Raw genomic sequence first — 72089 nt, forward strand, 5'->3', positions numbered from 1 at the left:
CAGGGTAATTAGAGGGCAATTATTGGGCCAAGACCAAGACCAGAACTGCCCACCTAGGGAGGGGGAGGGCGAGGGCAGATAATTGCAATAAAGGGGAAATGCAAAAGAACCACTGGACTCACTCCTTGGGATATGGGGGAGAAAAACGAGTGGTACAGCTATGTTCTTCAAGGTGTAGTTGAGCTACTGCTACAATAAACCTAACTGTATCTATAGACTCCAGTCTCTGTGTGTTCCCGTGTGTAAAGAGGTCATGTCTGAAGACACAGGATGCCCCCATACTTTTCTCAAAGGGAAAACTGGGTGTATAATGGAGTGTTTTGTTTTGATTTGGGGTTTTTAATGTTCTCTAATGTGCATTGGAGAAGGCAGGTCAGAGACATGAAACTTGCACTTGGACAGAAAGTGATGAGATTGATTTGTATGGGAATTATAAAATTGTTAAATACGAACAGGCACTTTTATGTATTCTAGTGAGGTCTCATTTTACTAAAACTATCTATTTTACCACATACATTGGAGAACATATTGCTGATATACGCACTCACATATGCAAGTTGTGTGTGTGTGTGTGTGATCCCCATTAATAGAGCATTCTACATTAACTATATACCTTCATATAACAACACAATATAGAGAAGTTTGTGGTCTGAAACACTTATCTCAAGTGCTAGGAAGAGTTCGACATGTAACTTGATAAATCTTTGCCACACAAATAAATAAATACATAAATACATAAATTGTCAAATATGCACAACTTCTAGCATTCTCTACTGGTAACCAACACTATTCAAAGTGCTGCATTTGTTAGTTTCCTGGAATGTCAATAAATTATATTGTATGTCTTCCAATTCTTTTATTCGGGTTTCACTTATTATTCAAAATGTGTGTGTGTGTGTGTGTTTGTGTGACTTGACTACAGTTATAGTATTTTGCATTCTGTATATCAGAAAAGCTTCTGATTACTTTTAAAATTCCCTGTTTAATTTACTTTTATTTAACACTTTCCTTCTCACTTCATGTTGTGATATAAATGATACAGTTAGTGCATTAAACCTGGAAACACATGGGTGCATAATATCACACCCAAATAATGTTTTTCAGATAAAGTATTCAAACTTGTGGACTTTGAATTGCTGCATAAATATGTTAGAAGATTATATAACACATATGCCTCAATTTATCCCCATCATTTTGTTAATATGTATTAGTGTTTGATGTTTGAGTTCAAAGGAAAATGTGACCTGGTGAGTGACACTCAATCCTTTATATTATAGCTGACAGGATGGGGAGTCAGTGTGGTTCAAAGGTTAGCGTGCACGTTTTGTAAAAAAGAAACTCTGCTACTGACCAACTATATAGCCCAGGGCACATCACTTTACCTCTGTACCTCATGTTGTCCAGCTGTAATAGTATAGTATTGTAATAGTAATACATATTGGGGATAAAGATATACTTATAGAATGGAGCTCGACGAAGGGACTGCAGTACCTATGATGTATGAGGAAATATACAAAATAAAATATCCTAATATGTGATATGTAACTCAGGACTTTACTATAAGTTTGAAGGTTCAAAACATAAATAAGAGTTTTGAAAAATTTTGCCTAAACTTTCAACACCAAGAACTTCAAGATAGTTGGACGGGGCCTAAGCCAGGACAGAATTTTGCTTAGATGATTTTTGTGAATGGAAAACATGGATTTTAGGAGATCGGGTACTTCCCCGTTAGCATAAGCCAAAAATCTTAAAATGATGCACTCCTACTTAAAAATAAAGCAGCTAAATCTTGAAATACTTACTCAGGCAAAATTCTTGTCTGTTGACTTCTATGTAATTTTCAGCAGTTTGGACTAGTAACTGGGATAGAAAATTGTGAGAGCAGGTATTGAGTAAAAAATGAGCAACAAATGAATAAGAAACGCAAGGCTAAGCCCTAAAGATTTTATTCAAAAAGTTTAGGCTGCATTTCTCTTATTCCACTTTAACTTTTAATTTCTGCCCCTCCCTCCTCCCTCCCAAGCTAGTAAAATGTGTGGGAGTTTATTTGAAGGGAAATCACTCATCTTGCTCAGGGAAGGGCTTTGTTTCCTTTAGGTACTGATATATAAGTCACACACAAACACTTCTCTGCAAGCCTAACTTTTTTTGAATATGAATTTAAAAGGCATCTCCTTGTCTGAGCAGTATCTAATGAGGAATCCACATCAGACTTAAGCAACAGGAAGCAAGCTTTGAAGCTAACTTTAAGCGACAACAAGAAAAGTAATTATGAAGCAGTAGCAAATCATTAAAATTTAGCAGTAAAAACTCCACAGAAAAATTGTCAGGCTTTTCTAAATCTTCCTTCATTGATTCCAGCATCACATCGGGCTAGATTTCATCTCTTACTTTGTATGCAGTACTTGTTCATTTTCTCCCTTTAAAGACTCTTCCTCTTTTAAAAATCACATTATATATCATAGCAACTAATCTATCTTCTGTAGGAAAGAATAATTATAGCATTGAAGGATGTTTTTAAATTACTTCAAAACTGTTTTTTAAATTAAATGTCATACTTAACGTTAGACAGGCACTACACACATTTATTTTAATTAAACAGCATTGGATACACTTGAAAATTCCCTTGATTTCCTAAGACTTAACAGCCCCTCCTACCAAGATTAGGTTTCAGCCTTCTATGGTGTCACAGTCCCATTCCTTCAAATATTGCCAAAATCTCCCAGGACAAAAAAATGAAGACACTAATTGCTTCATACAGAGAACACACCCGCTCACAGACACAAATATTCAGTAAGCAAACAAAAATGCACATTGGAACTAATCAAGTTATGTATCCTGTGAGCTAAGGGCCTGATCCAATGACCACTGAAGTCAATATGAGTCCTTCTTCTGATTTCAATGGACAATGGATCAGGTTTTGAGAGAGAGAGATTGTTATTCCTATTCTTAAACAGTTGAAAAGCACTTAAATATAATATTGATGGGGACCATGTGAACAGAGAATTCCTTATTTATTTATTTCCATTGCATTATATCACTGGATGAGATTTAGAAGTAGGTTTTTGTTGTGCATGTTTGTGGAAAGCCACTTTAACATTCACTTTAAATTAGTATTTATACTTCACATCTACTTTCTGAACAATCGTAGAAAGGAAACAAAGAATCACTGTGAGTTGGTCCAAAGGAAATGTGTTTACAAAATTGGAATGGTTACTGTAGAAAAATGTGTGCAGTATTTGCCCAACTATATTATTTTTTTTACAGATGAGAAAAAGACAGGGGTGAAGTGACTTTAACTCTATAGAGTTAAAGGGATGCAAATTAGACGTATTGCAATTGCTAATGAAGCGGGGATTTAATCTTAAAATAAGGGATAAGGGATCTTTCGGAAAAGGTGTTATTTTCCAAAAGATCCGCGTCTAGACTGGCGCTTTTTTCTGGCAAAGCTCCGTGCCAAAAAAAGCGGCAGCCATTTTTATGCTAATGAAGCTGGGGAGATTTAAATCCCCGCTTCATTAGCAATTGTGATACGTCTAATTTGCATCCCTTTTACAGAAAAGGGATGCAGTCTAGACGTAGCCACTGTGTATATGTACAGAGCTGACCCCCACCTGGCCTTTCATCTTGGTTGGGGCTTTTATGGGCTATCATATCACAAATAAACTACTGATTACTTGTTAAGATCCTGCAGTTTACTTTGGAGATGAGGTATTAATCTCTTGGATACTGGGTTTTTTTTTCTTTTGAGTTTAGTTTTTGGTTTAATCTTTCATGTGCTTTCCCGATGTGAGATAAACCATCTCTCTCTCTCCTCCCTCCCCTTTCTCCCCTCCCTCCGCACCCCTTTCCTTCTCCCTCACCAGTTTCCTTAAATTATTTTGCTCAAAGGGTGTCCAATGAGGTATTTGGCTCACTCTGTCCTTTCCCTCCCCCAAGTCATCTTTTAAAGCATGAAGGCAAAAATGGCAGTATTGTATTTTAACATTTAAACTTTAGCTTTAGCAGCTTCTGGCCATCTGCAAATTAGGCAGAAAGAAGGACTGAGGGTCAGTAGTATGCCATAAAAATACAGTCTGGGCTATCTAGGCCACAGTTCATCATGACATTTTCAGAAAAGCCCTGTAGGTATATCTTTGAAGAGTGCAAAAGTCCTAAAATACTGGCATTATGCTGATTGTGTTTAATGAATGTACAGAACCGCTCTGGTCATGTGCTAGCTCATCTCATAGCAATTGCAATATTATGCTTACAAAACTGAAAATACAGAACATTTCAGGGTTGGTACATTGTTCATCTTCTGCACAGAGTTCAATACTACTACATTTAGTAGATTTGTACTGTACTTTAAAAGTTATTAAACAACGAAGACCCAGATTTTCAAAAGTTTTTGCCTACCCAAGTAAATAGGCACCTACTGCAATTTTCAAAAGTGCCTAAGCAGTTTATGAACCTAATTTCCATTAAAATCATTGGTATTTAAGTGCTTAACCTACTTAGACACTTCTGAAAATCCCACCAGGATCTTAACTGCATCTTTAGATAGCTAAAACACCTTTGAAATTACCACCACCAAGGGAAAATAAGTACTGTTAAAGGCATATCCAAAAATATTTTGTACTACTTTAATTATATTGATTTGAAATTGGCACAATTATCGTGGTAGAGTCCCTGGAGTGAACACAGACTTAAAGCTGCTCACAGCAGTCTAGCTCATTCCCCTATATTTACTTTGTTTCTATGGACTGGAGTAAAGAGTGCAAAAAGAAGAGAACTTTACTGCTGGAATGGGAAGAAGCAAGAATAAGGTTTTATGTTCTTTGTGTCTCTTCCAAATTAAATTACTTAATTATTATTGAATCAACACGTTCAAACAATCAGGAATAGGAAGGTCTGTTTAACCCAGAAGCTCCCTTATTGCCTGTTGAACTATACTGTCCACACACTGCAGACAAAGGGTAGCTGGACAAAACTTCAAGGTGTGTGGGCTGGCTCTTTACCTTTTTCCTAACCTTGAAAGTGAGAGATGGAGTGGAGGAAGCAAACAAGACTCCAAAATATGAAAGGTGTTGACTCATGAAATAATCAGTAAAATTGAAGCAAATCCTTACTTAGGCCAAATTCCCATTTGTTATTATCAAACAATTACATAATAGTAGCTCCCAAAAGGCCCAATTGGGATCAAGTCTCAACTGTGCAAGAAGCTGTGCAAACACAAGGCAGCTAGGGCCAGACTATGCTAATATGAGCTTGCAATCTCAAGAGTCAAATGAAAAGATTCTAATAGTAGAGAAGTTGCTAGATCCCCACAAAACTAACAGACTTTTAGCTAAACTAAATTATTACTCTTTCACCTATTTTAGGATTATACTATACACATTTATTTTGAGAGCAACCCAGAATGGACTACTTACAGTACTTGTGATATGTAAACCACCCCCCTTTCTTAGCTGGGGGTAGTTGAGCACACTTTAAAGGCTGATATTGAATGATCCCAGGCAGCGAATATCTGCATGGAACAGATGTTTTTTATCCTTTCAATTCCAGGTACCAGCATTTTTAGATAGAAAAATAAAAACCTAACTAAAAATACCAAACCTTTTCTCATTTTTTCCCACCAGAGTCGTGTAATTCTGCACAAAATGCTGACAGGGAACAAAGTATATACACATACCTGCATATCACCACTTTATTCTCTGCTTACTGAAGCAGTCTTGAAAGGTTAAGGTGACCCGATATTTAGAAAATGCTTCTCTCTCCTGTGTCATGAACACAAATGCTATTAATATATATCCAGGTTTCCAAACACAGTTTAATTTAGAGAGGCAAACAGGGAATTAAAATATGTATGTAAAATAAGAGGGGGATAAATTGGGAGCTGTGTTAAGCTTATCACATAATACAAGAACATGCAGAAGAACATAGAGTAAAGCAATACTTATTAAATTCATTAGAAGAAGATTGTAGATGTCAGAAATCCTAGCTGGAATCAGTGAATAGGCAGTTGGATATCACATAAATTGGTGCACAATGCAAGATTCTAGATGGAAGAATATCCTGCAATCTCTGGGGTGTTCTTGTTTAGATATAGCTGCTCTGCAAACTTATAGCAATACAATCAACAAAGCAATAATGTTGGGGCAAAAATACACTTTTATAAGGCAGTCTGTGTTCACACCATGATTATGCATGCAATTTTTACAAACAGAAAATGACATTGAAATAGCCATAACTACCCCAGGGAAGTTACCATACAAGCAACAATCCTATATTCAGAATATTTTTAGCTCACTGTACAACTGAAGGCTGAGCTTCAATGACTCCTAGTTATCTGGCTATACCACCACTGCTAATCTCCCTTCTTTTGTTCTTTTTGAAGATGCTCAATGGTTACCCTGAAAAGTTGTTGTATTTGTTTGTACATTCTCTCCTTGGAACCCTGTGTAACATCCCTAGAATAAGGAAGTAAATAAGAAGGGATACCATCGAGGAATTCATGAGTGGTGTAGAAAATGTAAATTTGGAGTGCACTCATATAATGCAACTGGATAGCAAATGAAACAAAGGCAAAAAGCCGATAAAAGAAAACATATGACACTAAGCTGGGGAAGAGGTAGATACACTGGAGGGTAGGGAGAGGGTCCAGAGTGACTTAGACAAATTGGAAGATTGGGCCAAAAGAAATCTGATGAGATTCAAGAAGGACAAGTGCAGAGTCCTGCACTTGGGATGGAAGACTCCCAAGCACTGTTATAGGCTGGGGACTGATTGGCTGGCTAAGCATCAGTTTGTCAGAAAAGGATCTGGTGACTACGATGGATGAGAAGCTGGATATGAGTCAACAATATGCTCTGATAGCCAAGATCAATGGCATTGGGGTGCATTAGTAGGACCTATTGAAGAGTTATTTTCCCTGACTTGTATTGAAAACTATATCATAGAATCATAGGGTTGGAAGAGACTTTAGGAGGTCTGACATGGGCCAGACTAGGTCTGGACACCAGAGGGCGTCAGCTCAGGGTGAATTGCTCAAAACCAGAGCTACTTACAGCCCTCTACTGGAGACCTTTCCCAAATAGGCCACAAGTCAGTCACACAGAGCACTTCAGCTGCCAATCTGGCCAGCAGGAAGCCTCACAAGCAAAACCCCTCAGGCACCGCAGCTTTTCCTGTGCCACAATCAGCCCTGGATCTTATACACAGGTTATAAAACCCGATCCCACCAACTCCAAACAGATCCTCCCGGTCCCAAAGAACCAGCCACAGTCCCAGGCCAATTTACACTTTAGATCTTACCCACAAAAGCACCCTGGGCCAATCCTTTAGAATCTAAAATCTAAAGGTTTATTAATAAAAGAAAGAAAAGGTTGACTGTGAGATTATTAAAGGGAAAACATTACATTACATTACATACATCAGTCACCAAATGCAGAGATTTTACAAACTGCCAGCTTATGGGTTTGTAAATGGGTTTATGCCAGCATCCTTTATCAGGATGGGTCAGCAATCCTTCCCGTCTCCCTGTCCCTAGCAAGGATGCATCTGGAATCAGAAGCAAGATTGAAGACAAGATGGAGACAGCCTCATGGCACGTTTATATTCCTGGCATCTCCCAATCTGGAGCTGGGCACATGATCAAGTAACCTGTCTGTGTTTCACAGCCATTATGCACTGGCTGGTCTGCAGGCTTCCAGACGCATTCCTCAGGTGTGTTTTAGCCACTCTGAGAGCCATTGTCCATGACGCAGAGCTAGTTAGCACAGCCATTCACTGAATAATCCTTCCTCACAACAGGCAGTCCAGGCCCACTGTTCTCTCCCAGACAGAGAACATTTACAGTACAAGTACAGGGTCCATACCCATAACTCCACACACTCAAATACTAGTATGATTTTTGTATCACACGCAGAATCAGTAGAGCATAGTTTTCATTTGACAACTCACATGGCCCACTTTGTACAGAATTTGGGGCAAACATCACCCATGGGTGCAACAGTGATCTGTCTGCTCACTTTAAAATCCAATAATGTGACAAGGTCATTGAGTCCAACCCCCACTAAAAGCAGGACCAATCCCAACTAAATCATCCCAACCAGGGCTTTGTCAAGCGGGACTTAAAAACTTTCAGGGATAGAGATTCCATCACCATTTTGTTGTGCGCTACAGAGACAATGAATTTTAAGATCTCATCGCTGCTGTTAAAGAAATGATGGAAAACGTAAGAGTTTCCTTGAAGACAGGTTCAGCTCCTATTCATTAAAAGAAGAGATAATGTGATTGCAAAAGCAGAGAAGAGGTAATGAAAAGCTTTGGAAAAATTCAAAAAGGAATTTTTTTGGTCACTTATTGACACTGCTCGAGTGTCCATATCAGAAAGATTTGGACAAATGAAGAACCATGAAAAGACTTGGGGAGGGAAGGTTGTATGGCCTTCGTAAGCTGCTGACAGACAGACAGAAGAACAATCTTGAACAATTGTACAGATCTTCACCAGAGACTGACACATGGAGAACGTTTGGACATCAATGATAAAGACTACTATAACAAATCGGACAACATCGGTCATGTTTTGCAACATGTGAAACGCCATCTACTCTAAGTTCTTCCATTCATTCATGATGCAGAGGTGAAGGACACTTTTCCTAATATGTGGATTCTGTTCATGCTACTGGTCACAGTCATGAGTGGTGAGTGTAGTTTTTAACTGTAGCTTATTAAAACATATCTTGGATCATTGATGGCCAGGTAGTGTGCCATTACTTGCTATTTTATTACCTGAAAATGCTATTGGCCAGTGTTTGGATTTCTCTAACACTGTTTCAGTTTGGGAGGACAAAGACAAGACATAGGAGTGGGTATAACCACTATCAAATATATGGATGTTTGCTTCTCCAGGCATCTTTTATACAATACTGTATAGTAAAACAACTTTTAAAGAATTCCAGAAGGTTACTCAATGCATTTTCATTAACATAAAAAAAGGTATTGCATTCTAATGACTTTTTTGGAGAAGCAGGATGGGCGATTTTTGCTTCTATTCACTTTTTATAACCGGCTGACCTATCAGCCTTGTGCAGGTGCATTCTTGCTGAGTATCTTTTTTCATTTCCTTGGCACAGGAACAGAAAAGCAAAATAGCATGTGTTATATTGTATAAAACCTGACAGAAAACAGAGAACTTTCTGTTCTTTTGACTATCTCAACCTGGACTTCCATGCTTTTAAAATAATAAAATATAAATATACTTTTTGAGTGGATTTTTTAGTCTCAAAAGAATATAATGCCATCTGTGGCATTCCTTGAAAATTAACACTAGTAGCAAATACTATTTGAACAATTGTTCCTTAACTGATCACACTAAAGATGGGACTAGAAATAGATTAAGGGCCCAATCGTGAAAATCTGCAGTTTGCTGTCACTCACTTAAGCTGCCCTGTTGAAGTCAGTGGGCTTGTTCTAGTAATGTATTTATTTCATATACGGCATGCTGAAGTACCTATATAATGGGAAGTATTGTACAAATGTGACACTATAGTTAAATCAAGGCCTACGTCTACATTGGCATGATTTTGCACAAGAACTCTTTTGCAGAAGAGTTCTTGTGCAAAAACTCTTCCAGAAGAGAGCGTCTACACTGGCATGTGCCTTTGCGCAAGAGATGTGCTTTTGCGCAAGAGCATCTGTGCCAGTGTAGACGCTCTCTTGCGCGAGAAAGCTCTAATGGCCATTTTAACCATAGGGCTTTCTTGCGCAAGAAATTCACGTTGCCTGTCTACACTGACTTCTTGCGCAAGAACAGTTGCACAAGAGGGCTTATTCCTGAGTGGGAGCATCATAGTCCTTGTGCAAGAACACTGATTTCATACATTAGAATGTCAGTGTTCTTGCACAAGAATTTCCGGCCAGTGTAGACAGACACTAAGTTTTGGCGCAAAAGCAGTTGCTTTTGCACAAGATCGTGCCAATGTAAACACAGCCACAGAGTTAAAAACTCCTCAGGAATAGAGATGGTTTGTAACAGAACAAAACAGTTCTTTCAAAAGTTTGCAACTGAATGTTAACTTCATAGAGCTTTGAAACTTTACTAGTTAGAAGAAAAATGCTGCTTTTCCTTTATGGTAGTTTACTTTTAACACAGTGTGATACTGTATTTGCTTTGGGGGTGGGGGCGTGTCTGCGCTGTTGCCCGAATGTGAACTTCTGGTTTCAAATTATGTTTGTGGTTATCCGGTCTGTAACCATATGGTTTTTCTATAGCCATATTGGAAGGCCTGTAACCATAATGGAAGGCCTAAAGACTTCCTCTGCAGCCAAATTGAAGAGCAGTAGCCATTAGCTGTAAATCTTGAAGTCACATACTCACATTCTATCTACATTGCATTAAAATAGTGTCACGCCAAGCTGTTAAGAAGATCCTGTCCTAATGGTACCTATTGTCACCAGATAAAGAAATAGATTTCAAGATAGGCAGAGAAAACTTAGTTTAACAGCAGTTCATCTGGCAAGAAACTCTTTATCAATAGTTGCGGTTGTGAAATCCTCATTCTATGATTATAATCCTCATTTTCCTATTGTTTGTCTGTATGATCTCTGTCTGTTTTTTAATTGTTTCTGTCGGCTGTATAATTAATTTTGCTAGGTTTAAATCAATTAAGGTGGTAGGGTATGATTGGTTAGTGATAAGTATGATAAGGTGGTAGGGTATGATCTGTTACAGTAAGTTATGACTGGTTTCACTATGTCAACTGGGGTCCAAGGAGACCAGCAGGAAAGAGGAAAGGAAGAAAGGAAAATCAAGAAGAAGGAGGAGAAAGAGACCTGGAAGAAGAACTCACCTCCAAGACACAGCCTAAGAACAGAGCTGCCAAAACTCCTCTGTACAACCATGACGTGCAGCCACTAGGATCTAGAGAGACTGAGCTTGCAGGGCCAATGGGAAGTTTGCCTGCATGATTAGGATTGATGAGCATGACACTATATGCTTAGCATGCATATTCTGGGCTTGCTTGGTAATTGTTAATATAGTAAGAATATTACTGTCTAAGGCTCTTTCAGTGGCAAAAGATCCTGCAGACCCTCAGAAAGTTTCACCTGGAGCCCTAGGGACTGAGTTAGGGTGGGTGTCCCTAAACGGTGGAAGGGACAAGGAAATTTGTGCAGGTAACAGGTCGGTTCATAACTAAGATTCTATTGTATTCCTATGCATTAGTGCATAAAAGAAGTGAACTGAGTGAGACAGGGAAAAAACAAGACTTAACAGGCATCTGCTCCCTTTCTGATGCTGTGGAAGCATTGCTGCATGAACTACAAGACGTTTCTGCAGGGCACATTTTGAGAGATGTGAAGCAAAAGAGAGAGGAAAAGTTTGAGCAAGGCTGGTACTGGTCATCATCCCCTTCCAGACCTTCAGGGCTGCCAGTAGAATTTTCCCTTAGATTGAACATTGAATAGTAACTCAATTCTTGGCACTTCCCCTCTATTCCTCTTCCTAAGGAACTGGTGGGTTGACAAAGGGAACAGTTACAAAATACATGTTGGCCAGGCTCAAAAAGGAACTGGACTTTTAGGTTCTGTCTAGAGAGCGGGGCTATATTGGAATACCGGAAGTATCCTGAAACAGCAATCGAGTCTTTAAACACACCCATTATTTTGAAATATATTTTGAAATAATGAGTGTGCTATTCCAGCATCCCTGTAACCCTTGTTCCACAAGGGTTAAGGGATTTGTCAGAATATTGCTCTATTTCAAAATTTAGCACTGTGGAGATAGTGCCAAATTTCATAGAATCATAGAATACTAGGACTGGAAGGGACCTCAAGAGGTCATCGAGTCCAGTCCCCTTCCCTCATGGCAGGACCCAGCTCTGTCTAGACCATCCCTGATAGACATTTATCTAACCTACTCTTAAATATCTCCAGAGATAGAGATTCCACAACCTCTCTAGGCAATTTATTCCAGTATTTAATCACCCTGACAGTTAGGAACTTTTTCCTTATGTCCAACCTAAACCTCCTTTGCTGCAGTTTAAGACCATTGCTTCTTGTTCTTCCTGGCCTCTGAGGATAGAACAATTTTTCTCCCTCCTCCTTGTGACGCCCTTTTAGATACCTGAAAACCGCTGTCATGTCCCCTCTCAATCTTCTCTTTTCCAAGCTAAACAAGCCCAATTCTTTCAGTCTTCTTTCATAGGTCATTGTTTCTAGACCTTCAATCATTCTTGTTGCTCTTCTCTAGACCTTCTCTAATTTCTCCACATCTTTCTTGAAATGTGGTGCCCAGAACTGGACACAATACTCTAACTGAGGCCTAATCAGCACAGAGTAGAGCGGAAGAATGACTTCTCGTGTCTTGCTCACAACACACCTGTTAATACAGTCTAGAATCATGTTTGCTTTTTGGGCAACAGCATCACACTGTTGATTCATATTTATCTTGTGTTCCACTTTAACCTCTAGCTCCCTTTCTGTCATACTCCTTCCTAGACAGTCGCTTCCCATTCTGTTTTGAAATAAGCTATTTAGAAATTACCTCGAAATAAGTTATTTTGGCATAGGCTATTTCGAGCTAAGAGTTCTGTGTTGATGCACCCTTAGAGTGTGAGGAATCTTAGTACACGTCTACACAAGCAGAGCTAAAGACGAACTAAACTATGCAACTTGAGCTATGTCAATTATGTAGTTTAAGTGAAAATAGCTTATTTTGGCTTTTGCCGTTGTCTACACAAAAGGAAGTCTGAGAAAGAGCACTCTTCCTCCAACTTCAATTACTCCTCATAAAATGAGGGTTACAGTAGTTGGAATAAGAAGTCCTCCAACTTGACATTATTTCAACATAGCGGACTATGTTATTTTAGAATAAAATTACTTATTCCAAAATAACACTGCTATGTAGACATAGCCTCAGTCTCTCTGTGCTGCTATATCCCTCCACAGAAGGGATATCCCTTTCCACTATTAAGATCCATACTAATTAAACTGAAAAGTTACACGCCCCTCCTCCAAAAGGAACAGGCTGTTTGGTAATTCCATATAATAGGACTGTGTTCAAGTAATTTCCTGTTTCACAACAAGGAGAATGACCCAGGCTCTAATGATCATAGGTTAATTGAATATGAAATAAACACAATAAGCAGAAGTCCTCTTGCAAAAGGGGCAGTGTCTCCTTTTCATCCATGCTGTGGCTGAAAAGATGGAATTTCTGAATTTAGCACTTCAGTAGAAGTGCTTAGGCAAGAATTTAGGCAAATAGAAGTAAACATAAATCAGTAGAGATCGAAAGAGTGATGAGAATCCTGAGGCAGGTTAAGATCTATGCCAATAAAATGAAGTTAAAAGTGTAAATGAGGGTATAAAGACACATTAATGTTGACTTGCAAAGAATGCTTCAGCTAACAATGAAGTGCAGATTAAAAATGAAAATTGATCAACTAGATTTTCTTCATTGTTAGTGTATTGCACTGTTAAATACTATAGCTCAAACAATATATACAAAAGGAAAGATTAATAAGTTCTTTTGTTTCAGTAAGTTGTCTGATGTACTGAACACAACTGCATATTAATGATTTGTCTCAGTTTGGCTAATCAGGGAAAAAATATACAGCAAAGACAGTTCCATTGCTTCCTCTGGAATAGAATGGTAAGCAGTGCCACCTACTGTTTGTCTGTTTTTCTTAATTACTTATAAAATCCCAATTGTAAAGACATGACAGAGTACTTCATAATAATTACCTTAAATTGGGGAGAGATAGCTCAGTGGTTTGAGCAGTGGCCTGCTAAACCTAGGATTGTGAGCTCAATCCTTGAGGAGGCCATTTGGGGCAAAAATTTGTCAGGGGTGGTACTTGGTCCTCCTGTGAAGGCAGGGGACTGGACTCGATGACCTTTCAAGGTCCCTTCCAGTTCTAGGAGATAGGCAATCTCCATTATAAAAATAATAATCCAACCTACCTTTGTGTTGTAGACCTGCAAAAGGCAAGTCACTATATTCCCCAAGATATCTTGTGGGAAGTATTGCATGCAGGTGCCACTGCAGCATGTTATCGAGGCCCTCCATTCTTGGAGTGAGAAGTGTGTGTGTATTCTCTGTATTGAACTTTTCCAAGAGTGTGTTTGTCCCCCCTCCTGTTTGTTATTTTCTTTGACGGGGAATCATGGCACAGCAAGCTATGGAGTGCATCTGGTATGTGGACTTGGAGGTGGTTTCTCAGCTGTTTGCACATGATATTTCCTTTTTGTAATCTTCAGAAGGATCTGCAACCTGCACTCAAACATTTCACTGCCAACCATGAAGCAGATGGTGTAAGAACCAGCACTTCCTAATCAGAGGTCATAGTTCTCTCCCAGAAGAAAATGGACTATTCTCCTCAAGTGAAAGAGGACCAGCTACCCTTAGTAGAAGAGTTCAAGTATCTAGTGGGAGAGGGAAATTCACCAGTGGATTGGTGCAGTAGTGGCTGTGAGATGGGCCTAGTACTAAGGTGTTGTGGTCAAGTGGGAGCTGAGTTATTGAAAGAAGCTTTTGGTTTACAGGTCAATTTACATTCACATCCTCACCTGTGGTCGTGAGCTTTGAGTAAAACTGAAAGGATGAGATTGTGGGTAGAAGTGGCAGAAAAGAGATTTCTATGCACGACTGGGCTTGCTTTTTGAGACTTGCTGAGGGAAACAGCTATTTGGTAGAGCCTTAAAGTAACGCTGCTATTTCTCCAGATAAAAAGGAACCAACTGAAATGGTTTGGGCATATAAGGGTGCTGCTGGGAGGTTTCCTTTGGAACTCTACTGATCACATCCCAGTGGGAGGAGACCCTGAGCTTGATCCAGGACAAGCTGGAAGGATTCCCTCTTCCTACTGACCTGAGAATGCTGTAGAATCCCCCAGAAGCTGGAACCTGCTGCAGAGGAAAGGGAGGTCTGGTCCTCTCCGTGATAATACAACCCTCATTCAAGGAAGGAGAAAGATGACAATGACAAGGGCTGTGGTAGATCTTCCATCACTGAATTTTCAAATCACGATTGGATATTTTTCTAAAAGATACACTTGAATAATTTTGGGGAAGTTTTACAGCTTGTCTTATACAGGAAGTCGGACTACATGATCACAGTGGTCCTTTCTGGCCTTGGAAGCTATGAAATCTGTGGACTCAAATTTGTAAAAAGTACAAGTTGAACCTCTCTTAACCAGGACTCTCTGGTTCAGCAACATCCCTGGTACGGCAGGACTAAGGAAGTCCAAGGACCAGGGAGTCACAGTGAAGGGCTGATGATGGCTGGGAGCCCTGCAGCGGGGCTGGAGCCCAAGATCAGGGCTGCCCTGTGGCAGCAAAACTGGGAGCCCAGCAATAGGGCTGCCACCTGGTGCCAAGACTGTGGGGATCGGAGGCAGCGGGACTGGAGCCAAGCAGCGAAACTGCCTTGCAAGACTGGGAGGCAGTGGGTCTGCCCAGCAGCCTCACTACTGCGAAGCAGCTCAGCTGCCCGGCAAGACTGGGAGGCATCGCGGCTGCCCCACTGGGCCAGGAGCCTGACCTCAAGGCTGCCTGGTGATGGGGCCAGGAACCCAGAAGTGGGGCAGCAAAAAGCCTGTCAGCCCCACTGCTGCCCAGCAGAGCTGCCTGAAGCCCAAGTAGGGCTTTTTGCTCTGTGGGGCAACTGACCCCAAAAGAGGGTCTGCCATGCAGGGATGGAGCCCGGCAGTGGAGCTGTGTGTGCCAGCAGCAGGGCTGCCATTGTGGACCCAGAAGCCCTGCATGCAGAGGGGCTGGTGGCAGGGGGGAAGCTGGATGGGAAACTGGCAATGAGGCCATGGCTAGGGAGGGCCAGTGACAGAGGTGGGCCCAGAAATGACCTTCCCTGGTCCAGTAAAATCCCTCATCTGGGACCAATCAGGTCCCAACAGTGGCAGACAAAGGAGATCCAACCTATAATAAAAAGTCAGCCAGAATTCATGTCATTTTGTGCAATAATTCCAGAGAAATCAATAACTTGAAAAGTAATTTACCCACTTATTCACTTCCGCTGAACTCACAGCTAAAACAATGCCTTAAAATTGAGGCATTAGAAAAGATTTTACATGATGAAGTTACATGTCATTAGAAAACTTGTGAAAACCACCCTCCAACTATCAAGTTTTATGTAGAGTGTACCTCTTCCAACAAGTTTACAATCTACCTAGAGAGCACTCTTCTATTGCCAATCAAGTTTGTATGAGGAAATCTTAGTTTGTTAAAACACAGAAACCAGTTCATTTTTTGGTTCTTTATTTAAAAAAAAATCAAGGCAAATACAAGTATACAAAAGGCATTATGTTATTTTATGTTTATTTTCAATGTACAGCACCTCCCATTTTGGAGAGCATGTGAGAATGAGCTCCAAAAGAGATCAGAATGCATCTTGTTTACAGTAATATTTAGTCAGGCATGTGTGTATGACAAACCCTAAATAAGCATGAAGAATCATTCCAAATCACATCTCATTTGACTTCTGAGGAAGACCAAGCATTTAAATGGATACATTTTGTAACCTAATTTACAATTCCTTTGGTTTATTTAGCAGAAACTGAACTAACTGAAGCAGAATTTCATCATTAAAATTTTTAATATTACTGCCTTCCACAGCTTCATATAAGGGCTTACTTTCTGTTCCCCAACAAATATTCTTCCGAGGATTATTTTTATCAGCTTTTACAGTTAGTGCTAAGGTATTAAGTTGGAAACAAAAGAAAGCAAAGTATTTTCCATCAGTCACCACAGCCTGTGATACAAATGGACGAGTCACATCTGCCTCACACCAGAATCCTGCAAATGAAATTACATCTTAGTTAAATAACGCATAAGTAGTATTCAGATGGCACAAATCAAAATAGCGGGCTGAAATACAGATACAAGAGTTACAAACCCAAACTGCTCATCTTCAAAGAACAAGATAGTTTTAGACTGTCCAGTAATAACATTTTATATAGTAATTAACTACATATCTCTCTCTCAACCACCCCTAAGAAAAGTTTTATGTTACATACTCTATGAATCACTTTCAAAATTAAAAGATGTAAAAATGTATGGTAATTTATGTGCACAACTCTGTGTTCAAATGTGAATACAAAACTAGCACATTTTGAATGCACATGGAGTCATGGAACTGAGTTGGCCTGCAAAGGTTCTCATCTTTCAAAAACCTGAATGTTTAAATTAGATAAACAAATGCATGAAGTCCTACAGACTATTTTTTGAGGGGGGGTGAGGGGGGGAGAGAATCAGACCTTTGAAAGCCCAGCCCCTTCTATTTAAAGGATAATTGAGTTTTACATAAATCCTGCTACGGTGAACTGGCTATGTTCATAATGGAACACACTTCATCATATGACATTTCAAGAATATATTCTTCTGATTCAAATTTAATACACCATTACTCTTAAATGCTAAATAAAATGGTGTGGAACAAGATAATTCTTACTGGACCAAAGAAAATGGTTCTAGTTTTACACTATATAATATTGTTGTGCATGCGCAACAGAATATGCAGAGAACTGTACTTACAATAAATATGCAATACATATGCTTCTTTAAGCAATTCTCAGTCCTGGAGTCAGCTGCTGGTCAGTTTCAGCAGTGGCTGAATTGGGGAAGTCTGGGGCAGAGCAGCTGGGGTGCTGCCGGGTTGGTCCCGCAGTGCTGAGGGGCGCATCCTCTCACTCCACCCCAGACCCCTCATAGCCCCCCCTTTCGATAGTCCGGCATATCTGATAATCCGGCACCCCCTGGGTCCTAAAGGTGCCGGATTATCGGAAGTTTACAGTAGTAAACCATAAATTCAGTGTCTCTGTTCAGTCCATGATTTCCATAGTGTTTTGTAGAGTAATGAATTTAAGCTCCCATGCTTATCTTTTGAAAGAGTTGTACAGGTTTCCTTTGAGGATGAAGACTGACAGGTCACATATAGTATACTCAAGTGTAATTTACAAAAGAAGTAATCAATCTCACTTTGCTGCACCCTAAAAAGAGAGAGCCCCAAAACTATTTGGCATAATTATTTTTGCCTGCTTTTCAAGCACTTTACAGAGATCTAAGAGTCTTTTTAAAAGGAATTTGTTTAATATCTGCCATACACATAGTTCAATTGGCTTATTTAAATATCATTTAAATACTGAAATTAAAGCACAAAGAAAAATCAGGTAAACCACAAATGGAGATAAAAGGGGAGAGAAAAGAAGTTTGTCTACGTATAAAAATCAGGCTATAAGTTTTGCCTCACCTTGATACATTGCCTGTGCTGCAGTCCAGGCAAAGAGACTTGCAATACCATTAGCTCGATAAGTTACCTCAATTTGATCAGCAAGGTTTGCTTTTAATAATCGTTCCCTTTTCAGTTTATCAGGAATCAAATGAAATTGCGTATGACCATAGCAGCAAGGATCTGCTACTTTTGATCCTGGGTATATAAAAAAAGTTTGAAATCACTTTAAAAATCAAATGTTATAGGTAGCATCAGAGATGACAGAAATACCATATTTCCCTATTTTCTATTATTCAGACTTCTACCCTTCAAAGTAACAAATTATTTAAAAAGTTTGCCTGATTTGAAATTTGACATCAATAATTGTTTGGCTTCCACCCATCCAAAAAAACCAATCTCCTTATGATCTTACTTGGTGCCAATATTTGGATGCAAGACAGTGAAATTAATTTTAATAATTCACTAGTTTTGATCCAATCTTGCTCCCACAGAAAATAAAGGAAGTTTACCTCTTTTCCCTCCATTGACTGATGTTGTATAGAAAGACCTCAATATCCCCATTTAAAGGGCTCATGTAGCTGGTCATTCTGTAGCAAGTGTAGTAAGTAGCATATTTTTCTGGAGTTATAGGGAAAGAAGGGTGGGCTTGGCCCTGACTATACAGGTACAGGTTGGACCTCCCTTGTCTGGCACCCTCAGGACCAAACCGGTCCTGAACAATATGATTTTCTGGACCAGAGGAGGGTCCCCTCTCCTCATGGCCCATACTTACCTGCTGCCAGCAAACTAGGGCAGCCTGGCTCCACTGCTGCTCCAGCCCAGGTATTTTCTAGCTGCTGCCGGCCCTGCTGTTGCTAGGGCCAGAGTGGCATGGCCAGAGCTTCGCAGTTGAGGCCAGAGCTCCACAGCCACTTGGTTCCATGGCCAGGGATCCGTGGTCCTGGCTGGGTTGGAACTCCACAGCTGCTACCGGGGTCACAGCTCCCTGGCCACAACCGCTGAACTTAGAACTCCCCACCATGCCTCCCTGCCCCCACTGACACTAGATTCCCAGCTGAGTCGCCGGTCCCCCCTTCTATGCTCGTGCCATGCAGCCAGACTTCCCTCTATGCTCTAAGATCCAGGAATTAGGGATGTAAACTTACATTGATAGTCAACTATCGGAGCGATTAGTCACCTCACTCTCCTTGCTACCTCTATAAGACAGAGGCGGGGGGGAGGAGGGGAGGGAGGAGAAGAGGAGCAGGAGCCGGTGCTAGGGGGAGCCAGCTTGAAAGCCGGTTTCCCCCAGTACGGTCTCCACAGGGGGCGTGGGTGGTAGAGGCGTAGAAGAAAATGGTGTGAGCTGGGCTTGAAGCAATCCCTGCTCATACCGCTTCTGCTGCACTTCTACTTTTGAAATGTACAAATGCCCCACAGAGTGCACAGGGCTTCTGCTTTTGAAATGTACAAGAGCCTGACGGGGCTCTTGTGCCTTTCAAAGGCTCACACGCTGCAGGGACCGTGGGGCCAGTCCCCCGCTGGGCCTGTGCTCCCTGTGGAGCTTCCGCTTTTGAACTGCAGCAAGAGTCCAGGAGGGCTCTTGCTATAGTTTAAAGGCAGAGGTGCCCTTATAGACTAGTCAAACAGTCAATGGAAATCCCATCAACTATCCGATTAATTAACTAATCTAAATTCAACATCGTGCCAGACCATGGATGTTGCCAGATCAGAGAGTCTCAGTTAAGGAAAATACAACCTGTATTTGGTTTATTACAGAGAAGCAGTAGCCTCTTTATGAGTAAAGCTAACTAAAAGAAAAGCAAAGAAAATACCCTCACGAGGCCCAATAACCTATTCGGAAAACATTATGCATTCTGAATTAAGTATTTTCATTTTTCAAGGCTTAAATGCCTCCTTTTTAAAATTTGGAGGTGCTAAAGTGTTACTTTAGCACAATATTTACATGTATGTTTTACTAACGATACTGTCTTTTTTTTTAAATTAATGTTCATCATTGAAAGTACACCACCACAATGAGAAATGCCATTAGGCAGATTTTTAAACTGGCTCCTGTAGTAATTGCATTCCCATTACTAGGAATTCTTACCTATAAATATCTTGTTATCGTATTGTCTTCTGAACAATGGAAGTTTGTCTGGTGTATGATTAATAACAGGAACTTCTCCAGGGATTGAATAATCCAATGGTACAAACTTGAAGGAATGAGAAAGAGAAAGAAAATTAGTTCAGCAAGCCAAAGAATGTTTCTTAATCTCAGCATTATTACATAGTACATTGATAACAATATCTTGATTCCTAAGGTTTGTTTAAACAGCCATCCAAACACCAATGGAACTCTCATTGAACTCAACATCCATTTTACTTACTTCAATAAAATTCCGATCCTATTCTGAGACAGAAACCAACAAGACAATATGTTTATCCTAGAAAGCTTGAATCTTTTTCAGTAACAGAGAAATATTTTGAGTAGCACAGGAATGACTCAAGTGCCACTGCCTAGATGACTGCTGGTTAGCACTGCTTCCTACTGACTGAAGATGTCATGTCCCACACTTTGCAAGGGAACCAAAAAAATAAAACCTCATTAACAGCATTTTGTTTGACCTTTTTCCTCACATTCAATGCAACACTGTCATAGTATTTTCCAATTCAGAGTTTTCAAAAGTGATCATTTTGGTTACCTAACTCAAGATGCCTTGAGGAACTCAATTCTGAGTATGCTGAATACTCATCCCCTGAAAAATGAATGAAAAGTTTGGCACCCAAGCAAAAAAAAAAAGTCACTGGTCATAAAATCTTGATGAACATTTTCTTTGGCAAGTTATAGAAAATCTAAATCAAATACATGGAATTGAGCAGCTTTCTGTCATGCCATTGAGTTTAATAGTGACCGTATGACTATACAGGCAGTCCCCGGGTTACGTACAAGATAGGGACTGTAGGTTTGTTCTTAAGTTGAGTTTGTATGTAAGTCGGAACTGCCTCTTCCATACCTCTGGAAGCTGTTTTGGCACACGGATCTGGACTTGTGGCGTGTCATCTATCTGAAATCTCACTGGATCGATTCTACCTGTTCGATAGCCTCGACGAACAACAGTCTCCCCACGCTCCCAATAGAAGTTAACCTGTTGTTTTAAATCTGAAATAAAACAAGTTTATTTTTAGCCAGCTTTTGACCCTCTGTATTCTTGGTGAAAGCATGCAAAGTACATCAGTCCTCAACACGAAAACAAAATTAAAAATCAGACAGCAATGTAACCTTTAGCCTTTCACATCCTGCAGAAAAATATCTTCACGGCTTAGCCTCCTCCCAACCCCAGCACCTCCCTCCTCGTTCCCAGGTACCCCCTTCCCGCAGGCCCCCGCCCCACCTAAGCAGGAGGCTGCGAGCAGCGGGTTGCGGCTGCCCAGAGCGGCGGTGAGGGAGGAGACGAGCTGGGTGAGGAAGGGGGCCGGGATGTGCTGCTGCTCTTGGTAGAGGAAGGGTCGCTGACGCTTGCGCTGGTAGAAATGCTCCTGCAGGAGCGCGTCGCAGGCCAGGGAGCGCAGCTCGCTCAGATCCGGGCCCGCGGGCTCCGCCGGCTCCGCGGTCGCTGGGGGCAGCCCCGGCACGAAGACAGTCTTGGTGAAGCTCTGGTACCAGCGGTCCGCGTTCAGGGAGAAGGTCTGCGGGTAAACCACGTACTTGAGCCGCTGCAGCCGGCCGTAGAGCCGCAGCTTCTCCGCGATGGAGGGCGCCGCGTGCACCAGCTGGTAGTGAAACTCCAGCCGGCGGCGCTTGGCCGACTTGCTCTTGGCAGTGTGGGAGGCGACCACGGCTGGGTAGAGCGGAGGCGGAGGGGCCGCGGAAGGTTCGGTGTGCACCAGCCGACAGCGACCCTGCCACACCAACCGCCACCCCCTGGGAGCCGCCATTTTGCCAAAGGAGGAGTGACAAACTCTGAACGAGGGGAGTAGTGTGCACTAGTGATTGGCTACGACTGATCACGTGAGCAATACACTTCACCAATCCGAAAGCTCCTCTGAGAAAGCGGCACTGTGGTCCAAAAAAGGGCTGAATCAAGGCATGTCATTTGCCCAACGCTCTAGGAACCAGTTAAAGGGGGACGGTTCCTTTTCAAGAAAGTGTCAGCGAAGTTCCGCCCTGCCAATGCTGCGCATGCTCTTTGCGGAAGATCTTGGCTGTGTTCGAACCCTCGAGGTGAGCGGCTTTGGGAGAAGAGACTACATTTCCCAGAATGCAGAGCGAGAGCAGCAAGGCTGACCAGTGTGGTCTGTTCCTAGTACAGAGGTGTCCAACCTTCTTAAGCACCAGATGCTTTTTGAATTTAAGTGCAATGCAAGATCTACCTCAAATATAAACACCCTTATTCCGCCTGCTTTCCGCCCCTTTGCTGAGGCGCCTCCCTGCTCACTCCACCCTCCCTCTCTCGCCCAGCCTCACTTACTTTCATCAGGCTGGGGCAGAGTGTTGGGGTGCAGGCTCTGGGCTTGGATTAAGGGATCTGGCGTGCAAGAGGGGCTCTGAGCTGCTTTTGGGGCAGGCAGTTGGGATGTAGAAGGGGGTTCTAGGTGCAGGCTCTGGGACAGCGTTTGGATGCAGGAGTGTTTGGGGTACAGGAGGGGGTTCATGACTGGGGTAAGAGTTCAGGATGTGGGCTCCAGCTGGACACTGCATACCTCAAGAGGCTCCTGGTTGGTGGTACAGTGAGTCTAAGGCAGGCTTACCCCTGCCTTGGCCTGTGACCACTCCCTAACATAGCCAGCAAATTCCATCCAACGTTCTGTTGTGCCCCCTCTCTGCTTTGTGGAGAAAGGACACAAAGTGGAAGGGGGCACCCTGATATCAGCATCCCTTCTGTTCTTCCCCTGCCTTGCACAGAAAACAGAAGGCTCCCCAGCAGGAAGGGCAGCTCCAAGGCAAAGGGTAGGAGATGAGCAGCAGTGGGAGAAAGGGCAGCTGAAGTGCTGGCACTTGATAGCCTCATAGCCAAACCAGTCGGATCACCTGTCAGAGGCTCTGAGATCTACCAGTAGATCCTGATCTACTGGTTGGTGACCACTGTCCTAACAGGACCCCACACTTCCGAAGGGCTAGGGCCCCATTCCCTTCCCTATAACCTCCTCCAGCCCCACAGTGGGGTGCAGACTCGCTATCATCGGGGTCCAACTATACAGGCGCATGAACCATATCCCCTCCCCTGCCCTGGTTCCTGTTGGCACAGAGGTTCCCATCCCTACAAGCCCCTGAACCAGTTACCAAATCCTGTAATTGCTGGAGCCTCCCCTCACTGTACAGGCCCTGATCCACACTCTCTAGTTGCCCTGTCACTGGTGGCTCACATACCTAGACTGAAGCCTGAACCATGCTTCCAGATCACACTATGAACCAGGGTTTCCAGACCTATTTGTATCCCTGACCCACACCTCATAATCCCACTATCACTGGGGTCTGTTACCTGTACGTGGCCTGTGAAACTATATGGTTCACTGCATCACACCCCTACATCTTGCTGTTACCAGAGCCACAAGGTTGCCATTTTGGAAGGGTAGGTGGACGACAGCTGTGTGTTCCGGGACACAGCTTACTTTTCATCCCATTCCTCAGACTGTCAGTGAGTGAGGGGAAAGTACTTGCGTTCCATGCATGCCTCTTTCTCAGTGAGACTCCTTGTCTCCATCCTCACAGCAGGAAGGAATTTTACACAGGGGTAGCCATCAGGAAAAAGTGGGGATGTACGTGAGTAGTGGACTACTCGACTAGTTGAGTGGAGTACTCAACTAGTCACTCTCCTCCCCCCTCTCCCCTTTCTGCCTCTGTATGAGAGATAGCAATGGGGAATGGGGGAACAGCAGCTGGTGCTGGGGGGAGCTGGTTTAAAAGCTGGTTCCCCCAAGCACCGTCTCCACAGTGCCACTTCCCCCCCATCCCGCTGCCTCTGGCAGCAGCCCCAATCCGCAGGGGTTTCAGCGGGGCTGGAGCAGTCCTTGCCCACAGCCAGCCAGGCTGCCGCAAATAGGGACTGCTGGACCCAGCGCAAACTTATAATTTAAATTAGCTTCTGTACTAGAACAAAAAACAGGACTATGTATCACTTTAAAGACTAACAAGATGGTTTATTAGGTGATGAGCTTTCATGGGCCAGACCCACTTCCTCAGATCAAATAGTGGAAGAAAATTGTCACAACCATATATACCAAAGGATACAATTTAAAAAAATGAACACATATGAAAAGGACAAATCAAATTTCAGAACAGAAGGAGAAGGGGGGGAGGTAAATGTCTGTGAGCTAATGATATTAGAGGTGATAATTGCGGAAGCTATCTTTGTAACGGGTAAGATCATTAGAGTCTTTACTCAAACTTAAGTGTAAAGTGTTGAATTTGAGCATGAATGACAGTTCAGAGGATTCTCTTTCAAGTGTAGTCTTAAAAGGCCTTTGAAGCAGGATGCAGGTAATCAAGTCATCGAGACAATGTCCTTTCTGGTTGAAATGGCAAGAAACTGTACTAGATGACTGGAGGTTAGCTAATATGCCTATTTTTAAAAAATTCTCCAGAGGTGATTGTGGCAGTTACAGGCTGGTAAGCCAACATAAGTATCAGGCAAAAGAAGCACACTGGCGTGCAAGAACTACAGAATGATTGCCTTAACAAGTCATCTAAGCAAGGTGCTGCTGATGATACTGACGGAGAGATTGAGATCGCAGATAGAAGACCATCTAGTGAATGAACAAGCAGGATTCAGGAAAGATGGAAGAACCATACAGAAGATATTGGCACTAAGATTGATAGCGGAGAAAGTTTGGCGAAAGAACAAGAACATGTACAATTGCTTCATCAATTTTCAGAAGGCATTTGACAATATGAAGGGGGGGCTCGGGCAGCGGCTTTGCTCCGCGTCTTCCTGGTCTGCAGACCAGGGAGACGCGGAGCAGCTTTTCTCGCCCGGAGTACACGGGCGGCGGGACCGCGAGGTCCCGCAGTCCGCGTACTCCGGGGCAGCCCCGTTCGTAACTGCGGATCCATTTTGTCTGTTCCCCTCAGTAGCTGGAGAGAAACTGCCCAGGGACAAACCCAAAAATTCCTTTGTCCCAGTTTGAAATTCCTACCTACATTTCTATTGGCTGCTGGCTATCTGGTTAGGTAAGGGACATAGTTAATCCCTTAGTCCCCAGGCTGCTGGCCCTCTCTCATGATCATGACACCTTACTAACACACTGATGAAAAAGGCAGGCATCTGGTTTGTCAGTCTTGGCATGATCTGGCACTTGGTTTACCAGTATCAGGTTCAAATGACAGAGCATTGGAATACAAAATACTGGGCGTGATCCTTCAAGCCTTCCCAGCCTAGAATTTCTATGGAAGTCAATGGCTTGCAGGATCAGGCCCTTTATATAGATTTTTCTATATGACTTCCAGATTTAAAAGAATCAAACTCTTAGGCTACATCTAGACTGGCATGATTTTCCGCAAATGCTTTTAACGGAAAAGTTTTTCCGTTAAAAGCATTTGCGGAAAAGAGCGTCTAGATTGGCACAGATGCTTTTCCACAAAAGCACTTTTTGTGGAAAAGCATCCGTGCCAATCTAGATGCGGTTTTGCACAAGACAGCCCCTATCGCCATTTTCGCCATTGGGGCTTTTTTGCGCAAAACAATACCACGTTGTCTACACTGGTCCTGTGGCGCAAAAGCATTTGCGCAAGAGAGCTTTTGCCCGAACGGGAGCAGCATAGTATTTCTGCAAGAACACTGACTATCTTAGATATCTTACAGTGTAGACAGGTGGCAAGTTTTTCCACAAAAAAACTTGCCAGTGTAGACGCAGCCTTATAGTAAGATATACACTGGATATATAAGAACAAATATTCATTGTCATAATCTGAGACTGCTTGTCCCTATATTATTGTTTTGGGAATAAATGAGACATAAGAGTCTACCTAATTTTATATATATATGTAGTTTTTTATACATGTAAATGTTGAGATCTTTCTAGCAGATAGTTATACACCAGATTGTTCACCATAATGGAAAAACCTTTAAGGGCAATTGTTGCTGCCAAAAGATTGATTGTTATAATATGGAAAAAGAATACAACACCAAACTATTGAAGTAACAACCTGTCAGAAACTGAAAAATCTGAGAAGGCTACATTAACAAGGGGAAATCAACTACAACAATATGATTCATTATGACAGCTGTTTATGAAACTATATACAAGCTAAAAATAACATGCTGACACTTGAAGATGTACAGTTTATTATTTTTTAAACTGTCTGATGTAATCTTCAAGCCTGTCGAAAGCTATGTTTCTGCCTCACAGACAAAGTTTAGTGTTCACTATTTTTAAACTAAAAGCAGCCATACACATTTAATACATGATTAAGGCTTCCAATCCCACATATTTTTCATTTGGCCCCAGACATTCAATATATATAAAAGGAAAAAATCTGAAACTGTCAAGTGACATATTTGTAGGTTTATAATTAATAAAGTAAATGTCATTAAATATTAATTTCATAATACACACAAACTGATGGAAAAATATTTCTATCAATAATAATTGAAATTTGTTGATAGGCGAAATAAGAATGCTTGAAAATTTAGATTTATTTATATACTTTGTATATGTTGACATGTGATGTTGACAATTTGTGTTTTAAATATTATAAAGCTTTAATTTTTTTGACTCTCAACATTTTTTGTCATTACATAATGGTCTGATTCCCCCATAATTTCACACAACTGTGAAATTTAAATTGATAAAAATAAAAAGCTTCAAAATAAACCTTAATTTTACCCATAAAAATGATAAAAAATACATTGTGAGAATTAAACCGCACTGATAAAGGTAAGAGCAGCTGTGAATGTAATCACAATGTTAGGCAACCTATGCATATCTCTGATCTTCCACTTCCTTCCCAGAATTTCAGCCTAACTTCTTGATGAACCAAAGACTGCATTTTCATGAGATTTCAAAAAGCATTACGCAGAATAAAACCCAGAATGAGATTGTCCAAATATTTAGAGTTTAGAAATGTATTTCCATTTCAACAGCAATTAAAATATTTGTAACAAACAATTAAAAGAATAAAATGCCATTATATCATTTCTGTGCAAATTTCATAGTTTTTTCCCTGAAGATGCATGTATATTCAAGGAACAAAAATATTACTTATAACAATTAGTTCATGTAAGTAGCACCATCCTGGCCATAAGACAGTTCAGAGTGGCTGCCCTGGATCCCACACTTGAGGGGTCCCACAGTGGCTGTCCCAACTGTCTTATGGAAAGGATGGTCCCCCACAGGGCCGAGGGAGGCCTGGGGGTTTACCGGGGAGGCTGGCACAGGGCATCAACATTGGTTGCCCCCTGTACTCACTGCAGTGGCAGGACCCTGGGAAGCAGAGTGACACATGCAGAAGCCTGTGCTGCTCCCACTGTCTGCCAGCTGGGTCACTCTGCTTCACCATGGTGGTGGAAAGTGGAACACCCCAATCTGGTCCCAGTCTATCATGCCCCGTTCCCCTGAGTGATGCAGGGCTCAAGGGGGTGGGGCTGCGGCTGACCTGGGGCACTTTGCTTCCTGCTGCCATGATGAAGGGGAGTGCAACAGGCTGGGAAATGGGTGGTAAGGTGGAATGGAGCAAGCCACCACAGTACAGGGAGGGCCAACCCCTGCTGCAGCCCCATACTATGCTGCCCACGTAATCCCCAGGCTCATGTAGCTTGGTGGGGAGGGAGCTTCAGGGAAGGGTCAGGAGGGGGCAGAGCAGGGGCAAGGCTTTGGGGAAAGGGTGGAGTGTAGGCAGGGCAGACTGTGGGCACAACAGGGGTGCAAAGAGGCCAGGTAAGGCCTGGGGCAGGGGAAGTTGCTGCAGGCCCCATGCTTGAGGCAGAGAGGGTGACCAAAGCACCGCACCTTCCTAGGGATAGCACTGCAAGTAAGGTCTCTGAGGTTGGGACCATGTTTTTGTTCAATACATGTACAATACTTTACATAATGGAACCTGGATCCCCACCTGGGACCTTTCAATGATACTACAGTAAAATAAATATTTATGAATAGCTTATGGCCCCTGCTTCACCCATATACAGATTTTTCTTGCTCAAAGAAAATTGCCAATTTATCATGTGGTTCAAATGTACAGCTAGTTAAGCGGAACAGGAATGAGAACTACTGTGCCTCTCATAATGTACTCAAATGCTGCTGCTTTGGCAAATGAAAGAGAAGTCTGTTCTTTTCTGGCCATCAACAGTCTCTTATATAATATCTGACTAGTGTCCCTTGTTACAGCTTGGTCAGATATGATTACAACTCAGTGTGACTATAGTGCTGTGTCTACACTGGGCCACTTATTCCGGAAAAGTAGCCTCTTTTCTGGAATAACTTGCCAGCTGTCTACACTGGCCGCTTGCTTTTCTACTGTAAAATTGTCAGTGTTTTCCGGAAAAACTATGCTGCTCCCGTTCGGGCAAAAGTCCTTTTCCGGAAAAACTGTTCCGGAAAAGAACCAGTGTAGACAGCACAGTAGTCTTTTTCGCAAAAAAGCCCCGATTGCGAAAATGACAATCGGGGCTTTTTTCCGGAAAAACGCATCTACATTGGCCACGGACACTTTTCTGGAAAAAGTGCTTTTCCGGAAAAGGATCCTGCCAATGTAGACGCGCTTTTCCGGAAATACTTATAATGGAAAAACTGTTCCGTTTTAAGCATTTCCGGAAAAGGGTGCCAGTGTAGACGTAGCCAAGGTGAATGTAAGCAGGTTCTGAAGGAATGCTTCCCTTACAGCTAATTGGAATAGGGGAGAGACCCTATGTATGTCTATGCAAATACAGTTTGCTCCTGCCATGCTTAGACTTGTTGGATATTCAACAGATAGAGTGGTATTTTGCTCATTGTAATCAACTTAATTTGTGACCCACTACTAGCTATGTTTGTATTAAATGCAAGGATCGCTGAAATATGGTTAACAATGTTTGTAATTTTGTGTCAAGTATCAGAGGGGTAGCCGTGTTAGTCTGAATCTGCAAAAGCGGCGAGGAGTCCTGTGGCAAGGTGCTGATGCATGGATCTGATGAAGTGGGTCTTTGCCCACGAAAGCTTATGCTCCAACACTTCAGTTAGTCTATAAGGTGCCACAGGACTCCTCGCTGCTTTTGTAATTTTGTGGGAATACAGAAAAGCAGAACAGCGCTTAATCTAGTCCAAAGGAAAGGGCTCACAGTTAGCAAAAAGAACCTTGCTAAACAGGGGCTCGACTTCCAGCGCTCTATGAGGGGTGAGGGAAGGTTCTTCTGGTTTGTTGGACATATGCCAGTGGTGGGCAATCTGCAGTCCCTGGGACACGTGTCCCAGGGTTCTATGTGTGACTATTGTGTGCACCGGGTTGCCAGGTTCCTCTTGTTTCTGTCTTAGTTCTTTTCCTTACAGTGTTACTAAAGTGATATTCAGGTGTGGGTTAGGGTTGGGGTTAGGTTTTAGGATAGCGATACTGTAAATTCAGGATTCACTGGTGTGGCATCCTGACAGGTCTTCTGCTCCATCAGTGATGATAAATGTTCATCTGCATGCATTTTTGTATGCTCCCTCAGTATATCATGCCTGTATATCTGTGCAGATAGCTAGCAGATAGCTAGCATAATAGACTTCACAAGAGCCCCCAAAGACCACAGACTTGGATAAGATACGAAGGCACCCAAATCAGGATTATTGTTGAATGAAATACATTGATAGTTGTCAGTAGCCCCTCCATATTTGTACCCGGGAGAATGGACACGGCTCAGTCGATAGCATGGATTTCACTATCGCCCTCTAGACTGGCCAAAGAATTAAGTCAAGATACCCCAATATTTATCGATGGAAATGAACCATTTATGATACCCACTGTACGTATTCTTTTACGCATTAATGACACGTTTGGTACCTCCCTTTGTACTATCCTCCAAAGCATTCACTCTCATTTTAAATTATTTTATCGTGTACTCAAATTGGTGTCCCAGTACTGTCCTGATGGAACGTATTTACATATTTCATGAGCTTTTATCAGTGCTAGCAGTTCCAGTGCTGAGAGACACTGACTTGCAGGCAAACATCTGTTTTTGACACTGCCTGTCTATTACTCGTGAAATCCATACTATCGACTGAGCCACGTCCATTGTCCCCGTGCCCATTGTGCCAGGTAAAGCAAGGGCACATGAAGTGAGGTGCGTACTGATTGCACACAGCATTGAGGCTATGTCTACACTGCAGGCTTCTTGCACAAGAACAACTTTTTGCGCAAGAGTTCTTGAGCAAAAGTTCTTGCACAAGAGCATGTCCACACTGCCATGTGCTTTTATGCAAGAGATGTGCTTTTGCACAAGAGTGTCCATAGCAGTGTGGATGCTTTCTTGCGCAAAAAAAGCTCTGATGGCCATTTTAGCCATAGGGATTTCTTGCGCAAGAAACCCCTGTTCCTGTCCACACTAGCCTTTTTGTGCAAGAACTCTTGCACAAAAATGCTTATTCCTCGTGGGGAGAGGAATAACGCTTGCACAAAAAGCCCTCTCTTCTGATGATCTACTGTAAATTTTCTTGTGCAAGAATGGGCTTGCAATGTGGACACTCTGCAAGTTTTTGTGCAAGGACGGCCATTCTTGTGCAAGAAGCCTGCAGTGTAGACATAGCCTGACTGTAAGAGCTGTGCGTTCCAGCTGCATCCAAAGCACTGCTATAGTTCAGTGATCACACTCCACATATTCTAGATATGCAAACACAATTAGCAAAATTACCCTATTCTGAGAGACTGTCTTAGTTCCAATAATCTTGAGGCCCACTGAGATAAAGGAGAACCACTCATGCAGCCCACTCACTAACCTATGTTGCCCATTGCTGCTATATGCTCTCCCTTGTCTGGACTAGTTTGACCTACCCCTGCTCCCTCCATTTCAAAGAACAGAATTAAATAGGCAGAATTAAAAAGTAGGAACCTTTTTTCTCATGTTAATTTTGTAGGAGGTTTTTTTTCTTGTACCCTGATAAGAATTGAAATCACTGGGAAATGAAATCATTTGAGACCGATGGGCAGAAATCACAACCAAAAAGTGGACAGTAGACGGTGACTGACAGCCAGCAGGGTGGCAGCAAAGAGATGTGTTGAGCAGCCAGCAGGGCGGCGACAGCGAGATGCAAGGATGCAGCCAGCAAGGTGGCAGCAGAGAACAGGGGGCAGGCAGCTGCAAGTGACCAGTTTAATGATTAAGATGCCTATTTGCCTTCTTCCCCCACCCAGTTCCAGGATGGGAGGTAAACTCTGCAGATGCAACTCTGACCTATGGGTCCACACTGATGAAGGGCAGGAACTGTGAGTGGGGGGCAAAGAAAGTCTGGGCATGGGAAAGGGACATTTAGATTCCTGGGCCTAAAAACCTGAGAGGAAAAGGACATTATCCAACCTAGTTGAAGTGGGGCTTTTACTCATGGATTTGTTTATGAACCCTGTTTGTGGTATTTTCCCAAATGAATGCCAAGTTACTTCCTTCTTATTAAAAGCCTATTGTCTACACTCAGGCTTTGTCTACACTGCAGGCTTCTTGCTCAAGAAGCCTTTTTGCGCAAGAGTTTTTGCACAAAAACTTCTTGTGCAAGAGCATATCTACACCTCAGAGTGCATCACAAAAGTGATGTGCTTTTGCGCAAGAGAGCGTCCACACTGCATGGATGCTCTTGCGCAAGAAAGCTCTGATGGCCATTCGCAGAATGGCCATCAGAACACCTGTGCTTTTTCCCATAGGGGTTTCTTGTGCAAGAAACCCTTCTAGAACGTCCACACTTGCCTTTTTGCACAATAGCTGTAGCGCAAAAGGGAGTTATGCCTCATAGAAGGAGGTTTATCTACACCGGCAAAAGCCCTCTGTTCTGCTGATTTACTTGCGCACTTGAGGTGTGGATGCTCCGCAGGTTTTTGTGCAAAAACCTTGCAGTGTAGACGTAGCCTCAGAATCTGTGCTTGTGAATGGGGAAGAATTGCCTCTCAGAGGTACCCAGGAATGGTGTTTGAATTTCCCAGGTTACTGGGTAGGGCTCTTGAATTCTGTGTTGGATGGATGGAGACACATCCCTAGATATTGAACCTGGCCTTGACTGCTATTATACATCTATAAAGGAGTCAACCCATCTAGCTTGCTAGAACACATATTTTTATAAACATACTTATTTGAAACTTACTGTAGCAATACACAAACACAGACTCTTACAAAAAATTAAAACTCTCAGCATATTTCTTGTGTATTGTTCTAATGCTGTAGTATGAAAATACATGTTCTGATCTCTATCTGTTGTGAGAAGGAGAATGGTACAGTGGATTCTGTACTAGTCTGGAGCTCAGGTGACCTAGATTCAATTTCCTGGGACTTCCTGTGTAACTTTGGGCAAGTTAGTTAGCCCTGGTTTACACTAGGGAATTATTTCGAAATAACAAGTGGAGTGTCCACACTACCAAGCCTGTTTTTTTTTTTTCAAAATAATGAGCTAGTTATTTTGAAATAATAACTCCTGCTTTCCATGAGGATATTATCATATATTGTGTTATTAGAATTTCTAGTATGACTGTATTGATCTAACTTCAGAAGAGGCTGCTGAAAAAGCAAATAGGAAATCAACACAATCTAGATAAGGACTTCTCAACACACACTTGAAGGGCAATGGGTCAGTCTTTTAACTTCAAGAATCCTGTCTCCGGTTGCTAAGTAGCTTACTTGGTCAAATATAGGATGCCAGAGATGAAAAGAATACTAAGGAGTTTTGGGGGGAGGAGGTTGGTAATTTTTTTGTTTTTTAAAGATCTTCAACCTAACATACAAAGAATGAAGAGGAAGCCTAATCATTAGGACCTTCCCAAACCCAGGGAATAGTAAACCTTATGGAAAAACTAGATTAGTTCATTCTATTTTTAATGTGTTATCTTAAAAGCTTTGATTCGAAATAAATAACATTTTGCTTTAATGAGGATGTTTGGTCACTGACTGTCACTGCCATTGTCCCAGATGGAACAAAATTTCAGGGTCTGGACATGTCAAATCATGGCTAGTACTAAGGGACTGCAACAGAGGGAGAATCGTGTGATTCCTCCCCAAAAGACATGTGATAGCTATCAGCTTGTGACCTAAAAAGGTGCAATCAGAGAGACCAGAAAGGATCAGAGGTGCTGTTTGCTTGGTAACAATGACAGGAAATTACTGATTGTTTGTCCTTGAAAGTCAGAGAGACGGAGAAAGTGCCTTCTGTCATTAGCATTTATGGTGTTATAGATATATTTTTATATAATGGTATCTTTAGTAGGTTCAAATCAAACACAGGGCTTTATTGGGCTAGGTGCTATAAAATTCCAGTCATCTGAAGAAGTGGGCTGTGCCCACGAAAGCTCATGATACCATCTACATGTTTTGTTAATCTATAAAGTACTACCAGACCGTTTGTTGCTTTTTAACTTTATCCTATACAGACTAACTCGGCTACCCCCTGAAGCTAGTAAAATAAATGGTTCCCCGCTGCCACCAAAGAGCTTACTATCTACATAGGCAAGGCGAGTACAAATAGAAAGCAAAGTATCAGATGTGCAAGTATGATTAGCTACATTTCAAAACTATTAAATTAACTGCACCTTTAACAGTCTTTATGCTACTATGCTCACCCTACCATGCAGTGAGACATTTCTGCTTCTTACAGGGATTCTTGGTATTAAGGCAAGGACTACATGGCTTCTTCAGACCAGACAGTCCAGCTATTCTCCTTCACAAGAAGGGGAAACAAGGTGATGAGAGATTTCCTTATCTGTCAGAACTTTCAGAGTTTGGGGACAGAGACTTTCATATTTACATATTGGTTGTTTTATATATGGTATACACATCATTTAGTAGTTTAATAACAACATCTGTAACTTCCATCTGAAATTCTGCATGCTGCAATAGCCATAAATTTACATTTTTGGCTGGTGTCCATTATTTTATTATTTCAGCGTGCCATAATTAAGAATAGAGTGCATCACATTGCATAATGACAACTCCCAGATAATAATTTAAAGCAACATATAGTATATCTGCTTGCATCAGGAAAAAGTTATCATCAGCTCAAGAAGTGACTTTACCAGCTGAAACCCATGTGGAAAAACCACATTTCTCATATATTTGTCCAAATGCATTCACAGGATATAAAATGTGACATGCAGTATTTACATAGGCTACGTCTAGACTGCAAGCCTCTTTCGAAAGAGGCTTTTTCTAAAGATATTTTCAAAAAAGCCTCTTTCAAAAAAGAGTGTCTAGACTACAACCAGTACTTTTGAAAAAGCAAGCTGCTTTTTCGAAAGAGAGCACCCAGGCAGTCTGGATGCTCTCTTTCAAAAAAAGCACAGTTTGCATGACATAGCGTCTTTTTTCGAAAGAGCACTTTCGAAGAAATGCATTCTTCCTCGTAAGCCAAGGCTTTCTGCAGTTGAAAAAACTAGCGCTTTCTTTTGATTTACTTTCAAAAGAACGCAACAGCAGTCTAGATGCAGAGGAAGCTTTTTTGAAAAAAGGCCACTTTTTTTCGAAAAACCCTGTAGTCTAGACACACCCTAATACTATATAGCCTTTGCATAAAAAAAATGCTTTCAGTAGCAAACATAATTAAGTTGTTGTTGAGCTCCAAGTTTCATTTTAGTTCACTTTTTCAGATGCTTCCTCAAAAAAATTCATTTTGGATTGAAATTTTAGTTGAAAGTTTCCTTGTTTTAACTGAAGGATTTTCAGACTAAGTAAAACCAGTATAACTGTTTTTTATTCATATGACAAAGGGGAAAAGATGCATTTCTGATAAAAACTTATGTGGCTATAAAACCCCTAAATAGTTGAAGACATAAGCTTCAAGATTGGCCCGCTTTATAGATCTCATCAAAATCTAATGATCAGCCTGAGATTCAAGAAAATCAATGACATAATTTTTAAATCATAAGCCCTTAAATCAGAAATTCCACCCATGCATAGTGAAAGTTCTCTCTGTATTTTTAGGTACAGTTAAAGCAGAGCAGATTAGATTACTGACTGCATTTAAGAACAGTTTAGTTTAAATAAATCCTTATCTTAACTGCACAGTTTAAATGAAATCTGAACATCACAGCACCCATGAGCCTACTAAAAGATTTTGAAGTCCTGAAGACAAAGGGGATTTCTTACTCTGTTTTGTACAGCATTACGTATGCTCCTAAAGAGATTATTAATAGTGGCTCATTTTCAAACCTCAGTGCACTTTTGCATGTTTGCACACCTCCTACCTGTATGCACACAACATCATATGCATACTTAACGTACTGTGTGCATGTAAGATGGACTTTCATGAATTATAGGTTTTATTCATGGGATTGAAAACCTGTGCTAGTATGTTAATTCCCATCTTTGGAGATACCTTGTTGCTATATGAAATGTCTTAATTGGAAGACTAATGGGTGATTTTTTTCTCAAAGAAACAGAAGTTGTTTGACGAGAAGAATAAATATAGTGCTATTTCAAAATGGGATGCATCCAAGGAATGGGCCATTGGATATTTTCATTCAGATGGTATTTGTATTTGGAAGTCCTTTAATTCAGATGTGGAGTTTCTATTACTCATATATTTAGAACTATCCAGTTTTTTAAAAGAATATCACAAGAACAGGAAAAAGTGAGAGAATACGTTTTTTTCAGATGGATTGATCTAAGCACAATAGAGTTGAACAAGGTATAGTGAGGTGGGAGGGTTTTATTGTTTTCAAAGGGTGTTATGCAAACTGAATTTCAATAACAGTGGGATTAAACTGTGCCTTTTCTTTTCTGCAAACACCGAGAACAGTAAAAAGTTTCACCAGGTCCCCAAATCATATGAGGAATGACTTGAGTAGAAGTCCAGTTACTGATTGCCTGAGAGTTTTCCTGTGACTTGGAAATCTTCCTTCAACTCCAAACACTCCCCCTTAACCGTATTTTGGCACATGATCTCCTGTAACCAAGCATTTTCCAGCTGCTACATAAACATTCATCTCACTGAATGAGGAGGGTGTTTGTTCTATTTTGCCCATATATATATATATATATATATATATATTTCAGTTTATACTGACAACAAAAAATGCCGATCCAAGCTCTGGGCACTCAATACTCTAAAATAATGTTACCTCTAGCAACCTCCACCAGTTGTTCCAATACCTCCAATCAAAGAACAAATAAAAATAAAAAATTCTTTAACCACATATCCACCATAAACCCCTCATACTACTCAGCCTTACAAACCTCTTAGATTTTGTCCAGCAAGGCAGCAAAAACAGACTTTGCAGCATGTCCTAAAAAGTTAAGTCAGAGTGTTTCATGGACCAAGGCAAATTCCAAAATGTCCCTAATGGAGAACACCCTGCCAACAGTCCACCCTTTTTCCTACCAGTGAAATCCCAACATCAGCACCCTAACAAACACACCTGTGGCACCAACTCATGAAGAAAGATGTAGTCTTTTAGATATGTCACAGACCATGTAGGTCTTTCAAGATTAAAACCAACATATTAAAATCAACCTGGACACTCAAAAGTAGCAGTGAAATTCAAGTAGTGTGTCATGAAAAGAAACATGGCTTAACAGGATGAATTCTGCACTCACTTTAGTTTCTGACTAGATTAGATGTAGTTGATTCACCCAAGATATTAATAATGCATGCATACACCTGTTCACGTACCGCTCTCCCAGGCAGAATGCTATCACATTCAAGCAGCATTTAGTTTAGTGAATTTGGGGAATAGTGTATTTTGTAATGAAAAATATTGTATATACTTCAAGGCAGAAAGATGAACTATCACCATTCCAATATTACAGAGTCGGGGGCCAAAAGTACTTAGGTCCTGTTTCATAATTTTAAATTAGTATTTGTTGTACAAGAAAAATAGATATTATTTATCCAGCATATTTAAATCCAGAAAATGACTTCAGTATAAACACATGGCCAGGCTAATGATTCACAAAGGACACTTGAAAATTATTGAAACTATTCCCCAGGGAAACTAGATAATGTTATACAGTACTGATTTTTTCCCTTCGTACATAATTTTTGAGAGCTAAGCCTCCCTGTCTTCTTAGAACACCAGATTTTCGGCCTTCACTGCTGTGGATACAATTTTGCATCCACAGTTAAAAGCAGGGGCAATTATTTGCACCTATAATTACTGCAATTCAGCTGCCTCACTATCTGATTTGGAAGCACAGTCATATAATTACACAGTTAAGGGTGCAGCTATTTATACCCATCACTTTGCCATTGCATTTAATTGCAGCCATAAAATTGCACCCCCACTATATCAGACCATTTTAAGCTTTTCTGATATGAGAGTGACTGAAGTTTGAATTAATGCAGTTTGAATTAATGGATCTGCTAAAAATGGCAAACTGCTGATCATCCAGAATTTTAATTTACCATGCACAGCTATCATTTGGTATCAGTTTGAATATACTGTGCCGCATGCCATAATAATAAAACCCTAACTTGAAGTCTCTTATTTTACAAGCAGAGGATAAATATTTCTGTTGAGATTTGAGGTAGTTAATACAGACTTTGTATTTTCAATTCTGCTTCAGAATGTTATTAATATGTTCAAGCTCCATAATAAAGTTCAATTTCTTTCAAGTTTTATCATCTTTTTTCAGGGTTTGTCACACATTTTTCTGATATTAAACAGAACCACCTTGTATCATCTCACAGGCCTATAATCTGTCTGAACTTCTCATTAGGACTTGGCTAAAATTTACTAAGGGTACATTTATAGTGCAATGCTATTTTGGGGTACCAAAGTATCCCGAAATAGCTATCCCACGTCTTCATAGCTAGCCCACTATTCTGACATGCCTGTAAACCTCATTCTATGAGGAGTAAGAGACATTTTGGAATACCGCTTTATTTCAAAATTAAATGATGAAATCAGCTATTTTGAAATAGCTTTGAAATAAGATACACAATTTGCATAGCTCAAATTGCATATCTTATTTCGAGTTATGGTGCAGTGTAGACATCAATTTCCAATAGGACTCAGGCTCTGGATCTGAATATTTTTGAAAGTAAATGAGCTCTAAAGTCACTTATGTGTTTTTTGAAAATATTTCTAATTATCTAATTGTGATGGGAGTCAACTCATGAATCTAAGTAACAGATTTAGGGCTTGACTATAAAGGGATTTTTAGGGTTCAAAATGGATTAAATTTGGTTTGAAAATGCATATATACAACACAACCCATCACTGACTCCACATTTACCAGGAATGCTGGAGTCCTCTTGCAAAGTGGACAAGGTTTGTTTCAAACTGAATTAGTTTGATATTTTGCTTGCTTGCATTTTCTGTGCATCATACTTTGCATCTGTCCCACAGTCCTTTGCATCTCAGCTGTTTCTGAGCTGGCTTTTTACTTGTGTACCTTCTATACCCTGGTATAAAGTTTCTAGGATGACCCTTGTCCCTTTTAAAAAGTGACACAGAGCTAGATTTTGTCCATTTACTTCTGGCTCTTAATTTAACATTATTCTGATAATACAATTGTGAGAGCACTCCAGAACTTCCAAAAACAAGCCTCATGCCGCTGCTTGAATACCTATCATCATTTGGGCCAATGCAGTTTAGAAAGCTCCTGTGGCCAACTGCAGAAATAAGGACTGTTTTGTGGATATTGCAAGCCAGAAGGTTCACGACTGGGGTGCCAACCAGTGCTGAACAAAGAGCAAGCAGCTTAGGAGACTGAGATGAGGGACAAAAGGAGACAATCCAGTAGAGGACACATGATCTGTGCATTTTTTATGAGATGGATAAGATTCTAATCAATCAATTATGATATGACCTAACCAAGGCCCTATTCAGAGCCTGTTTCCTGCACTTCCCCCCCACTGAAGATGACTGGCTAGGCCTCCTGTAGTATAGTAGAAAGGTGCTTCCACCTGAGAAGATCATTTTGCATCTTAGGATCCTGACAATGGCCATCTAGAAAACCACCCCAAGTCCTGCTGTGCTGTCCAAGACCCTAGTTCCCACACTGCATCAGCTGAGCCAGAGTTTGATCCCAAAGGAACTTTGACATCCATTTTAGAATTTATTATTGTTGCTGGCAGAGCCAGGAGCTAGGAGCCCTGCCTCCCTCTGGCCAGTTCTTCTAGGGCAGCATAACAGAGGCACAGTTGCCCCCACCCGAACCCCCACCCCCACCCCAGGGTGCATTCAAAGTCCAGATACATCAGTTTCCTAAAATTTCAACAGTTTTTTGAGTTGGAAAAAGAAATGTGGAAAAATTACAACATGGTGTGTAATTGTTCACTGCCCCAATAAAACTCCTCCCTGCTGAGGTACAAATAACTACCCCCTGTAACATACATTGTTAGTTATAGTCATTGCAGAACATTAGCTATTTTTTTCTGTGCACTTCCTCCACATCTGCAAGGAAGATGGAGCAGAACTTCCGCCTTGTGACATTTTGGAGATTATCCTCACCAGTAAGGGTTTCCCTCACCACCTGCTCTGTAACGTTGAGTACCATAATGCTATGCTCAAAGCTGATACCAGAAGCCTGACCACAAGCATAAGGGTCTCACTCTGGCTTTCATCAGCTTAGTTACTCCTTGCGGGGTATCATGATACTAGACCCTGAGCTCCTGAAACAGCAGCTCCATTTTGAATTGTTTGAGGAAAGGGCATGTGGACAGGTCATAAAATGGACCCAAAGGCCCTGTGCTACCACTGTCTACCATATGGATGCTCTTAGACAGGTTAAGCACCCTAGGCTGTGTCCAGACTCAGGGGGTTTTTCGAAAAAAGTAGCCTTTTTTTGAAAAAACTTCACCTGCGTCTAGACTGCAGCCGCATTCTTTCGAAATTAAATCGAAAGAATGCGGCTTTTCTTTCAACGGTGGTAAACCTAATTCCACGAGGAAGAACGCCTTCTTTCGAAAGTGCTCTTTCGAAAGAAGGCGTTCTTGACAGCAAACAGGCTTTTTAGAAAGAGAGCATCCAGACTCACTGGGTGCTTTCTTTCGAAAAAGCGGCTTGCTTTTTCAAAATTCCGCGTGCAGTCTAGACGCGCTCTTTCGAAAGAGGCTCTTTCGAAAGTATCTTTCGAAAGAGGCTTGCAGTCTAGACATAGCCCTAGAGAACCATTAGAAATGTCCGCAGCTGTGCACAAATACAACGTGGTGATCCTGTATTATGCCACCTGATACTCCAAAGCCATCCTCCTTGGCTCAACTTGCCACCTATTCAACAAACAGAACCATTTTGTCTTTCAAATGACTAAGCACACACTTGACTACTGTTTTACAGCTACTCACATCATAGCGAAAGTGTTCTTTCTTCCCAGCCAAGTGGCCTGTGTGTTGTATGGTTTCTTCAGCTAAGGGGATAACCCAGGTTATCCAGAATAATCAGACCAGCCTCTGCACCATTAATGTCCACAGTCTCTTGGAGGCAAACTGTACTTTTCCCTAATATACATACTGGGTGTGTCCAGACTACAGAGCTTTTTCGAAAAAAAAGTGGCCTTTTTCCAAAAAAACTTCATCTGCATCTAGACTGCCGTCACGTTCTTTCAAAATTAAATCAAAAGAACGTGGCAGTTTTTTCAAAATCGGTAAACCTACTTTTACCAGGAAGAATGCCTTTTTTAGAAAGGGCTCATTCGAAAAAAGGTGTTCTTGAATGAAAACAGGGCTTTTTTGAAAGAGATCATCCAGATTGCTTGGGTGCTCTCTTTCAAAAAAGTGAGCCACTTTTTCGAAACTCTTGTTGCTGTCTAGGTGATCTCTTTCAAAAGAGACTTGTAATCTAGGAGTACCCACTGAGTTCCAACAGATGATTCCCTCATGGCCTCTCCCACACCACCCTGTATTTATCTCTGAAAACTCCCAACTGTGGCCCACCAGACTTTCAAGCACCAAGGAGAAATAACTGTGTAATAAATTCTGCATCCTACTGATGGGAGCAAGTGGTAGACACATAGGATCCCTTAGTTGTCCCAATATAGTTTTGGAAAACCATGTGTGCAAAGTCATTAGTAAGCTAGTGAGCATTATCCAGCTTTATAATCTTGTTAGGTAGCACCTTATTAATTGCAAAGCAGGCTGATCTCTGTGTTGCATGTCAGTTGGCTATAGACTGATAACAATTCGGGGGGTGGGGGAGAGAGGCAAGCTCCAGATAGCCAGGGTGAATTGTTTCTCCACATACGTGTAGCACTACATGTTGGACTGCAGTTGCTGATGCTCCAAAATCAGTTCTGCACAGTTTTCAAAAGAGATCGGTCTCCTCATCCTGAAATTCTTTCACCACTGCTGGTCTAAAGAACAATCCTCCCCATTCAGTGCTCCATGCTGGTTTCCCAGGTCCAGAAACAGTGCTGGGTAGGTGATCCAGGAACTGGTTCTCCTGCTCCAATAGCTCAGTGTCCTGCTTCCGCATCATCTGCTCAGTGATCCAATGCCAAATTTATCCCACTACAAGTGCTGCAAGATAGCCCAAGCAGCTTGTGTTTATTCACATTTGTGGCCACAGCTGCATATTATTGTTGGGTCTATGCCAGAAAACAGCAATTCAAAAATGGTGCAAACCAGCCCGCAAAGGAAATATGGGTGGCAATGAAAACATGTTTTTGTTTTTGCCTGGCTTTTCACAATTCACAGTGAAAACAATCCAGGACACATGTTGCTCAATAACATAACAAAGGATCGTGGTACACCCTCAGTATTCAGCAAACTGCTTCTGTGTGTTCACAAGATGTATATTGAAAATGGAACAGGCATCTTATACTTTGAAGTAGGAATAAGATCCTCCGGAAAAGGGCGCTTTTTCCGGAGGATCGGGGCCAGTATAGACGCTCTTTTCCGGCTTTTCTAAAAGCCAGAAAAAAGCGGCGGACATTTTTATTTAAATGCCGCGGGGGATATTTAAATCCCCCGTGCATTTCCCTACTACGATGGCTGAAATTAACATGCCCCTTCCGGAAAAGGGGCCAGTGTAGACGTAGCCTAAGTTTTTAATCAAAATATTTATAAAGCTTTTATTTTACCTGTATGCAATACTGAAGATGTGGGCATACCCAACATCATATTACTTCTATATAAATCTATTGAATGTCCTCATCTTGAATACTGCATGCAGACGTAGTTGCCCCATCTAAAAAAGATATATTGGAATTGTAAAAGGTACTAAAAGGTCAACAAAAATGATTAGGGGCATGGAACAGCTTTCAAATGAGGAGAGATAGGACTGGGACTTTCCAAATTGGAAAAGAGATGACTAACGGTGGATTTGAGAGATCTATAAATTCATAATTGGTCTGGATAAAGTAAATATGGAAGGGCTATTTACTCTCTCATATAAAAAACTAGCAGTCACCAAATGAAATTAATAGGCAGCAGATTTAAAACAAACAAAAGGAAGTATTTTTTCACACAATGCACAGTCAACCTGTGGAATTCTTTGTGAGAGGATATTGTGAAGGCAAAGATTATAACAGGATTAAATAAAGAACTAGATAAATTCATAGAGGGTAGGTCCATTGATGGCTATTATTCTGTTTTCCAGAAGCTGGGAATGGGCAACAGGGGATAGATCATTTGATAATTACCTCTTCTGTTCATTTCCTCTGAAGCACTTGGCACTGGCCTCTGTTGGAAGACAGGACACTAGTCTAGATGGACCTTAGGACTACATCTACACTGCAACACTTTTTCATGACACCGGAGTATCCTGAAATAGCTATCCCCCATCTTCACAGCAAGCCCGTTATTTCAATATACAATGAGCTCATTAGTCTGATGTCCCTGTAAATATAATTCCACAAGGAGTAAGGGATGTTTCAGAATAGCGGGTTATTTTGAAATCCAAATTATGAAATGAGCTATTTCAAAATAAGATCGAAATAAGATATGCAATTTGCATAGCTCAAATTGCGAATCTTATTTTGAACTACAGTGAGGTGTAGATGTAGCCTAGGTCTGACCTAGTATGGCTGTTCTTGTGCTACAGCATGATTTGCAGAAATCACTCAAACAACTTCTGTTTTTCAAAATAATAAAAGAGCTACTTCAGTATTCAAAAGACAATGCATTTGGTATACAATTGCTAGTGTATAAAGTTAAGCAGAAGGAAGGGCAGTACTAAGGAGCTTTAAAAAAAGATGTATTTAAAACTGTGCTTGAATCATTGCCAAAAATATTTGATCTACAGAGAGCGTTACCACTAGATGTCACTCTTTAACTACGAAGAAGTACCTACAACCCCAGTCTTTTCCGAATATGATTTACACAGTTGTACAACAGGTTGATGATTTGTAGTCCTTGTTCAATGTATGTCTGTAGATCTGTATTTTACATGAAAAATAAAGTGGTATTTGCTTATACTCGCAGCATTTTTCTTCAGTTTTTAAAGGTCACTATATAAGTGAGATATAGGCATAAAAATGTAGGTTTTGTATAATCAAGGATTCCCTAAGTCTATGGGACCATATGCCAGTTGTGTTTTTGTGAGCCCTTTGCTGAGGGAAACAGCATGAGCTAGTGGAAAGTATACTGAATTGTGTGAGAGAAGACCTGGTTTTACTTCCAGCTCCCCCAATGACTTTCTATGTGACTCTGGGCAAATCACTTCACCTCTTTGTTGACCTGATTCCATTTCTACCTTTGTCTGTTTAGGCTGTGAGTTCTTCAGGGCAGGGGCTGTGGCATAGTAAGCATGCTTATTGGGGCATTACAGTAGTTCAGAGAGAGAAATATGTATGGCATGAAGGAATGTAAAACAACTAGCTCTAACCAGCTGAAAATTCCCCCCAAACCATCAGTTTTGGTTTCATCAGTTTGTTTATACATACAAGCACAGTGAGAGGGGTATTTTGAAAGCATTGGAAAACAAACCTCAAAACACCAGACTAACATGGCTACATTTCTATCTCAAAACACTTTGGCCTTCTTTAAACCAAGTACTTGAAACACATGGCCCAACTCATGCCTAGTCTTACTCCACTGAAGTCAAGGAAGAAGGCATGACGTTGGTTTGTTTTTTTAACCAAAAACGTTTATTGCTGCTGAGCTACAGATACATTGCATGTGTAGAACAGGATTATAAGGGTATGCCAACTTGCATTTCACACTAGTTTGTTTAGGGAAGCACTGAGTGGAGCTTCCCTCAAAGATAGCAGCTTTGCTAAAGTTGGAGTTAAATGCTATACATTTGTTTTTACACATATTTGCTTTCAGATCATTCATTCCAAAGCTTTCATATCATATTGACTCTAGTAGCCACAGCAGGATTAGTAACCGTTTTGGATACGCTAATGGCATTAGCACACACATACAGTTTTATGATCTCAGAAAAAAGAAAATCAGTTATCAATATGTTAACATGTAACTGAATGAATAATGTCTTTGCAGTGAATTTAAGGAATACTGGCTATTTCTCAGGGGAGATCAGAGCTTGAGCTTGTTCCTATTGTATTCATCCACTAATTAAGAAGAATGGGCCAAAATTCATTCAGTGACGGTTGTTTTATGGACTACGGCAAAAGCTCTAAAAAGTTTTTTTTTAAACCAACTGCTCTACCATACTCAGTTATTTTAATATGACAACTAGTAAATGAAGTGTATCTCCATTTCCTGAATGGGGTCAAAAGGGAAGAGGTGATATGATTTGCAGAAAAATAACTGACAGGAGTGATATATTGTATAACCTGCTTTCCAGAAACACATATGTAATGCAAAGCAAGAAAATTCTCCATAAGTGAAAATCATTATGTATCACAATGCTGGATACATTAGAAAGTAGAGAGACTAGAGGGCTAGATTGCAGATTGGTTTAAATCCATTTACTTCAAAATGCATCTAGAAAGGTTATTCTAATCTAATTTAGTTCTCATCCCAAATATTTGTACAAGTGACAACTAGTGAGTATGTTTTTCTTTTCTACCCTATTGTTGCCTATTCTTTGTTTTCTATATGAAAGATTGTACAAATAATAGAGGAAAATATGTTGGGAAGAGAAGAAGGAAGAATCCAAGAAATAAAAATCCTGTTTTAGATAAAATGTTATTCCATAGAAATATGCATTGTAGAGCAAATGCACAGATTACCACAGATATCAGATTTATAGTGGTTCAAGCAAAACAAAAGATAGAGGTTAGGACAAAGTTCAAGAATAAAACAGCAACAGCACAGTATTACTAGTAATCTGTGCAAGCAATTTTAGCTCAAGTTTGCTCGTAAATTCCATGCCCTTTCTCCATATCATTTAGCTCATCAAATTCCAGGCAAGATCCTGAATGAAAGTAAATTGTGCAGAATTTGCAGGTCTGAAGAATTTTTATTTATCTTATTAAATGAACTTTTTGTAATGGTCAGAAGTGTGTCCTGCAGGAAGTCGGGCCCAACCTAGTAAATATTTGTAAATTGTACTGTAGTTTGGGAGAATTGCAACAAGTCTGGAATTTTATCGGGATAATATGCAGACATCAGGTCATTATTCAGATCTTAGTATATAATTCTAAGGTCCCAACCAATCCCCTCTTGCTATCACAATTCCTGCTCTTAATAGGAGTCTGATGACCACCACACTTCACCCAACAGCTGCATCATTCCTACCCGAGGTTGTCTTCTTGGAGGAGGTATGATGTCTAGTGACCCTCTTGGGGAACTTTCTGGGATGACGACACTCCTCTCTGCTTTATTTGTGGTTGGAGTTCTTCACCCACCTACTTCCATGTTGGAATTCTAATCCACCTTCCCAAGTCCATGCTTTTATAGTAATAACGTCATTCCCACCCAGGCTCATATCTTCCCCTGGGCAACTTTCCTCCCATCAGGGCTGTAACTTCCACTACCAAATTGGATATCACCAGACATGACCTGCCATTCACACATGTACCCCTACCACATCTACCCTTCTGTGCTCTCTGACACTCATCCTCCCAGTAGGCTTCATCCCAACTAGACCTTTTCATATGTTTTTGTAGAAGGTAATGGTTCTTCAGTCCTCTTCCTTTTATGGATTTCCTGGAAAGATTACAGAGTTGTTTTTCCACCAGACTTTTTGGAAAGGAGAGGGATGGGAATGTGTGGTGACAAGGGTCTAAGCCAGAGACAGGCAAGATACAACCCACGGGCTAGATGCGGCTCGTCAAGCCTTTTAATCCAGTCGTCTGGCCCCTGAAGCACAGAGCAGTGCCATTCAAAGTGGCTAGCTGCTCCTTGTGGTGCCCCTCACTACGGAAGGAAGCGGGAGAGGTTCCATGCACTGCATTGGAAACTTGCCAATGGGAGCGGAGAGATTTTGGTAAAGGTAGTGCAGCACAATTTCTCAGCTCCCAGTGACCAGTTTCTGGCCAACAGGAGCTCAGAGATTTTGCCTAGGGAGGAGGCAGTGTACAAAGCCTCCCCCCACACACAGTGCAGAGAGCTACATGTAACAGTCATCTGGGGGCTGCTGGCAGGCAGGAACCCTGCTTGTGAGTGCTGCTGGCTAGGAGCTGCTTAAGGAAGTACCTCCTGGCCCGAGCCTGCCTCGAGTACCCCACCCTCTCCCACCCTTCAACTCCCTCCCAAATCCTGAAGCTGCCCTACACTCCTCCCCCAGCCCAGAATCTTCTCCTGCACCCATACCAACTCCTGGACCTGAACTCCAATCCCCTGCACCAGGTCACCACCCAAATCCTCTGCACCCTCTTTTCCTCCACCTCAGGTTATAACTCCCTCTCAGACCCTGTTCCTAATTCTACATCCCTTCCCCAGGCCAGAAACCTCTCTTGCACTCATACTCCCTCCCAGATCCTGCACTCCAAACCCCTGCCTGAGGTCACAATCCTCTCCTTCACCAAACTCCCTCTGAGATCCCACATCTTTTCCTGCACCCCAGTCATCTACCCCAAACTCCCTTCTGCACCTAACCTCTGTCCCAGATCCTGCACCCCCTCCATAGAAAAGTGTAGCCCTTGACCACCTACCAAAATGTTGGAGTGCCCCCGCACCAATAATTATTGCCCTGCCCTGGTCTAGACTCTGCTCTGCCCCATTTTTATGGGTATTTAGCCACACTCACACAGAGTGTGGTAGATTCCTCTACCTTCTGCAGCCACTGGCAGTTCTTAAGACACATCAGCCATTTCAGTTCCAGCCCACAAAAGCTTCTGCCCAAATAAATGTTTTAGTCTTTAAGGTGCCACAGGACTCCCAGTTGTTTTTGCAGAACTGGCTAACATGGTTATTCCTCTGCAACTTAATCATTACGATTTGGAATGAAAACATATTTCAAAATATCAGTGTGTTTCAGGATTGAAATTCTAATATGGTCAGTTCTGTACATATACCATTTCTTGTTCCTTTTATGACCTTTGCTAGTTGTCCTTTCTGTGGTATTTTGGCCTTTCTGACTTTGTTCCTACTCATTGATACTGTCCACTCCATCATGTCTAGTAATTTCTATTTCTTTCTTTGTAATATTTACAGTTTAAATGTTGGAGGGATTGGTTTCAAATTTAATCTATACACATGGAGATTTATGACTGCTTGTATATACTTCCCCAATAAAATTCAGCTACACAAACACATTTTGCCCAGAAGCACAGAGACCCTTCATTTGGGCATTGTAAAGGGATTTCAGAATTATACGGCACACTTTGCAAATCCCATCCTTCCTCAGTTTTCATTTGGGCCTTCTCTGCACTCAGTATTTTTTTATAAAAATATTTCCCATTGTTGCTAATATTGATATAGCTCTTTTGTTGGCAGCAATTTTGGAAGATTTAGCAGAGGCATAATATGGACACTGCATACCACTGAAAACTTCTGAGAGCAAGTCTATTGACCATGTCAAAGCATCAGTGCTCATTAGTGCCTATTTACATTTGAGTTCTCAATATTACTGCCAAGGGCTGATACACACCACTTTGAGTAATGGTAGGAATTTTTGTAAAAATGTCAGGCAGGATTTTAATATTACTTCCTTATACAAAAAAAAGTCAGCTGTCCATAAGCCACCATTTAATTCGCATCCTCCATATCTAAGCAAGGTAATGTCTAATCGCATCTACCAGCCTGACCCTCTGCCTCTCTCTCTCTCTGTCCACTACCTTTCCTCCAGACCTGAACAGAAGATGCCTGACATGGGTGAACTACATGGTATCAGTATTCTCCCTCATCTCATCACCACCTGCAATGCTTCTTCTACTGTATCAGAACAGGATCCTCCACACCCAGCAAAAGTGGCAGCAGAGGGTTGAGGGAGCAAAAGGATTTGCTGAAGATCCAAGTTTAAAAATGTATTTAAGCAATACTTTCAAATCAATAGCCTCCCACGCCCTTACTCCTTCCTGGCAGGGTCACCAGGGCAGTTTGGGAGGAAAATTCTAACCACAGCGTAATCCTCACTTACTTGCCAGATAGCTGGAGACTTCAAAAAAATATCACAAACACATACAATATATTCAACACAATAATTATATTACACAGGAAACAATTATAACATAACAGGTAAACCACTATTTTTTAGGTTCACCGGTGCCCACGCTGCTAATACCTGTGACTTTCCCCAGTCACGTGACTTGATGCAACAAATGTAAGATTAGTGTCCCCGTGGTTCGCGTAATTTGTTGTGGCCCTTGATGACCTATGAGCACAAAATTCTTCTCTGCAGTGGTTTAGCAGTATGGCTGACTGGGTTCAGTATAGCCCAAAGGACTCACAAGCGGGAGAAGGTGGTAAATCCCTCCCCAGGTTTAATATGCAGCAGGCTATAAAATCCCCAAAACCTTACTCCCTGGCTTGAGGACACAGTTCAGGGAGTACGGGGTCCCCAAAACAAATTCCCTGAGGCTACGTCTACACTGGCAGCTTCTTGCGCAAGAACAGCCATTCTTCCGCAAAAACTTGCCAGCTGTCTACACTGCACGAGCATTCTTCCAGAAGTAAATTTACAGTACAGCATTGTAAAACAGGGCTTCTTCCAGAAGAGTTATTCCTCTCCCCACAAGAAATAAGTCCTTTTGCATAAGAGCTCTTCCAGAAGAGGCCAATGTAGATAGGCAACATTAATTTCTTGCGCAAGAAGCCCCTATGCTTAAAATGGCCATCAGAGCTTCTTGTGCAAGAGAGCGTCTACACTGCCATGGATGCTCTTGCGCAAAAGCACATCTCTTGCGCAAAAGCATAGACGCTCTCTTGTAGAAGAGTTTTTGCACAAGAACTCTTCCGCAAAAGAGTTCTTGTGCAAGAAGCTGCCAGTGTAGATGTAGCCTGACTGACTAACTAAAAGATGGTGCAGTCACAAACTCCATGAATGATCATCCGGTTCAGAGATGACTCTGGACTTCTCAGTCGCTGCAGAGGGCTGATCTCTGCTAGCAGGGATCCTATTCAGGCAGGAATCAGGCTGCTTCAGTCCCAGGATTTCCCCTCACCACAAAGGAGTGCAGGGTTCAAGGTGCAGATTACACAACTGCAAAGTGTAGTATCCTAGCCCAGTGCCCACAGCAGGCAGCAGCGCTGAACTAGCAGGCAGAGCAGAGCTGACCATGTGGTGACTGGTCTCACCTAGGGAGCTGGAGGGCTAACTCAGCCTGGCTGGGGAAGTTTCCCAGCAAACTCTACAAACTGGGAATCATCAGTGGAGAGGAAAACCCAGCTGAAGGATCTTGCTTTCAGGTCCCTAGAGACCAGTTCTCAGGGGGGACCCCGCATGCAGGCCTGGGGTTTACCAGCTCCCCACACAGCCAGTCCTGCCCTTGCCCTCGCTCGCTCCAGATGGACTCATAAAAAACAATGGCTTCTCCCCTTTCCTGAACTCCCTGGGAGGGGCACCTCACTCCCTATTTATTGCTGGGCAGACGCTGAGTTTGCTTTGGCTCCCTGTCCCTACCAGGGGCAGTGTGCCTCTCCCTGAGCTGCCAGCAGACAGAGCCCCCGGAATCTAAGTAATCTCCTTGAGGGTTACAAAATGACTGACCTAAAGGGATGGTACGATGAAGGCAAGGTCCCCTTCTAAACATTGAGAAGATTTTTGAAAGTTGTGTTGGTGTTACCAAAGCCCCATAAATAAATAAATAAATAAATATAGTAAATGAAATCACCCACATCTCCTTCCTCAGCTGACTTTTCTATTCTCTACATCTTCTATATACATGTGTTTCCTTCACTTTGATTGGCTATGCTTTGCCACACACACTGATTTTTATAAATGCAGCATTGCCAACCCCATACATTCAGAAATTATGAGTCAGCCCCCCTTCGCCTCCTCCAGAAAAATAATGAGATTGGCTTTAAAAATCGTCATATATTAAGAGATATATTTTGGGTCTTTTTACTTGCCTTCTGAGTTTTGAGTCTTTAAAGGATTTGTTTTTTAATATTCCTCTACAAATGAGGGTGAATACCTTATTTTTCATTAAAGTTGAAAGTCTCATGTGATCACATGATTCCAGGAGCTGGAGTTTTAAGAAAAACATCATAGCTCATGAGACTAATAATAGTATTAACTCCTGTGATTTTATTATTTTTCCTCTAAACTCTTCTTTCTTTAAAATGTTTCTCTTTTCCAGTTTGGTTGGTCTCTCCCTGCACCCACTTTCACAGTTCTACTCACGTACATGCATGGATGACAGGAATATGGGAAAGAATGTGTACAAAGGAATGGGCAGAGTAGAATTATTTACAGATTTCTCATGCCATTTATTGTCATTCAGGAAAATAAAAATGTACTGCTTCAAATTACAGGGGAGCTCTCAACTGTCAAAAAACAAAATAACCCAGGACTTCTGCACACACAAAAAGCTGCATCTTAGGTTTAATTTAATGCATTTTTTAGTTTCTAAGGGAATGGAACATATACTGATTAAAAGCACATGTGGCTAAATTGATTTCCTGGAAAAATCCCAAGTGGTTTACTGTCACGCAGTCTAATTTAATTTTCACTAATAATACAGATTGCCAAAAACATTGCTGGTAGTGTGAGGTTTGGTGACTGTGCTACTGCAGGGAGACGAGTGGAGATACAGCTCTGTTTTAACATTACATTGATTGCTTTATAATTGCAACCTATAGAATCCAAACACCTTAGACTTCTCTACAGTGGTACAATGAACAAACCCATAGTTCACAACAATCTTAGATCCAGTTGTGTTCCTTAAATTTATAGTGAGGAACAATATGGAACTGGTAATACCTTTACACTCCAGAGTGTCCATTGTACATCAACACTGAATTTCGTTTTCAATCACATTCAAACAACCATGTAAACTGGGAAATGAAAGGAGAGGTGTCAATAAGAATTCATAATAGGATGAAAACACGTGGCTCACTCAGCACTACCTGTAATATACTACATTTTGTGGTGGTGTATGTAGTGCTATAAACGATATTTAGGGGGCAAACTGGTCAGGAAGCAAGTCTATATACTAGCAGTCTCTCTTGTATGTATTACAAATTTGCTCAGATGTAATTATAATCAGTTAAATTAGTGCAAATCGATAATAGCCACATTTGAACCAGTTTAGCTCTTGCTTAAATTTCTTTAGCTTCATTTGATGATTTATTGATGCCACCTAAACAGCTTTAAGCAAGAGCTTTTAAAAGGGGATTGCAACCACTTAGATAGATCAATTTAGTTCAATTGATCCAACTTTTATAATACAGGCAGTCCCCGGGTTACGTACAAGATAGGGACTATAGGTTTGTTCTTAAGTTGAATTTGTATGTAAGACGGAACTGGCTCCAGATTCAGCCACTGCTGAAACTGATCAGCGGCTGACTACAGGAAGCCCTAGGCAGAGTTGCTCTGCCCCCAGCATCCTGGACTCAGCCGCTGATCAGTTTCAACAGCGGCTGAATCTGGACTCCTGGGACAGAACAGCTGGGGCACTGCCGGGTAGGTCCCCGCAGGACCAACCCGGCAGCACCCCAGCTGCTCTACCCCAGGCCTCCCGCAACAAAAGCCTGGTCTGCTGGGGGGAGGGCACACTAGCTGCACTCCCCTCCCCCCCAGCAGACCAGGGAGACCCGAGCAAACCCGCGGAGGCGCAGAGGTCCCGCCGCCTCTGCGGCTTTGCTCCTGTCTCCCTGCTGTGCTGGGGGAGTCCCCCCCAGCACAGCAGGGAGACCCGAGCAAAGCCGCACAGGCGGCGGGACCCCGCTGCCCATGCGGCTTTGCTCCTTTGCCCTGGAGCAAAGCCGCACAGGCGGCAGGGTCCCCCGCCTCTGCAGCTTTGCTCCTGTCTCCCTGCTGTGCTCCCTGGGAGTCCCCACCAGCACAGCAGGGAGACCCAAGCAAAGCCGCACAGGCGGTGGGACCCCGCTGCCCGTGCGGCTTTGCTCCTTTGCCCTGGAGCAAAGCTGCACAAGCGGCAGGGTCCCCCGCCTCTGCGGCTTTGCTCCTGTCTCCCTGCTGTTCTGGGGAGTCCCCCCCAGCACACCAGGGAGACCCAGAGCAGCTTTTCTCGCCCCGGAGGACACGGTGGCAGGACCACTGCGCTCTGGGCGGTCCCGCCACCCGCAAGCTCCGGGACAAGAAAAGCCCCGTTCATAAGTGCGGATCTGACATAAGTCAGATCCGCGTAAGTCGGGGACTGCCTGTACAGATAAGACCTAAGATGCAGCTATTTGGACTTCACTGTATAAAAGGAATAAACTCTATTTAGCCACTGATGGGTCAGAAGAGTACCTGGAAAAGAAGGTATAGCATGCTTAAAACTAAAGGAAACTGATATTAAGTGAGTTGTAATAGAATCATAGATTCAAAGAACTGGATGGACCTTGAGAGGTTATCTAGTCCAGTTTCCTGCACTTGAGGAAGGCCAAACTATTATCTAGACCATCCCAGAAAGATGTCTAAATATCTCCAGAAGAGTTTATTCCAGTGCTTAACTGCCCTGACAGTTAGGAAGCTTTCCCTAATGTCCAACCTAAACCACTCTTGCTGTAATTTAAGCCCATTGCTTCTTGTCCTATCCTCAGAAGTTAAGGAGAATAATTTGTCTCCCTCCTTTTTGGAATAACCTTTTACATACTTGAAAACTGTTATGTCACTTCTCAATTTTCTTTTCTCCAGAATTAACAAATTTACATGAGGGTAAATATATTACATTTGGTTAAAGATATCCAAGATTTTAACATGTTGCAATATCCATGAATGAGTGGTACTAACAGAGGAGATAGTGAACAGACTTGACTAAATCAATAATATTACCTACTGTGCTAGTCCAATGACTCAGTGCACTAGCTAATGTTATGGCTGATGTTGGTAATCAATATTGTTTGTAACTCATGTAAATTTTTGTGGTAAATTAGTCAATTTCCTGCAGATTGTCTCTGGTATGACATTTGTGTAGCAGAAGACCTGTGCCAAGAAGAAATAAAGTATGCTGTGAATGTAACTAGATTTGACAGATAAAGCCTCAGGAAGGGCATTTTTTTCAGTCACAGAAGACCTTTTTGACTGGGATTATGTGAGACAGTATTCATTTATCTATGACCTTACATATTTCAGTGTTATCAAACAAGAGTTGTTAGTAGTCATTATGGTATTTTCTACTACGGCAAAGTCTCACAGTTCTGGTTGTCCTAATGGTTTGCCAAAGCGATTATTATTTTTAAACACCAATTCTAACCATTCAAATATTCACAAGAACAACAGGAGGCAATGAAAGACAGACTGTATGGTAATGACATTCGTTGCTAAACATAAGTTATGTATTCTGATCTACACATTTTTAGGGTCTCTTCTTAGCACTTTGTCTGACCTAACTGTGGTTTAAAAATGTAACAATTTTCACTACCTTGAAAATGTCTGTCAGAAGCAAAGTTTTTCCTCCTCCTCACTTTGATCTCATGAATAATTTGAATGGTTAGCATTGGTGTTTAAAAATAAAAATCAATCTCTTCAAGAAAAAAGTTTAAATTAAAAACAGAAGAAGACACAGAAAAAGTTTGCTTCTCTGCATCACTCCCCTCCCAATTTGTTATATACCAGACTTGCAGCAACCCTGTTGCTCCCATTGACTCAGTTCCTGGCCAATGGGAGCTGTGGTGTTGGTGCTCAGGGCAGAAGGCCCTTCCTCCCTCCCTCCTTTCCCCCCATGGGCCATAAGAACAGTGACAGTGGCATGGAGTGAGGGTGAGCAAGTAGCCTGCTTTATTCCTACTACACTGCTAGCAGCAGCCAAGGGCCCTTGGGATCTTTTAAATCTCTTGGACCCATGGACAGTTGTCCTTTTCCTTCCTTCCCCCTGAGTCAGCAGGCTTGTGCCAAAGTCAGACTGCGCTTAGCTTTTTACCCCTTAGATAGGTTTGTGTTGTTCTTTAAAAAAATCACCATGGAGCTGCCTATTTAAATCAGCATCAGAAATTGAACAATTACTACTGAACTGGTAACATGTAGCATCTTCATAGCTGTGAAACTGAAATTAGAGGAGCACAATTAATCATTCCCAATGATTTTATCAATCCTTATCTGGTAATGAAATTGCTCAGTAAATTGATAAACTAGTTGCTGCTGCTATATGCTGTGAAGCTGCTGAAGTAGAACATTTAATACTCTTTGCTGCTAATGTATTTAAGTCTAGATAGTTTCATGATTTGCCCTAAGAAAGGAGTGATGCATGGCTGCACTGCTGCAGGAACAGACCAGGACAGCAATTGTCACTGAGTCAAAATTGTGTTAGAAGTAATAAATAATATTGACAGCACAGAATGTGGGCACATGTACATGAAAAAGAATGCTGATAAATGTGTCATAATGTTAATTTGTTTCTATTTTTCCTCAATGCATAGCCATGAGAGACAGAAGACCTGCTATCTAATGTTAAAAATCATAGCAATTCACTGGAAGGTAGAACCTCTAGGTTTTATACTCAACGTTTCCAGTGGTTTACTGTGTAGCCTTGGTTGCATCACTTAATTTATTTGTGCCTGATTTTTTCCAAATAAGACAAGTATGACACTACAGGTGTGAAGAAAGGTTCTATTAATGTTGGCAGAGTTTAGAGGAATGGTGCTGTTAGCAGTGCAAAATACCATACCGTTAAGTCCATCCCGAGGCTAAAGCAGATTTATTCACTAAAATACAAAATCAAATAATCTTTTATAGTAGCCCTTAAAGCCACCTAAGCCTCATTGTGCTAGGCACTGTATAAATATAACTGCAACCAGAAAAGCTTTTCATCATTGGTGGCATAGGCAGCCTGACACTTTCTATTACGAGACCCCCATTTTCAATGGCATACTTTTCATAAACTTCAGCCACTGAAGGATGAAACTTTCCACAGCAGGTACCTGCCTCAAGCTGATTATTTGGAAAGATTTTGGGCAAAATGATTCAGCCATTTGAGAATGAGATTAAGGGGAAATACATTGTTTTGCCCATGTTAAAACATAGTTACAAGCATGTTAAAAGCATTCCTACTCAGTACTTTGAGAATGGGATTGAAGTTTCTGAGTAGGATAAACCTTGGGTCAGGGATGTACATTTTGGTACCCTTACAAAAAAATCAACCGACTCTGCCCAGGTTTTGAGACTAGTTCATACATGGAAGCTCAGTAAAAGCTTGTATGAATCTTTGGAGATTATACCTGCCAAACTATTTGCAGTGTGTATGTTCCTCCGAGGTTTCAGGGGATGAATAGGCTTTTCCTTGTAATTGCTGTTCCTAGCTGCTGCAGGCCATGGTCAGAATCAAATGACAGCAGGGAGATACTTTCTCTCCCCCCTCCCCCAACCATGCTTTGTCTAGCTGTCAGAGTTCCCCCTGCTGTAGCCCAGGATGCAACCTTGGCATACGGGCAATATAGGCACAAAAGAGATATAGGGCAAAAGTAACAAAGAGTCTATCACCTCTAGAGGCACACTCCCCTCCAGGATCTAAGTGTCTGTGTTCCTTTATTGTCTGCAAATAGCTATGAAACTCTCTTGCAAAGTATGGCTATGCCAAGACAGCAGGGCTATTTCAAGATACCGGAAGTATCCCGAAATAGCAATTCCATGTCTTTCAATGTGCCCATTATTTCAAAATATATTTTGAAATAATGGGCATCCTATTCTGGCATCCCTGTGACCCTCGTTCCATGTAGTATAAGGGGTTTGTTGAAATAACACTTTATTTTGAAATCTGGCACTGTGTAGGCAGCACCAAATTTGAAAATAAGCTATTTAGAGGTAAGGCTGTGTAGATGCACCCTGACTGTCTCATCCCACACCAAAGATAACAGATCACTGTTGCCACTAGTTTGCTCAACTCATTGAAGTCTGTCATGTGGATTTAAAAGTTTGAAGCCTGCTGATGATCCAAATTGAGAATAACATGGTACCACAGTAGAAAGAAAAACATTTTGATTAGAAAATTAAATTCCAAATATCTACCTTAAAAGGATATTAAGATTCCCAGAGTGAAGTGCTCAAAAATTAGGAAATGCTAAAACATTCTGCCTTTTTGTGCATTATGAAACTGTCTTTAATTACATGATCATAAAGTATTGCTTCTTCCCCACCCCGGACCAATTATTTAACCATTGTTGAGTTTTTGTAGGCATCACAGCAGATGTGAATCTTCAATTCATTATATATCAGACATGCATCATGATGTAATTTTCAAATCAGAGCAGAGCTGGCCATCAGGATTTTAAGAGGAAGAAAAAACAAGTAATGCGGTACCTGTATGCTTGAAATGTCTGCTGCAAATGAAATATTTCGGCATCCAGCATACACACAAATGGAGTTTTACATGTAAAAATAGTCAATGTATATCTTGAAGAAGAAAAAATGAAAAAAAATGGACATTTAATGCCTTATCTTAACCCATTGAAGTCTATGAAAAAAATTGCAGACTTAAATGGGCTTTGAATCAAAGCCTTTATTTCTTTTATCTGTGGAGCTAAAGGTGTTCTAGAAATATTATGGCTACCACTCCTTTAAAAGAGATAACTATAATTATTCCTATTTTACATATGGGAAAATTGAGATATTGGAATTAAACAGTTTCCTCAAGGTCATACAACAAATTAGTGACACATGCTGAGCTACTGGTTGGTTTTAATCTACATTCTTTTTCTTCCAAAATGTCATATTTCTTTTTAAATGCATTTGTGCTGTCCTCCCATAATTGCTTCTGTGGCTGACTTTGAAATTCTGCTCTATATATTTTCTGTATCCTCCAAAAAAATTCCAGCAACTTCCTTGCAGACCTGATCCACCTTAACTTTAAATCATGCTCCTGAGTTCTTGTGTTTGGCACAAACTCAAAAATTATTTAGCATCTGTTCTTATTTCCTTCAAAATTTTGCATTCTTCAATAAAGTCAGCTCTCGGTTCCCAGAGAAATCAGACTTTGTTTCTTCAATCCCTCTCTCTAAACAAGTAAACTGAGCCCTAGAGCCATTTTTAAATGTTGTATTGAAATATTTAATAGTTGTAACAGATGGTCTAGTCTGTCAGTAAAGTGATTGATTTTTGAGTACCGCATTTTTTTTGTATTAATAAATCTAGTTTGTGAAAAGTAAGGTTGTAAATAGACATATACTGAAACAAACATTAATGAATAATGGTATCTAAAACATTCAAAGTGAAGCAAATTATAGCTAACCTTAACAATTGGCTTTCATTCAGTTGCATATCCCTTCCCCAATGAGCGAAAACATTATCATTATTATTATATCCTGAGAAATGTTTGACTCATTGGGTATGATTCACCACTGTGTTACTTCAGTTTTAGACCAGTCTAACTCATCAGTTACACTAGCATAAAACTGTAATAACACAATGAATAATGAGACTCAGATTTGGCAACTCCCTTTTCTCCTGTATGTCAAATAAGTAACACCTGACAGTGGCTAAGGAAAATGAGGCATTCAGAGATCTGTATAGAGTGAAAAGGATAGTTATGGCTGTGCGGCCTGCTTCTTCTCTATTACACTATGTTCACGTCAACCAGTGGAATTACTCCAGATTTACTCTAGTGGGATTTTTAGTCTATATAGAGCAGTGTTTCTCAGAGTGGTCTGCAGTCCCACTCTGAGAAAGCTACTACTGGGCTACTCCAGTTTGTTTACTTACCGGCTCTTACAGGTTCACCATTTGCAGCCAATGGGAGCCACGAGACTCCTTAACTGTAGAGCTGGTAAGTAAATAAACTGGAGCAGGCCCGTAGCAGCTTTCTCAGGGTATGTCTACACAGAAGAGTTATTTCAAAATAACAGACCTTATTTCAAAATAACTTTCCTAGCATCTACACAGCCAAACCGTTATTTTGAAATAAATTTGAAATAACGGAGCACTTATTTCGAATTTGGTAAACCTCATTCTATGAGGAATAACACCAAATTCGAAATAGCTATTTCGAAATAAATGCTGTGTAGACACTTATTTTGAAATAGGGGGCCTCCAGCCTTCCCAGGGTGCCCTGGTGGCCACTCCAACCTCAACCAAGAACACTTTTCTCCCTCCCACCCTCCCCAGAGCCCTTAAAGGGGTAGACTCTGGCCACTGTGCCTGTGCCAACTCCAAGCCTGCCAGCCCAGAGCCAGCAGTCACTGCCCCATACCCAGTGACCACAAAGCATGAGCCAGCAAGCCACTGGCAGCCAGCCCGCCACCACTCCCCAGTCTGCCAGCTCCCAGGAGCCTGCCAGGGCCCAGAGAAAGCGGGCACCTTCCTGGTCCAGGGTGAAGATCATGGACCATATTCAGGTTTTGGGGGGATGCCCCCCAACATCCATGATCTCCGCACTAGATGGAGGAACGTGGCTGTCTATGGCAGGATAGCTGCCAGCCTGGCCACCAAAGGCCACATGTGAACCCAGGAGTAGGTTTGCATGACAATCAAGTTGATCCAGCGAGGTGGGTTTGACTCTGTTCTGCATGTGAACTGCAAAAAGGAAAGTGTTGGTATTTCTTAGATAAGGGGTAGATGAACTAGAGAACAGTTTATTAATGCATATGTGGGTCTATGTGGGTACATCTACAATGCATACTTATTTCGGAATAAGCTATTCTGGAAAAAATACTCTGAAATAGCTTATTTCCAAATAGGACATCTACATTACAGGGAAGCCTTGAAATTAGTCCAAGGCAGGCTTCCCTGATGTGGATGTGCTACCTCAATAAGAGCCCCAGGAAGCAGTAGGAAGTAATTACTTTGAATGGCCCAGGGGAGGAGCTATTTCAAAATAGCAGCAGTGGAGTGTCCACGCTACTGGTATTTTGAAATAGCAATTTTGGAAGAGACATTATTCCTATTCTGTTATTTTAAATTTATTTCAAAATAACAAAATTGCTGTGTAGATGCTCGCATTGTTATTTTGGAATAACGGTCACACTGCTGTGTAGACACACCCTGGGGGGTCTATGTGGTAGGCAAGGGTGAGTCATGAGAATTGGTGGCCTATATGGGAAGTTTTATCAAGCAGGATGAATGGACATACAAAGATTTCTAAAAGTTCAAGCTTGGATGAGATATAAGAGCAGAGATAAGGTCAGTGTTGGAATCGTAGGTTATTAATTTCTTTACATTGCAACATCGGATCTTTTATTTCTGTAATGTTGAGAGAGAGAGAGAGAGAGAGAGAGAGAGAGAGAGAGGTTCAGAGTCAAACTCACCTCATCTTTCCACAGGTCTCTTCTTAGTCATGAACAGACTACTACCACAATATTGGCTCTTGTTATCCTTGTGTACTCCAAAATCACTTTTCTCCATCCACCATTCCAATTACCCAAATCTATATCTATAGCCACAGCTTGACAAATGGTAGCAAAACCTAATGCCAGCCCCGCATTGCACATGTGCGCGCTGCTGGTGAATGGGGCGACCAGCTAAAATCTATTCGCCATGGACGAGTAGATTCAGTGATTTGTTGAGCCCTATCTATAGCTATATATATATATATATATATATATATATATAGAGAGAGAGAGAGAGAGAGAGAGAGTTCATTTTGTTGGTAAATTTCCTTAATTTCTATAAGAAAACATGAAGTCTCAGTGTACACTGAGTTTACTTCTCATCTCTTGTATTTTGAAACAAAAAACTGGATTTTTTTCAGGTTTTCCTCACCGAGGTGAAAAAAATGACAATTAACTTGTCCTGAAAGACAAATCAGTGCTTCATTTTGAAAGTATTTTGAAAGGAAAGGTCAGAACAATTTGTTTAAAAAATGTCAAAATAATATTTTTGAGAGGAAAGGAGCAAAGACTATTTGCCAAAATCCATCTACATTCACAAATAGTTTGTGTCTCCTCTGCTCCAGGATGTGTTTGTCAACAAAATTTACTCTGTGCTGAAGAAATTTTGCCTGGCTCTAATTGTAATTAGGACAAAATATTACAGCCATTTATCTTGAGTAAGCAGAAGGAACATAATCACATTCTTCTGGAAAAGTCCCTGTAGATACTTCTGGTTTACCAGTTTTCAAAGTTCAAGCAATGAAATATCTTAATGTCCTTCATTTCTAGGCTCAGTATTCCTGCCTTTTAGAGGCTCTTTTTCCCCATAATTCTGGATCCTGACACCAAACATTCTTTGATTGGTGTGCGTGCACATGCGCGCGCGCACACACACACACACACACACACGTGCATGCGCACAAACACACTTTCTCTTGTTGTTCTATATGCCCTAATTTATATCTGTGCTAGTACTAATCCTTTCATCTGTACAACATTTAATTTTATTTCTCCATGATAGCCACATGTTCTGATCTACTTATTTAGTATCCAGTTCTGATGCACTGGATTCAGGGTCTTATTTTCCATGCAGGTTCCCAGCAGGTTCTGAAGGTTGTCCGCACTTCTCATAATAGAACTTTAAATCTGAAGTGACTCCATTAGGGTCTGCAAAACTGCTTTGGAGCAATGGGTGTCCAAAGGTGAATTCATTTATGAGACTTTAATGAAAAAGAGAGCTTGAAAAATGACATTATTTTAAAGTATTTAAAAAGAAGATTCAGTATTATTTGAAAAGGTATCTAAACAAATTTGACCTAATGTTGTTAAAAGTGGAGTTTTACAAGTATACTTAGGATTTAATATTTTTCAACATTTATTAAAGTACAAAAATAACAAGTTCAACAGCATAATTAATAAAGAACATTAGTTGTATAAAATTTTTTGCTCATTGATTTTTCTAGTAATCTTAGAATATGCAATTTTCCACTCGCTAGGTGTAAGGCCACATTGTCAATGATTATCTTAAGCATTTTACATTTCTAACCTTTGCCAGCATCCCACAACCTGATGCAGCATCAAAGAAATTCCTTGTTGGAATATGGGCTAATCAGGTTTGTTAGAGATCCCTTTCATGTGCCATCATCATTATTCAAAGGGCTCTTGTGCAGTACACTTCTGTAAGCAAAGAAAGGATCAAAACAAAAAGATGACAGAAATCCTCTCTAGCAGAGTTCTTAAAACTGATCCAAACACAAAGTACAATTTTTATCTCCCATGACAAATCATGTGTCAAGGTGAATTTGTTTATTACCGGTATTTAACAAGTGTCTCAACTGGATGACAATGGAATAAGGTATATGAGGCACAACAGTTTATCAATGTGGAAATAAAGATATTTTAGTCTTTTTATCCACCATTCTCCAGTTCATCTCAGCTCTTGAAAATGTGGAATTTTATTCCTAATTCCTTTGAGAGCAAAGCATTACCCTCTATGTTAACACAGAGAGTTTATTGTATTTATATACACCTTAGTGTCAGGTAAACCAACATCTGGTCTCCTCTTTCATAAATGTAATACTGAATGCCAAAGTCCAGGATTACTGAACTGACTAATATATAACATGATCTCTCATATAATACTGTTGACTAGAGGTAGTAATATTTTTGTGCTTGACATGGTTAAAGAACAGTTGTTTGGACTTGACACTTGTTTTACACAGGCTTCAATATATAGGATTATTGAACACTAAAGCACATAGGCTCCATTCTTGCTCAAATTTGGGAAATGGGCAGAAATTAATGAATACAGGAACGTGAGTATTCTCTGTCCAATCCAGAGCATAGCAAGGGGATGAGGCTGTAAAGATGGAGGAGGGGGCTGATTCCCAGCCCCAGAGATTGAGTCCAGTTAAGAGAAGGAACCTCAAATATACAAAAACCCACATCTCTTCATTTAAAGCAAGACTGTTATGGCATTTTACAGAAGGCAGAACTAGAAACAAGATCTCTCCCCTAAAACTCCTCTTTTCCCTACTCCCACTCCAATTACTGATACTCTTATGCATGGTATGTCATCAATTAGAGCTCTTTCTCTGGGAAACTGAGTGCAAATGTCTTGAACTGTAGTGATCCTGTGGAGTGGGATCAGCCACACAAATCTCTTTTCTTGCTGAATATGGATAAATATCAAAGTGTAACAGTGAACAAGAGCTTCAAAATGTTTGTGTTTTTTCAGTTAGAGCAAAAATGCCACATTCCACTCCACCATTAATGTTTAGACATTAACAATTTGAGTGAACTGCTATCAGTTCATGCATGCAGGTCAGATTCATATGAAAGCAGTTTATATATCTGCTTGAGGCTTAAGTCGCATGTTGGTTTTTCATATGGTCTTCAATAATTGGTATTACTGGATGGGAGGGAGGGATGAGATGGGCTATGGAACAGCTCAGGACACTAGAATAAATTTCTATATGCTCTCACACAGGGATATAACACTATTACATTCAATGGCATCACTCTTGAAGTGCGTGAACTTTTAGGTGCTTAATACCAAACAGTCTCTGAACATTTCAAATATTTTTTCTTTTAGTACATGCCACTCTAAATTAAATCTCCAACACAGAAGTCTCCACTCCCCTACACTATATTTTTCCACACTAGTATTCACTTACTACTTCAAATATTTCAACTTGAAACACACTTCATCCAGCCATTTAGCCACCCTGCCCATTGACATCACTTTCAAGACTCTGCTTCCTTTGATTTGTTCCCCACTGCTGTCTAGACCACTTACTAAAGCGAGTTAGCAATCAGTCACACATCCTCCAACCCTCAAGTATGAAAAGAAATAGGGTATGTCTACACTGCAACGTTTTTCCAGAATAACGTCTGTTATTCCAGAAAAACAATACTTGAGTCCACACTGCTATTGTCTTCTTTCAAGAAAATGTCAAAAGAACGGAGGGGTTTTTCTGACCGCAGTAAACCTCCTTCTACAAGGAAGAACGCCTTTTCCAAAAAAGCTTTTTCAAAAAAAGGCATGTGTGGACATGGGAGAGAGAGTTCTTTTGAAGAAAAGAGACCTCCAAGAAATAACAGGTGCTCTGGTGGCCATTCCATCCAAACTAATTAGAACTCTATTGTTCCTGTCGCCTGCCAGCTCTTAAAGTTGCAGGCACCCGGGACAAGCCTTGGGTCAGGAAGCCGGGCCTGGGACCTACACTCGCTACGGAGCTCTGTCTGCCACACTTCTGCACCCAGCCTCAACCCCCGCTCCCACCCAAGAACCTACTGGCCCTCATAGGGAGCATATGAGGAGCCTGCCAGGGGCACCAAAAGGCATGCCCCATCGTGGTCTGGGGGGGGGGAGATCCTGGCCCTCCTAGATGTTTGTGGTGAGGAAGAGACCCTGCAGGATATCTGCTCCAGAAGAAGGAATGCAGACATCTATGGCTGGATGGCCAAGGCCCTGGCCATGAGGGGACACAACCCCCAGAGCTTTGAGCAGGTTAGGAGCAAAGTGAAGGAGCTACAGCAGGGCTACACCAGGGTCAGGGAGCGCAGCTCTCCCTCTGAGGCAGGACCCCATTCCTGCCCCCATTACAACATGCTCCACCAGTGGTGGACTCAGAGCTAGAGATGCCTATCATCACCTGCCCATGGCTCCCTGGCAAGTAGGAGGAGGTGGAGGATGAGGAGGAGCTGCAGGAGGAAGAGGAGATGGCCAGCATATTCATCATCAGCCTGGAGCACCGGTACCCTAGGGCCTGGATATCTCCCAGGCATCCTCTGAGGGTGGGGGGGATTATCAGATGAGTGCTTCAGTTTTCACACTCAGAGAGCAGGGGAGGCCGGTGCAGAGGGGGTAAGGTGCAATCATCGCTTGGCCTTCTTGGCCTGGGCATCATGCTGCACTCCATGCATGTGGAAGCACATGCAGCACCAGTCTGCCATGTGGCCTCAAGAGGCAGCCCTGGAGCACCCCTGGGCTCCTGTTCACAGGCTCTGGGGAGGCCACACACGTCTGACCCCTGGGGAGGATGCCCTCCCACCACTAGCCACTGCTGGAAGCAGGCTGGAAGAAGGGCACACTCATGACTGCACACAGACCAAGGAGTGCCGCACACTGCTCCTGTGTGCCCTGTGCAGGTGTGTGTGGGGGGATCCCCCATGGAAGGCCAGACTGCTCCAGGCCCCTCTCCTGTCCATGGGATCCCAGTGTGGACGGACACTTCCCTTGCCTGCTTGTCCATGGGATGGGGGTGGAGGAAGTGGGAAGCATGGTTCTCTGGGCGCCTCGGGATCTCTGTGAGGTAGGGCCTGCTATGCAGGCCACACATGGCCTTGGTCCTGGGTCATCACCATCCTCTGGCCAAAGGACTGTTGCTCGCAGCTCACAGAGGCGGGCATGACCTCAGGGACAGTATCTGCATGGATGACTGACAGCCTCTCCCTCTTTATTCTCCACAAACAGACCAGCTGACTCTGAGGGGCAATCACCACCAGCTGAGGCAGCTGCCAAACCCCAGGGAAGCCGCAAATACCTGTGGGTCTAGGAGGACTTTATGAGGGAGCATGTGGCTGTGCTCTGGGACATGCAACAGACCGGGTCCCAGAAGGTTGGGAAGGATTCCCAGTAGCGGAACCAAATGTGGGCTCAGCTTGTACAGCAGGGCCAAAACATGTGTGCCATCTGTGGCAGTGCGTTGGGGAACCCCCTGATCCTGCACCCCTGTAGCAGCAAAATGAGACTCTGACAGCCAGTAGCATAGAGAGGGTTTATTGCTTCTCCAGGATACAGCACAACATAGATGAGATGTGGTTACAGGAGTCAGGGCCAGGATGCCTCAGACCCCTTGGATTAGAGGTAGGGGTCCTTCACCCCCCTCAACCTCCAGTACTCAGCTTAGTCTCCTCTCTTCATGTTTTACCTGCAAAAACTGTCTCGCTCCCAGACCCTACCCCCCAGCCAAGTGGCCGTCTCCGCCTCCCTTCCTTTGTCTCTTCCCCTGGGAAGAGCAGTGTTATCTGCTCAGGCTGGGACTAGGTGTCTAGGCCAATACACACGTGAATCAAACATCACAGCGTAGGGGAACCCCGGGTTACAGAGCAGACAGCACCCCCACTATGTCACAACATCAACCTCGAAATGATGGCACACCTAGCTCCTGTCCCTGCTCCTGCCCCCCCTGCTCCTGCTCCCCCTGTTCTTGCCTCCCTCCTTCCCACCTCCAGCCATGCCTCTCCGTGAACTGTCCATGGTGGTCGACCAGGGCCTGCAGCACAATGGAGAAATAGCCCTTGTGGTTTATGTATTGGGTGGCTCAATGTTGTAGTGCGCGGATGGGAATATGGGTTCCATCGATGGCCCCTCCACAGTTGGGGAAGGCCAGGGCAGCAAATCCGACCTGGGGTCCAGGTCTCCCAGGTGGATGACCCTGTGCAGCAGGACAGAGTTGGTGGCCCTCACCACCCGCAGAAGGAAACAAAGAAACACACAAAACAGAGAATGAGAGGGGATGCCTGAGCCCTTGGGAGGTCCCTGAGTCCCTCCCACTCTCCCCCCCTCAAACATTGCAGGAGTGACCCCCTATGAGGTGGGGGACAATCCTCCCCCACAGGGCTGTGTGAGGATGGGACGGCACAACCCTCCAGGGATGGGGCTTTCCACCCCACCCTCAGGCCAACCCTCACACCCACACTCTCCTTTCCCTAGGGTCCCCTTTTCCAGTACTTCCCCCAACCAGGACTGCAGCCCGAGAGTACCTTACCTCCATGAGGAGGGCCCCGACGATGGACTTTCCCATGCTGAACTGGTTGCCCACAGTAATGGTAGATATCTGGGGTGGTAAGCTTCCAGACGGCAGTGGCAACCCACGTCTCCAGAGGGATAGAAGGTTGCATCTGGGTGTCCCATCCTTGGAGGGCAGGGGCGAGACAGGCACATAGCTCCATAAAGATGGCCTTCCGCATTCAGAAGTTATGGAGCCACTGCTGGTTGTCCCGCTGCTCCATGACCAGTCGGTCCCACCAGTCAGAACTGGTGTCCAGCCTCCAAAACCATCTCTACACTGTGGGGTGCAGTTGAAAGTGCTTTGCTCCCGCACACAGGGAGAGGGTCTCCATGATGAGGTTGGTGTCCAGTTTGTGCAAGGCCACGAAACTGCTGCAGAAACCGCAGCATGGCAGCGTGGGGCCATCGCATGCCCAGAGGCTGCTCCGGCTCCATGACAAAAAGAAAAATGCTGTGGCATCCAAAAGCTGGGCAACCAGAGCATGCACTGCAAAAGCTTTGCTGTCCCTCCAAGAGCTAGGCAAGCAAGCAGCAGAAGCAGAGAAACGGCTGTCCCCCAGGGTCCCTTTAAGCATGCGTCTCAGCTAGCCATAGGCAACAGCATCAGGAACCAACTGCTGACCTAATGCCCTGCCTGAACTGGTTCCAGGTGGCTTCAAATGCAAGATAGGGTCCAATCAGTGTGGACGCTATCTTTCAAAATAGCACATCGCTTTTTCATTGTGCTGTTGCTGTGTGTCTTTCAAAATAAGCTTTTCTGGAAGATCTCGTCTGGAAAAGCTTATTCTGAAAGAAGCTTGCAGTCTAGACATAGCCATACTGTGAATGAAGTTCAGACCTCAAGTGGCTTTAGCTCAGCCAAGGAATTGCTAGAGATTAAAGTTCCCCAAAAATATATCTAGCATCATTTGGAGCAGTACACTGTAGTTATACAGCTCTCACAAGCTTTTTAATTTGGTTTGGATACACTTAAATTATATAGTGCATATTTTCTCAATAAGGTGGAAAAATGGAAAGTTTTGTCAAAAGTTTTAAAATTTGAAAACTTTCAGCCAGGTCGAGTAACACAAAGGCAATGCATTGAGGTCCTTACAAATAGACATCTCAAATCTGTGTCTACACTTCCTATGACCAACTCAGTTTTAGGGACATCATATGACTTTTCAATGTGTGGTATTATCCTGGTGGTGCTTGTCTTCTCTCCAGGAACACTGACCCCAGAGAGGTGTATATGTGTTGGGAGGAGGGGGAGAAGAGGTGGAACTAAAGCACAGAGAAGTTAAGTGAGTTGGTTAAGGTCACAAGTCTGTAGCTGAACAGGGTAATGAGCCCTAGCCTCCCAGGACCCTGGCATGTGCTCCAACCACTGGGCCCTCATACCTCTCTATATGTCAACTCACTTCAGTGTGGCTGTTCTGACTAAAATGATTTAAGCATCACCCCTATAACGGTCTACAACAGTTAATGAATAATAGTATAATTTTTAATTTTTAAAATTGTATAATCTCAAATGAGGCTTTTAAGATGTAAGTTGCATTTTCTGGAAGTGCATTTTACAAGTGAGACGGATAGATGGGAAAACATGAAGTTTTGGCTTTTTGCCTTCTATAAGATTGAGAACCAGAACAGAAAACAACCCTGAGGCTAAAAGTCTTAAAGATTTGCATTGACCTCAGTGGAGTTAAACCAGGGATGAATTTTGCCCCAAACTTTTCCCTTTTAACCATTGTCAACTCTGAAAGAGTTCTATTTGAACTGCCACAAGGAAGTGGCTGCAATAGATTATAGCTCACCATCAGTCCAAGTTTCTTAAAACTCATTATATACTCAAATAATTTAGTGAACAACAGAAACCTGTGTATAATTATTCAGCCTTAGAGGGGCCAGGAGTTTGCAATAAAGATACATAACATCCAGCAACTGGAATATGATAGCCAATTTGGTTACCCTTCTGAAACTTTTCAACATCCTCATTAGGGGGATGCAAAAGTGCTGATTTGGCATTTAAGCTAAGTGCTGGCATCTGTTTGACATCTGCACCTCTTCATGAATAAATCTAATTTGAAAATGGTGTTGATAGTGTTACAGTAGCACCAAATAAAGAAGAATCTCTTGTTGTTTGCTCGAGCTGTGTGAATAATTTGTAAAGAATAATTTATTCAGTGAATGTTCTATTCTCTTTGTGAATTGTCTGACTATTGTCATTCTCAAATTCATTTGTTATTTTAAATTGCTGAATAATCTGTGACTACTAACTCTGCAGTTCATTTATTTACATTATTGCAAGCAGAGCTAGTCAAATGATTCATTAGGAACAAATTTAGAGATCACACTGATCTTTATTTTTTTGTTTGCAATTTTTCAACTGTGTCTAGATTACATCCCTTTTCTCAAAAAAGGGATGTAAATTAGACACTTTGAAATTGCAAATGAAGCTGGGATTTAAATGTCATGTGCTTCATTTGCATAATGGCGGCCGCGGGTTTTTCAACACAGGGCTTTTTGATAGAAAAATGGCAGTTTAGACAGTAATCTTTCGAAAATAAACCCTTTTTCAAAAGATTCTATAAACCTCATTTTTGAGGCGTACAGGATCTTTCGAAAAAGGGTTTTATTTTCAAAAGATCCCCATCTAAACTGCCGTTTTTCTATCGAAAAGCCCCATGTCGAAAAAACTGCTGCCACCATTATGCAAATGAAGAACAGGAAATTTAAATCCCAGCTTCATTTGCAATTTCGAAGTGTCTAATTTACATCCCTTTTTCGAGAAAAGGGATGTAGTCTAGACACACCCTTAGTTTTTATGAACATATTTAAAAGTGTGGGATTTTACTAACTCTTTGTAATAAATGCTAATTTGAATAGTTGATGTTCAGCCTGAATGACTGGTCACCTTAAAAAAAATCACATGATATGATTTAAGGTCACTGATTGAATAACTATCCTTAACAAGCAAGAGTAATACCTGAAGCATATTTAGGGTCTTATATCTCCTCAGGAAAGGAACAGGGAAAATTTATGAAGAAAGACACAGTAAGGCTCAATTTTTAGGAATACTTCAAATGTTTAATTACTTTTTTTCCCTGAGCTTTTTTGCACAAGAAAAAAACATTATGTTTAGTTAGAATACATGGAAAGTTATAAAAGACAACTATACTGATTGGCAGATTTTAATTTCAATTCTTTTCTTACAGCTAAGTTTTGGTGGTGGGGATTTTCATAAGCACCAAGAGGAGTTAGGTGCCCAACTTCTATTTGTGCCTGAGAAATCACCCTATGTGACGGTGCACCTACACAGCACCCTAAACTCGAAATAAGATACACAATTTACATAGCGTAAATTGCATATCTTATTTCGATTCTATTTCAAAGCAGCTTATTTTGAAATGTGGCATGTCTACTCAAAGCCAAATTTCAAAATAACATACCGTATATACTCAAGTATAAGCCGAGTTTTTCAGCACATTTTTTGTGCTGAAAAATGCCCCCCTCGGCTTATACTCGAGTCAGCCTCCTGCTCGCGGGCGGGCTCAGCACGTCTCTGCCGCTGGCCGGGTCTAGCCGCGTGAGCCCGGAGCTCCGGCCCCGGTAACCGAGGCGCTCGGGGCAGGGGGCGCTGCCGGGAGTGGGCTGGGCTCCGTGTGTCGGGGGCCGTCGCTGCGCGGGGCACTCGGAGCCTCTGCCGGCCGCTTGGGTTGCGGGTGCGCCCGCAGGTGCTGCTCGGAGCCAGCGGCCTCACCCTGGGGCCGCCGGCAGGGAGGCTCGGGGAACAGCCGAGAGGGGCTCTGGCCTGGGAAAGGTCCGGGCGGGGGCGGCGGGGGCTGAGCTGGTTGGGCCGAGTGTCCGAGCGTCTGTTCCTGTGTGTGACTGGTGCTGGCGCTGGGTGCTTTCTTGCAGGCGGCCCTTCAGGGGCTCATTGGATTGGCGGGAGGACTTTGAGCGGGAGTTACGGTATTTTTGATACCATATTGTTTTTGTTGACCCCCTTTTCCACTTACAGAGCTAGGTTATTGTTTTTCTTTGAAATAAATATTCATGTAATTTTATTGGTATCTATCTTCATTTTTTACATTTACCAGTAGCTGCCTCATTTCCTACCCTGGGCTTATACTCGAGTCAATATTTTTTCCCAGTTCTTTGTGGTAAAATTAGGTGCCTCGGCTTATACTCGAGTATATACGGTACTATTATTAGACATCCCTTAACCAGAGGGCTGCCGAAATAGCGTGCTTGTTAAGATGCAGGGAAGCTATTTCGGGATACCTCCCGAGACCCAGGATTCAGGGCAGCAGCCAAGGTCCAGCATGAAGGGCAGCAGCAGCGACCGCAGGTGCTGCGGCACCCCCGCATCCCAACCTCCCATGCCTATGGATCGTGCTTTCAGTTATATCCCTGCAAACTCAGTGAGTGTGAGATCCAAATTTAGTCCTTTAATTTGAAGACATTGAAATAACTAACAACCACCATCCTTAAAGATTGTCCCTGTCTTGATCTACACGAGTAGTCTTATTAAACGGAGATTGTATTGGGAATTGTTTCCATTAGTTATATAGTACCCAGGAGGGTACCTCAAATAATTGATTTCCATATAATGATGGTAAGTATAGTTTAATTCATAACATCTTGGACCATTAATTAAAGTCTCCATTAGAAACATTTAGAAAGTAATGGTAACTAAGAACTTTGTATTTTCCAAACCTTATTCTTGGTTGTTGTCATTTATAGTGCCTGCCAATGTTACAAGATTCTCAATGCCGCAGAAAATGTAGAAAGTTTGCTAGGACTGTTTCTTAGATGCAAATGTTTTTATGTAGAGGAAAAAAAGTTTGACATTTATTAGTAATATTTTGAACATATGTCTATCAAGAAAAGATAAAGCAAATGAGGTTTTAGTTAGTATTAAAGGGATTTTTTTACCTTATCACAAAGGGAACAGTTCATTAAAAGTGTTTCCATCTATGTATAATTTAGAACACACATTGAACCAGATTCTCAGTTAGGTAAAGCATCTTTACCTGGATTTATCAGGGTAAAGGGGTCTTTAAATAGACATAAGAACAATCTAAAAGGGCCTTTGTGTCAATAACAATCAGGTCCACAGGATGAGACCAAGCTTGCCAATGTGGGGGAGAAGCAGGGCAATTGCCCTGGAGCCTGCTGATTCAAAGGCAGTGGCAACAGTCAGAGCTCCAGGCCCTTTACATCACCGCCAGTGAGCCGTATGGCTCTGTGGGAAGATGGCACTCAGGGCCAGCTGCCCCTGGCACCACCCCTTCTGCCTGAGGCCCCACCCATTACGAGGCACAGAGATTTCCCCCCACACAATAGGATTTTCAAAAGTTCCTAAACAGTTTAGACCTCACTTCTATCCCGGATCCTTTTTTAAAATCCTTAATTATGCAAGTCAGGAGATGTGAAAATGAGAATGCATAAAAAACACCGTAGGTGTTTTAAGACCCCATATTATAAGAAATAATTTCAAAAGTCAAATACATTAAAAATATAAATAAAACATTTCTTCACTTGACTGACTATGCTATGTTTTGGAATGAAGCATGTATTCGTCAACTAGTTGAATAAAATCACACCAGCATGTGCAATATCCTCTTCTGTCAAGAGAAATATCCCCTTTTGCAGGAGGGGTACATAGCCTTACAGCACAAGCTTTGGCAGGTATAAAAGGATAGGCTACCTTTCTGCACCCTCTCATAGCCAGGTGTGGCCCTGCCCAGCTAGCTATAAACAAGCATGTTTGCTTTGATCAGGACAATGAGAAACCAAACACCTCAATTAACATAAGTAAGTTTCCCCTTTATGTCTCATACAGGAGCATTTGAACAATAGTACAAAGATCCAGACTACCCAAAACTT

The 72089-nt window shown here is 41.9% G+C and overlaps 1 protein-coding gene and 1 long non-coding RNA gene across 2 annotated transcripts; one reads left to right on the forward strand and one right to left on the reverse strand.

Annotated features, from left to right (window-relative positions):
* Positions 1-16240: 16240 nt before the first annotated feature.
* Positions 16241-22163, reverse strand: MRPS30 (mitochondrial ribosomal protein S30). Its single transcript, XM_006139517.4, has 5 exons — positions 21604-22163; positions 21226-21371; positions 20319-20424; positions 18248-18424; positions 16241-16794 (listed from the first exon to the last, which is right to left on the reverse strand). Exons 1-5 carry the CDS (start codon positions 22145-22147, stop codon positions 16526-16528), a joined length of 1242 nt encoding a protein of 413 aa, XP_006139579.2. The 5' UTR covers positions 22148-22163; the 3' UTR covers positions 16241-16525.
* Positions 22157-49006, forward strand: LOC142829956 (uncharacterized). The gene is made up of 3 exons (XR_012904924.1): positions 22157-22523; positions 33944-34028; positions 48366-49006. It is a non-coding gene; the product is annotated as an uncharacterized LOC142829956 (long non-coding RNA).
* The last annotated feature ends 23083 nt before the right edge of the window (positions 49007-72089 follow it).

This window comes from Pelodiscus sinensis, chromosome 6 (assembly GCF_049634645.1).
Source record: "Pelodiscus sinensis isolate JC-2024 chromosome 6, ASM4963464v1, whole genome shotgun sequence".
Lineage (NCBI taxonomy): Eukaryota > Metazoa > Chordata > Testudines > Trionychidae > Pelodiscus > Pelodiscus sinensis.

Excerpts from the sequence above, each read along its gene's own strand:
- MRPS30 (XM_006139517.4), bottom strand. The coding sequence starts at position 22,147 with ATGGCGGCTCCCAGGGGGTGGCGGTTGGTGTGGCAGGGTCGCTGTCGG. Across the intron at positions 18,425-20,318 it reads CGATAACAAGATATTTATAG|GATCAAAAGTAGCAGATCCT; the intron begins GTAAGAATTCCT and ends TTATATACCCAG. Across the intron at positions 16,795-18,247 it reads AGCACAGGCAATGTATCAAG|GATTCTGGTGTGAGGCAGAT; the intron begins GTGAGGCAAAAC and ends TTTCATTTGCAG.